This window comes from Mustelus asterias, chromosome 7 (assembly GCF_964213995.1).
Source record: "Mustelus asterias chromosome 7, sMusAst1.hap1.1, whole genome shotgun sequence".
Lineage (NCBI taxonomy): Eukaryota > Metazoa > Chordata > Chondrichthyes > Carcharhiniformes > Triakidae > Mustelus > Mustelus asterias.
In genome coordinates, this window is record NC_135807.1 from 81,068,329 (window position 1) to 81,134,759 (window position 66,431).

Consider the following 66,431-nt stretch of genomic DNA (forward strand, 5'->3'; position numbering starts at 1 on the left):
GATTCCTGGGATGAAGGATATGTCTTATAAGAAAAGCTTGAGCAGGTTGGGCCTATATTCATTGAGGTTTAGAAAAATAATAGGTGATGTTATTAAAAGATAAAGGATCCTGAGGGGGGCTTGACAGGGTAAATGTTGAGAGGATGTTCCCCTCATGGAGAATCTAGAATTTTCTTCCCCAGCGAATAGTGAAGGCTGGGTCAATAAACATATTCATTAGACAGAGTTTTGATTGACAAGAGAGTTAAGGGTTGCAGGGGTGGACAGGAAAGTGCTTTTAAGGCCACATTTAGATCAGCCATGATCTTATTAAACAGTGAAGCAGATTCAAGCGGCCAAATGACCTACACTTGCTCCTATTTCTTATGCTGATCTTGAAATGTGCTTCTGGCCACCTATCTGCAGCATAACTAAGACCAAATCATACCTGGCACAAAGCAAAGTGGTTGTGGTGGTTGGAGGTCAATCATCTCAGTTCCAGGACATCACTGCAGGAATTCCTCAGGGACAATATCCAGGCTTAGGCTGCTAGGTGGCAAAGTAACATTCATGCCACACATGTGCCAGGCAACGGCCATCTCCAACAAAAGCGAATCTAACCATCACCCCTTGGCATTCAATGGCATTCCCATTGCTGAAATCCCCACTATCAATATTCTGGGGTTACCATTGAGTAGAAACTGAACTGGACTGGCCATATAAATATTGTGGCTACCAGAGCAGGTTAAAGGCTAGGAATCCTGCGGTGAGTAACTCACCTCCAGGCTTCCCAAAGCCTGCCCACTGGTTAGCAGTGTAATGGATTACTCTCCACCTGCCTGGATGAATGCAGCTTCAATAAGCTCAACACCATCCAGGAAAATGCAGCCCATTTGATTGGTCTCCCTTCCACAAACATTCACTCCCTTCACCACCAATGAGAGCAGCAGTGTATACCATCTACAGGAAATACTGCAGGAACTCAACAAAGCTCAGAGGAAGCACTTTTCAAACCTATTACCATCTAGAAGGACAACAGCAACCGATACCTTGGAACACCTCAGACTGGAAGTTCACTCCAAGTCACTCACTATTCTGACTTGGAAATATATTGCCATTCTTCACTGTCACTGGGTCAAAATCCTGGAATTCCCCCCCCCCCCCCCCCCAAACAGCACTATGGGTGTACTTACACTTCAAGGACTGCAGCAGTTCAAGAAGGCAGCTCACCACCACCTTCTCAAAGGCAACTAGGGATTAGCAATAAATGCTGGTCTGGCCAGCAATGCCCACATCCCGTAAATGAATTTTAAAAAAAGTATTCGCACCTCTGTAATATTACCCAAGTCACACACTGCCTCAGCTTATCTACTACTGAAACCCTTGTTTATTCTTTTGTAACTTCTGGATTTGACTATTCCAATGCACTGTTGATGGGTCAAAAGCTTGAGATGATCTTAAACTCATGTCTAAATGCGGATCATTGTCCTGGTCACCTATGCTTACTGACTTACAATTGGTTCCCAGTCAAGCAATGCCTTGACTTTAAAATCTCATCCTTGTTTTCAAGGTCGATCCTCGGCCTCGCCTCTCCCTAAGAACATAAGAACATAAGAAATAGGAGCAGGAGTAGGCCATCTTGCCCCTCGAGCCTGCCCCGCCATTCAATAAGATCATGGCTGATCTGAAGTGGATCAGTTCCACTTACCCGCCGGATCCCTATAACCCCTAATTCCCTTACCGATCAGGAATCCATCTATCCGTGATTTAAACATATTCAACGAGGTAGCCTCCACCACTTCAGTGGGCAGAGAACTCCAGAGATTCACCACCCTCTGAGAGAAGAAGTTCCTCCTCAACTCTGTCCTAAACTGACCCCCCTTTATTTTGAGGCTGTGCCCTCTAGTTCTAGTTTCATTTCTAAGTGGAAAGAATCTCTCCACCTCTACCCTATCCAGCCCCTTCATTATCTTATAGGTCTCTATAAGATCCCCCCTCAGCCTTCTAAATTCCAACGAGCACAAACCCAATCTGCTCAGTCTCTCCTCATAATCAACACCCCTCATCTCTGGTATCAACCTGGTGAACCTTCTCTGCACTCCCTCCAAGGCCAATACATCCTTCCGCAAATAAGGGGACCAATACTGCACACAGTATTCCAGCTGCGGCCTCACTAATGCCCTGTACAGATGCAGCAAGACATCTCTGCTTTGATATTCTACCCCCCTTGCGTTATAGGCCAACATCCCATTTGCCTTCTTGATCTCCTGTTGCACCTGCAGACTGGGTTTTTGCGTCTCATGCACAAGGACCCCCAGGTCCCTCTGCACAGCAGCATGTTGTAATTTCTTTCCATTTAGATAATGATCCAATTTGCTATTATTTCTTCCAAAGTAAATAACCTCGCATTTGTTAACGTTATACTCCATCTGCCAGATCCTCGCCCACTCACTCAGCCTGTCCAAATCTCTCTGCAGATCTTCTACGCCCTCCACATGATTCACTTTTCCACTTATCTTTGTGTTGTCTGCAAACTTTGTTACCCTACACTCAGTCCCCTCCTCCAGATCGTCTATATAAATGGTAAATAGTTGAGGCCCCAGTACCGATCCCTGCGGCACGCCACTAGTTACCATCTGCCAACCAGAAAAGCACCCATTTATTCCGACTGTCTGCTTCCTGTTGGATAGCCAATCCCCAATCCACCCTAACACCCTACCCCCAATTCCGTGTGACCCAATCTTTTTCAGCAACCTTTTGTGAGGCACCTTATCAAACGCCTTTTGGAAATCCAAAAACACCTACCTTTGTAATGTCCTCCAGCCCCACAATATCTTTACTTCTTTAAGTCTGACTTCTTAAGCATCCCTGATTGTAATTGCTCCAGCACTGGTGATTATGTGTTCACCTGCTTAGGTCCTAAAGTCTAGAATTCCTTTCCTAAACTCTCCACCTCTATATCCTCCATTTGTTTTACATTTATTCATTTGATTAAGCTTTTGGTTATCTCCTTATTTGACTGAGTTTCAAATTGGTTTTATAATGCTTCTGTGAAGTGCCTCGGGATGGTCTATTATATTAAAGACATTATATAAAAATAAGTTGTTGTCATCCAAATTATTCCTCTTGTCACCTCATGCAGGGACATGGTTCTATGGCTTCTCCTCCTTTGCTGTTTCACTCAACAGCAACAATGTGCACTTACGTAGCACCTCCAATATAATGAAATTTCCTCAAGTATTTTGCAAAGGTGAAGCTGGACACTGAACAATGATATGAAAAATGTAAGTCGAGGGAACTGAAGGTAGAAAGAGGCGGCACCGTGGTTAACACTGCTGCGTTACAGTGCCAGGGGCACGGGTCCAATTCCGACCTCGGGTCACTGTCTGTGTTGAGTTTTCACATTCTCCCCGTGACTGCGTGGGTTTCCTCCGGTTTCCGCTCACACTCCAAAGATGTGCAGGTTAGGTGGATTGGCCATGATAAATTGACCGCAGTGTGAGGGAATTAGCAGGGTAAATATATGGGGTTACGGGAATAGGGCCTGGGTGGGATTGTGGTCGGTGCAGACTCGATGGGCCGAATGGCCTCCTTCTGCACTGTAGGGATTCTATAATTTAATGAAATGGTCAGTTTTTATCCTTAAGCCGAGTCAACGAGGGTTGGATTCCCTTTTGGAAAAGTCATGGGGTTGGCTGGACTTACCCTCACCCTTCCACTCTGCTGCAATCTCAACTCATTTTCTGGGGTTAGGGTTTATTGGCAAGATGAGCTCCTGTTGTGATTGATGGCAAGATCAGGGCCAAGGAGAGAAATTTGTTCATGATACATTACTTGGTGATGTGACAATGCATCTTAAGGAGGCAGAAAACCACGGACAATGATATAAACTGCAGGTTTGTAGGCTTTAGCAGACAATGAGGTCTAAAACTCTAAATGTGTGGGTACCAGACTGAAGGCAAATTGAAGAGAGGGGAGGTCTATTAGGCACCCACTAACAACATGGGAACCTGACTACTGCTACCCTGGCTCTACAACAACTTTTGACTAGGTGGCCTTGGAAAATGTTTGTGAGATGGTGGATGGGAGGAAAGTGGGTCAGGAAGCTGACTGCTGTTTCCCCCACCAGTGCTTCTATGGAATGGGTAGGGAATGGATGACCACTGGCAGAACTGGTGGAGATGCAGCTTGGGGGATGAAGTTGAGGGCTGTGTAGGAAAGCAGCAGTAAGATTCACTGCCTCATTATCTCACCATTTCTACACCTATCTTGCTTAATTTTAGGTGAGTCAGCAAAGCAGTGTGAAGCTCTGAATGACAACAAATCACTTGGTTGTGGGAAACATCATTAAATATCCACACACGACAAACTTCCAATGGTGCTGTTTTTTAACATTCATTCGTAGGACATGGGCGTCGCTGGCTGGCCAGCATTTATTGCCCATCCCTAGTTGCCTGAGGGGAGTTGAGAGTCAACCACATTGGTGTGGCTCTGCAGTCCACCTGTAGGCCAGACCAGGTAAGGATGGCAGATTTCCTTCCCTAAAGAACATTAGTGAACCAGATGGGGTTTTCCAACAATCGACAATGGTTTCATGGTCATCAGTAGATTCTTAATTCCAGATAATTTTTATTGAATTCAAATTCCACCATCTGCCGTGGCGGGATTCAATCTCACATCCCCCAGAACATTAGCTGAGTTTCTGGATTAATAGTCTAGCAGTAATACCTCTAGGCCATTGGTATACAACAGATCATGAGCAGGGGGAAGGCTGTTTTTATGCTGCCTTATTATAGTCCTTCGAGCATCAGATAATTATGAGATAAATATCTTGATTGTCCATATAAATCATCTTGATACAGTTTTGAAATGGTAAAATTATTACAGTTCTCAATGATTTAACGATGAATAAACAAATAGCAGTTCTTTGGCACCTAAAGTATCCAAGGAAAATTGCTCCCCAAATGTTTAAATTTAAAGAAGAAACAACTGGAGTTCTGCAACTTTGAACAGAGAAACCAGAGTCCAATAGCAACTGATAAAGCAAGGCAAGAATGAAAGAAAAGGGACTGATAGGCTCGAGGGATCAGTAAAAATTAATGTGCACCCTGTTAGTTATGGTGTATTAACAACATGCAGACAGATTTATATTGTGAGTAGATAAGATGGACAAATGCCATGCATTGTCATTTGACCTTGAATAACATGTGGAGACCAGTGCCAACGTAGTTTATAATCTGTAAAGTTCAGGTTATTACCATGTACGCATTCCAATTAACCCTTACACTACTTACAGCAAAAGAATTCTGCTTCCAAAAAGTTATTTGTACAAGACCTGCATTTTGGATGCTAGAAGATTATTCCCTTCACTCCAGTGCATCCTAACTGGAATAAAAAAAATGACAATTCCATTCAAGAGATTATAGCGTAGGTTTTCCAATCATTCATGAGATCAATCAGATATTAGGTAATATGCAATTGTAGCCACCTACCCAGAGTGTACTAACTTCTGATGATAATTAAGCTCCATGGGATTTATTGAGAGTTCTCCCAGGGGGCAGGATCTCAAGCTTAGTGGGACAGCAATCCAGTTTTTCCAATGCTCCATGATGAAAAGATTCTCTGCCCAAAGCAATGTGTATCAGTGGAGCTGACCACACAGTATTCCAATTCTCCAATGGCATCGCCTTTACAAACTGCGCTTCAGAAAATGCAGCACAGCAAGGGGGCGCTTTCTGGCCCAAAAGGAGATCACTTTCGAGAGAATGGAACAATGTGGCCACAAGGTCAGCCAAGTTGAAAGAACTTCTCTTAATGTAACATATAAGCAGACATGGTACCGGCAATTACTTCTCCTTAAAATCGTCATAAAGTATTTTCAATCTTTACCATGAATACCCATAACGTTTGTCTCTGTCTTTCAGCCTAAAGCAAATCCCCAAAAGCCATTCACATTCCCAGCTTTGACGTAGAGGAGTTTCTTCATTCACCTGTTACATGGAATCACCCCAAAAGAATCCTAAATGCCAAAGATCAACTCTGAATTAGCAGGGTTAATAGCAATTTCAGATTTGTGAAGGCGTGGTGGATGGCAAAGCAGCACGTCACACAACGTTAGGAATCTTCTAATTTATAAAATAGAAAACATGATGTTAACTGTGTCGCCTACAGAGGAAGTTTCAAACAAATTAGATTTATTAACATAATTGACAGTTCAGAAAATACGCATTTCACAATAACATTGTGCAACGGTGGCTACACTTCAAAATGTTGACTGTGAAACATTTGGGGCACTTGAGGTACTGAAATAGGTTACATAAATTTGAGTTCTTTCTCTTAACATGATTGAAATTGTCCATTAAGTTGTTTCTGTTTTCTAATGCTCTCATTCCTGCTTTCACTTTGAAAGGCTAAACCTCGCTGAAACCTCGTTGAAAAGCCTTGGCTTGGATTTTGTATTTTTGCTCAGTGATAACTGTTAGTTGAGGGTAAAAGGTAGATTCTGCAGTCTGCGCATTTGCATTGTGTACACGGTTGCAGGATGCACTTGTTGTACTTAAACCATCCAGATGGTAAACTACTTTCAATCTCCAGAAAAATTGATTTCACTACTTTTCAAAATCAATTGAAGGCAAATGTTTCATCCAGAAAAAATTAGTGTCAAATGTTTTGGAAAATTGGTTGTGCATGAGAGAGAAAGAACAAAGGAAACAAGACATGGTCCTGATAGATCATTTTGGGGATTTGCTTTAGGCTGAAAGACAGAGACAAACGCAGAGGTAAACTCTTACAAGCCAAGTGCAAAGCAACAAAATTCATTTTGTAGAGATCTTTCAGGAAAGTTACAAACTTACTCCCAGATTTAAACCCCATCATTCCCCCCTAAGTGCTGTCAGGCTCATATTCTAACCCTCTCTTCACTGCTGAAGGAAAATGATTGACTTGGTTAAGAGCTTTGCTGAGCAGCAGAGTAGGGATAATGGACAGGTACTCTAATTGTGTTTTTGTGCTGGGGACTCACCAATTCACTGTATTAGATATGAAACACTAAGCTACATATCCAAATTTGCCATTGACACAAAGATAGGAAGCATTGTAAGCAGTGCAAATGACTGCACAAAATTAGGGATATTGGTGGATAAAGTGAATGAACAAAACTGTTGTAAAGGGATCTCAGAGCAAGCAAATGTGATGTCAACCATTGTGGACCCAAACATTTCTAAATAGAAACAGTGTCAGGCCAGAGACGAGAATTCACTTATATAGATCATTAAAATATCAAGAACAGGAAATAATCAAAAAGGCTAATGCAATGCTGGCCTTTATATCTAAAGGCCTAGAATACAAAGGAGTAAAAGTTATTGCATACAAAGCCCTGGTTAAACCACGCTTGGTGTATAGTGTGCATAGTTCTGGATGCCACATCTTGGGAATGATATATTGACCTGGAGTTTTGCTGAGTCAGGATGATTCAGGAGCCCTTTAAAAATGGTGGGCGATCCTGATACTGCGATCCCCAATCTCATTCCCAGGCTGCCTGATTTTTGTGAGTGGCTTTTAAGGGTGCATGCTGGTTCCTGTCAAAAGTCTACACCCAACATTCCCAAACTGGCTGGGCCCACTGTGGATATAGGCATGTCCTACCCTTCTGCAATTTTCATGGAGTCAGGCCAGCTTTTTAAAGCGTTATGGTTTATGGCCCTCAGAGAAATCTTGATCCCTTGTCTGCATGAGGGGACCTTTTAAAAGGTAAGATCAATAGGTCCTCCTCATGCGCTCCAAGCTATGCTCCCTACCTACCTACTCTCCCATGGCCCCAGTGTCAAGCTTTGCCCTTCCACCCACCCCCTTATTCCTTGATCCCCCAGGCCAAGCCCTTTCCTTTCACTCACTCACGATAACCTTCATGCCCCTGTAGTGAAGAAGTTCCAAAGAAGGGTCATATTGGACTCAAATCATTAACTCTGTTTCTCTCTCCACAGAGGTTGCCAGACCTGAGTCTCGCCAACATTTTCTGTTTTTATTTCCAGTATCCGGAGTATTTTGCTTTTATTTTACTGCTAACTGTACATGAGTACCCAAGTCCCTCTGAATATCAACATTTATAAGTTTTACAATGTTTTTGCTGCCAAGGTGAGTAGCCTCTCACATTACACTCGATCTGCCACTTGTTACCCACTCACTCAATCTGACTGGGTCTTATTGTAGCCTCTTTATTTCTTCCTCACAGTCTACACTCCCGCCTAAATTTGTATCATCAGCAAATTCAGATACATTACTCTTGGCCAATTTTTGTTCTGGAACTGAGCTGACAGATCTCAGAAAGGGGTGGTAGGAAATCACAGTTGGAACCAGTATATGCGCTAAGGAAGGGGTAAGACATCAGAAATCCCATTACTGAATACATTGTCTCCTGCTTGAAAGTGCACTTATGTCTTAACCTCAACTTCAAAAGAGCAACATCCTGCACCAATGTGACATTTTCAGTTCTCACATTAGTCAATTTCTAACCTCTGACTGACACATTTGTGAGAATTGTTGTGTGGTCAACTCATGGCCATTATAAACACAGTTGAACTTGAGACTGTTCAAAGTTATTTCACTTGGGAAACAGGACAGGAGTATTTCATCACACTATGGTAGACGGATTGCAATCAAGATAACAGAATTCAAAGGCTGGTGTCAAAGGTTATTGCAACAATTAGCTTTCCCTAATATTTCATTCACATGAAATTTACCATTAGCTATTCCTTCCAAAAACAATAGTTCTGATGTTTCATATGAAACAGTAGAAATATAGACAGCTGCTGAGCCTTATTAATTCCCCAAATCTGTAAAATAAGAAGCTCTATATATGGACCTCATTTCACATCGATCTTTCTCTTTCTCTTCACCCTATCGGTAACTGCAACTCTACATTCTGCATCCTATCCTTTCCTTCTCCCCTATGTACTCTACGAATGGTATGCTTTGTCTGTATAGTGCGCAAGAAACAATACTTTTCACTGTATCCTAATACATGTGACAATAATGAATCAATTCAATTACTCTATTTTGTTTGGACAGGAACTGTATACAGCAACATCTACTGATACAGTGGGCAGGATTCTCTGACCTCCCGTGGTGCGTTTCTCATGGAGGGAGATGGCCTGTTGTTGGCTGGTGGCGGGATCTTCTGGTCTCGCTGCTGTCAATAGGATTATCCGTTGACTCCATCCCACGCCGCCAGGAAACTGACGGCAGGGATGCGTTGTTGGCGGGACCAGAGGATTCCACTGGCGTGAACAGTTGGAATGTTCCGAGCAGTGTCTTTAATCTAATAAAACATCCCATGGTGCTTCACAAAAGCATTAGAAAACAAAATATGACACTGGGCCACATAAGGAGGAGGTCAGATGACCAAAATTTGATAAAAAGACAGGTCTTAAAGAAGGAAAGTGAAGTAGAGAGGTGTGGAAAGTTAGAGAGGGAATCCCCAATTGCCTTTGAGAAGTTGGGTAGTGAGCTGTGTGCATGAGCCGCTGCAGTCCGTGTGGTGTAGGGGCACCCACAGTGCTGTTGGGGAGTGAGTCCTAGATCTTGACCCAGCAAGAGTGAAAGAATGGTCATATCACTCAGTAAGGATGGTGTACGGCTTGGAGGGGAGCTTGCAGGTGGTGGTGTTTCTATGTATCTGCTGTCCTTGTCCCTCTCGGTCAGGCTTGTCTAACCATTTCGCCGGGGGAGGGGGGGGGGGGGGGAAACATTTCAATTTTTTTCACACTCGTGGGACCAATGAACGAATTTCAGAAAGTTAAGGTTTGACACAACATTTAATAAAAAACTGATGTATAAAAAGAAACAACCTGCTGAGCAAAAAACATCAGAACAATCAACTAACTATTAAAAGGTGAGTAATAAAGACAACCATTCGAATGTGAAAGAGTGAGAGTGTGTGCCCAGTGATGTACCATCAATCGAGCAAAGACTAGTTTGTATGCAAGAACAAATAGGCTTTTATTAGCAAAAGACTTGGAGCACACCCATGCCGATGAACTGGTCCAGACTGAGGCAGGGGGGTGGGGAGCAGTTGCCTTTATACCTGGACCAGGGTGGGGAGGAGTCTCGGGTAGAGCCGGCAGGGATGTGTCCAGGCATGTCACATATGCAGGTAATAAGCTAACAGTGGTTTACCATACCACTTCCAGTCTCAGGTTGCTCACTCACTCACTCACTCACTCACTCACTCACTCACTCACTCACTCACTCACTCACTCACTCACTCACTCACTCACTCACTCACTCACTATCTTACAGTCACTCACTCACTCAATCACCTCACTCACTCCTCACTCACCCACTCACCCATGGTGAGAGTGCCTATTGGTGTGCGGGGGTGAAGGCGATTGAGAACTCTGAGACTGGGAGTGAGTCAGACACACACTCATCCCTATCCTCCACCTCCCCTCCCCGTCTCTCTCTCATGTACATATTCTCACACACACCCCAGCTACCCTCACACCCAGCTGCCCACTCACTCACCCACCCCCACTCACCCATCCACTCTCAGTCACTCACTCGCATTCGCTAACTCACCCACCACCCTCGCTCACCCAGCCACTCTCACGCTCATTTAGTCATTCGACCACCCCACTCACTGACCCACCCACCTTCACACTCTCACCCATCCACATATTCATTCACTCACCCATTCACCCTCATTCACCCTCGCTCACTCACCCACCCTTACACTCACCCACCCTCCTACACATTCACTCACACCCATTCACCCTCATTCACCCACTCACCCTCACTCACTCACCCTCCCACACATTCACTCACTCACCCACCACCCTCACTCACTCACCCACCACCTTCATTTACTCACCCACTCTCACTCATTCACCAGCCCTCCCACTCACTCACCCTCCCACCCACCCACGCTCACCCACTCACCCTCATTCACCCACTCACCCTCATTCACCCACTCATCCTCACTCACTCACCATCCCTCACACTCAATCAATCATCCTCACTAAATTGCCTGCAGTGCAGGAAAAGTGACATTTGCAATGGGAAGCCTGCCAATGGGGGCGTCGGAAGAAGTGGGGGCATGTGGGGTTTCAGGATAAACAATGGGAACTGGGCTAATGAGCCAGGAGCTGGGGGAATGTGGCTGGAGCCAGTGGTGGGCAGAAGCCCTGGTGCACTAACACCTCTGTCTGTATCTTCACATTAGCACAGTTACCAGTGTTCACTGCTCCTCCAATCACAGTCTGTTTTGCTCCCATGTTTATTGCTGATTGGCTCATCAGCATCAAATGCGTGAGAAAAGCAGACTGTGATTGGAGGAGCAGCCCACTGCAGAAACCTTCAAACTCACTGACCTGTCTTACCAGCGTTTCAACCATTGCTCCACAGGCCACATAGAGGGGCTCTGCAGGCCTGAGGGCCAACGATTGGACAAGTCTGCCATAGTTAATGGAAATCACGGATTTGGAAGGGCAGCACGGTGGCACAGTGGTTAGCACTGTTGCCTCACAGCGCCAGGAACTCGGGTTCGATTCCCGACTTGGGTCACTGTCTGTGTGGACTTTGCACGTTCTCCCCGTGTCTGCGTGGGTTTCCTCCGGGTGCTCCGGTTTCCTCCCACACTCCAAAAGACATGCTGGTTAGGTGCATTGGCCATACTAAATTCTCCCTCAGTGTACCCGAACAGGCGTGTGGCGACTTGGGGTTTTTTCACAGTAACTTCATTGCAGTGTTAATGTAAGCCTACTTGTGACACTAATAAAAAAAGGAGCCTTGGCAAATTGTTGCAGTGTATCATGTAGATGGTACACATTGCTGCTACTGTGCACAAGTAGTGGAGGGAATGAATATTAAAGGTCACGGATGGAGTGCCTGTCAAGCAGGTTGTTTTGCTTTGGATGGTGTCAAGCTTTGTGAGTATTGTTGGAGCTGCACTCATCCAGGCAAGTGACTGGTAACTTGCAGATGGCAGACAGACTGTGGGGATTCAGAGGTGAGTTATTCCCTGAGGAATTCCCAGCCTCTGACCTGTTCATGTAGGCACAGTGTTTCTGTGACTGCTCCAGTTCAGTTTCTGTTCAATGGTAATTCCCAGCATGCTGATTGTGGGGCATTCAGCAATTGTGATTTGATTGACTGTCAAGACGAGATGGTTAGATTATTTCTTGTTGTTCATTGTCTGACACCTTGTGGTGCAAACGTTACTTGTCACTTATCAGCCCAAGCCTGAATATTATCCAGATCTTACTGCACACGGCCGCAAACCACTTCAGTATCTGAGGCATTGCAAACGGTGCTGCACTCTATGTAATCCATCAGCAAACAACCCCCTCTGACACAGGGAAGATCATCAATGAAGTAGCTAAAAATGGCACCAAGGATACTATCCTGAGGAACTCCTGCAGCAACGTCCTGGGACTAAGATGATTGGCCTCCAACAATCACAACCATCTTCCTTTGTGCTAAGTATGACTCCAACTAATGGAGAGTCATTCCCACCCCCACCCCACACACACACATACCCAATTCCCATTAAGCTCAGTTTTGTTAGGACTCCATGATGCCATACTCAGTCTAATGCTGCTTAGATGTGAAGCATAATCACTCTTCCCTCACTTCAGTGAAGTCAAATTCTTTCTCTGTGTTTGAACCAAGGCTGTAATGAGGTCTGGAGCCAAGCGGAACCCCAACTGCATGTTGGTTAGCAGGTTATGAGAAACATAGAAAATAGGTGCAAGAGTAGACCATTCGGCCCTTCGAGCCTGCCCCAACATTCAATATGATCATGGTTGATCATGTACTTTCAGTATCCCATTCCCGCTTTCTCTCCATACCCCTTGATCCCTTTAGCCACAAGGGCCACATCCAACTCCCTCTTGAACATATGTAATGAATTGGCCCCAATAGCTTTGTGTGGTAGAGAATTCCACAGGATAACAACTCTATGAGTGAAGAAATTCTTCCTCATCTCAGTCCTGAATGGCTTACCCCTTATTCTTAGACTGTGACCCCTAGTTCTGGACTTCCCCAACATCGGGAACGTTCTTCACACATCTAACCTGTCCAGTCCCATCGGGACTTTATTTGTTTCTATGATATCCCCTCTCATTCTTCTTAATTCCAGTGAGTGCCACTTGGTAGCACTGATGATGACAGCTTTAATCACTTTGCTAATGATTGATTAGACTGATGGGGCGATAATTTGCCGAATTGGATTTGTCCTGCTTTTTATGGCCAGAACATACCTGCACAATTTTCCTGGTTGTCAGGGAGATGCCAGTTTTGTAGCTGTCCTGGAACAGCTTGATTAAGGGTGCTGCTAGTTAGGGAGCATAAGTCTTAGGTATATACGGGATGTTGTTAGGATCCACAGAATTTTCTGTATCCAATGCCTCCTGCTTTTTATTGATATTTTATGGAGTGAATCAAATTGGCTGAAGATGGGCATCTGTGATGTGATCAGGAGGAAGGTGAGATAGTTCAACCACTTAGAACTGCTAGCTAATTATGGTTGCAAATGCTTCAGCCTTGACTTTTACACTGACATGTTGAGCTCTCCCATCACTGAGTATATTTGAGGAGCCTCCCCCTCTGCTTAGTTTCTTAACTGCTCACCACCAGTTACAACTGAACATGGCAGGTCTATAGAGCTTTGATCTGATCTGTTGGTTGTGGGATCACTTTGTCCAATCTATAGCATGCTGCTTCTACTGTTTGGCATGCATGTTGACTTGTGTTGTAGCTTCATCAGGTTGGTATCTTATTTGTAGGTGGTGCCCTTGGCATACTCTTCCACCCACTTCATTGCACTGGGGTTGGTCTCCTGGCGAATTGGTAATGGGAAAGAGAAGGATGTGTCAGGCCATGAGGTTACAGATAGTCGCTGAATACATTTCTGCTGCTGATGATGGCCCCAGGTGTCTCTAGGATCCTCAGCCTGAGCCGTTAGATCTGTTCTGAATCCATTCTATTTAACACAGTGGTCATGCCACAAAACACAATGTCGGCTGTTCTGTAAAACTGGGACTTTCTCTCCATAAGGACTATGTGGTGATCATTTCTACCAGTACTGATGTAGACAGATGCATCTGTGACTGGTAGATTTGTGAGGGTGAGTTCAAGTAGATGTTTTTGCTTTTGTTCCTTATTTCACCACCAGTCGCATGCCTAGTCTGGCAGATATACCCTTTATTACTCAGCCAGCAGTGGTACTACTGAGCCAATGTTGGTGCTGGACATTGAAATGCCCTACCTAAGTGGTGTTCAACATGGAAGAGCACTGATTAGTCAACTGAGGGAGGGCAATAAGCAGTATTAAGCAGCACGTTTCCTTGTCTGTGCTTGGCCTGAGGGCATGAGGCTCAATGGGGTTCAAATTGCAAGTTGAGGGCTCTCAAGGCAATTCCCTCCCAGCTAAATGCCACTGTGTCACCACCTTTGCTGGGTCTGTCCCACAAGTGGGACAGGACATTCCTAGTGATAATGATACAGGAGTCTGGGATATTAGCCAGTAAATACAGTTCAGTGAGTATGGCTATGTTAGGCTATTGTTTGGTCTATGGGGGCAGTTCTCCCAATTTTAGCACAAGTTCTCAGATGTTAGTGGCAGGAATTTCTCAGGATTGACTGAGCTGTGTATGCCCTTGCTGTTTCCACGCTTTAGTCGATGAAGGGTGCCCTCGCCAGTTTCATTTTCAGTAGTGGATTGATAAATTTGAGTGGTTTGCTAGGCCATTTCAGACTGTGGTTAAGAGCCAGCCAGATTGCTAATGTGCTGAAGTTACAGGGCAGACTGGAAAAGGGTAGCAGATTTCACCCCTTCCACTGCAGAGCTGGTCTGTATTTTGGCTACATTTGCCTGTCTTGGTGCTGTAACCCTTAATATCAGCCTTCTCTAACAATACTCTATCAGTCTCAGTTTTTCAACTTTCTAGTGACCTGAGTGGTTTTGTGGGATAGGGATCCAGATTTCCACCACCTTTATGTGAAGGAATACTTTCCGACTTCACCCTGATTGGCCTAGCTCTAACTTTAAGATTGTATCCTTCTCAGAGACTTGTAAGGCTGGGCTTTTGTGAGACGCCGTAATGGTGACCACTGTGGAGGGAGAATTGTCCGTGACCCTGACAGTTGCCTTCAACCATTTAACACTGGAAATAGTGTTACGTGATTGGAGACAGGACTTCAGCATCTCTTTCAGGAGGCAGACACGCCTCAGAGAGCTGCCAGCTAAAACGATAGCAGGCAGCTCTGTAGTTTCAGCAGTGCCACTGGGAGTGGTGGCCACTGCTGCTACTACAGGTAAGTCCAGGGTCTTGTTGGGGTCAGGTTAGTGGGCCCAGGTGAGGTGTGGGGCTGGGTTTAAGAGGCCTGGGGAAAAGATTAAAGGGGGTGGATGACCTTGGGTGCACGGAGCCTCTAATGAGCCCAGGGGACCCACAAATTGCCTCTCCATCCTCTTCCCAACACCAGCATGCACAGCGATAGCTGCCTGGCTTTCTGACTGGTGTGGGCTTCTGGTGGCGATAGAATTAAGCCCTGAAGCGGCCAATTAATTGACCACATAAGGGCCCCAATAGGGTCAATGGTGGCACCTGCTGAATTTTCCATCCCCCCCACTTTCAAACTCACTGATGGAAGAGGGCACAATCCAGCCCACAATATCGTACAACTATGAAGAAAGTTATTCGACCTTGTGCCAGCTCTTTGAAAGGGCCATCTAGTTGGTCTCACTCCCCTGCCTTCTCTCTCTCCATCAACCTGTAAAGGTCAATCAGAGTGCAGTTATTGCTTAGTAAGCCAACTATCGTATCGAATGACTGGCTCTCCCTCTCTTACTTTTAAAAAAATGTTTTGCATCTAGAACAAGGAAGGTAATTTTCTGCATTGTGATCCCCACAACTGCCAGACATGCATATCAGAAATGTCCTAACTATTCACTTGCTCAGCACATGCCTGTATTTCTGATAAGTGCTCTCAGGCAGGCAAGGTTCCATGATCTGAGTTGAGAAACAGACATTACATTTAAAATGTTGGGTGATGTCGGGTGTGTAACAACTTTAAATACACTAAACCTTCAGAGAAAATGCTAAACTGAGGCCTCCCATACACCTTTGGGTGGGGGTAACAAACCTCATGGCTTTGACTTCTCACATACACACAACTCACCATGGAAAATATTGTAACAGATTCAAACACAAGAAATATCACTCATGGTTAAATGACGATTCAATAATTATCAAGGCTGCTACTTCATAGATTCCATCTAAATGCTCATGTAATCATAGAATTTGAGCCTGAAAATATTATTAATCCTTGTCCGTAAACTGATTAAAACGCTATTTCACATATTAAACTCCATAAGTACTGGCCTTGATAACAATGTTTTACTTTGTACAGGTAGACTGTGGTAATGCCACTGGAAAGCTGGGAAATGAGTTTTCGTGGGAGCTCTCCCACTCATCATCCGTAACCATGGAAACTCTGGGCAAAAGAATTAAGTAGCTCGATGTTCATTTCCAAAGATTTCCATAGCACATTTGCCAAAGATATAGCATACTAGCAGGAGAACACTGGTATTTGAAAACCTTATTGTGTTTTTCATTCTATTGGAATGCTTTTGAAGTTCTGGAGGAGTCAAGTCTCAATGTGCATTATCCCAATGCACTCCCGTCACCCATCTTCTGACACCATAGCTTTCATCAAGATTCAGTGGTTAGAGTAGAATTGAACCCTATTTTTGCACTCGAAGACCTGAAACTTAAATCAATTGAATTAGAACTGACAGGGTGGAAATGTAATTTAGATTTAAATATGGAACTTATCAGGGAGGTGGTGATTCATGATTGTATCAATAAATTCAAGACATAATTCAACAAGCGCCTGGAGAAACAACTTGATAGAGAATATGAGATGTGTGGTGGGATATATTTCCCAGTAAATGGAATTTTCTGATCCTTTGATTTACTAAATTCCGATGAAATGTTATTTAAGGGATCAGACTCTGATCCCTATCAGTCCAAAGATGTGTGGGGTTAGGTTGATTGGCCAGGTTAAAAATTGTCCCTGAGATGTGTAGTTAGAGGAATTAGCGGGTAAATATGTGGGGGTAGGGCTTGGGTGGGATTGTGGTCGGTGCAGACTCGATGGGCCGAATGGCCTCCTTCTACACTGTAGGGTTTCTATGTTTCTATGTTTCTAGACTCGGTTCAGAGATAAACTCTTACTGTTGAGTCAGCAAGTTTTAGACACAAGCTTCACTTTCCGGCTTGAACACAAAACTTCTTAACGTTTCAGTATAAACCTTTGGAGTTGTTGTTCTTCAGAAGAGACAATAAACTGAGGCTCCAACACCCCCTCTCTGGTGGGTATAAAAGAACCCCATGGTGCTACTTGAAGATATTTCTCCCCCATGCTGGCCAAGACTTATCCCTGAACCAAACTATTAAAATACAAAGTTGTACCATGTCTGAATTTGATCATGTTCCTGATGTAGCTGTGGGTGCTGGTACATAGAAAGGGCAGTGGCACAACCATGCAAGCTTCCTCTGTGGCTACACTTGTTCATTGCAACCAGTTGTGGCCTAGTGGCATCTTGCCGACCATGAGAGGGAGCAAGTTCGGCCAACTCTGACTTCAGGCAGCAACTGGTGAGGCAATTGAGAAAGTTATGAGTGTGGGTTGGCAGTGGCCCACAGTTTACATGTAGAATGAGGAGAAGCACTTCTGCTATTCTGGGCCCCACATTCACATGCATAGAATGTGTTTTTACTGACCTGGTTGGTGACAGTGTCTAATGGATCCTTCACGCAAGGCTGGTTTAGCTACTTGGTACCCCCAAGAAAACTCACCACAACATGCATGGTGCTAGTCTAATCAATAGTAACACAATTTTGGAAGAGAATCTGAAACAAGCATTACGTTTTGAATTTTAGACAGGTTTCCTGGATGACTACAGAATGCCTCGACAAATATGGGGCAAGATTTTCTACACTTCAATTTTTTTTGAGGGTCGGTTCTAGCCCTCCTAGCACCAAGCAGCAAAAGGAGACAGTCAATTAACAGGCTGCATCTATACTCACCATCCAGTTAGGAGCAGTGGGCAGGCTGAGGAGGTGGGCAGGCCAGCACCTGAGGGTGGCCAGTAGCCTGTACTGCAGCTACAGTGAGAGGACAGCTACAATGACTGGGGGGCAAGAGGAAGCACCACAAAGAGAGGGAGCTGAGGAAGAAGGAGCTGGAATAATTTATTGTTAACACGGGCACTCCTAGTTCTGAGAAAGAATACTGCAATGGCAGGCATCTTCCTATCATTGACCACAGACTTCCCGATTTTTTCCGATTATTCACTGATCCCATGTCAAGTTGAAGCCACTGGGTCCTCCTGCTGTGCTCTCATCTCCTGCAAGCTGGTGAGCCATGCACATTGCAGATCATCCCTGGAAAGTTAGAATGGTGCAGAAAAATGCAAATGACCTTATTCTCTTCCTGAATGGCAAACTGTGCCTGCTGGGAAAATTGTCATTCCTGCTGCCAGCCTGCTTCCGGGAAAATCTCCTGCGGAGGGGAAGATGTCAGGAAGCTGACCTGAAGCCTTCATTTTTAAAATTCCTGTCCCTCCACCCCCAAGCTCCAAAGCCACCTTCATGCAGCAGTGAGGGTTCTCATAGAATCATAGAATCCCTACACTGTCACCATGCTGCCCATGGTCATGGTGTATGGCTCACATCTATCACAGAATAAACTGGCTCATGTCACATATCATATTGCCCCCCTCCCCCAGTACTCATATTATACACAAGCGCAATCAGATTTCTAGGTGAAGTTATCTGATCAACTATGGTACGGAGGCACGGGGCACGGTGGTTAGCACTGCTGCCTCACAGCACCAGGGACCTAGGTTCAATTCTAGCCTCCGGGTGCTCCGGTTTCCTCCACATTCCAAAGATGTGCGGATTAGATTGATTGGCCATGCTAAATTGTACCTTAGTGTCAGGAGGATTAGCAGGGTAAATACATGGGGTTAACGGGGATAGGGCCTGTCGGTGCAGGCTCGATGGGCCAAATGGTCTCCTGCTGCACTGTAGGGATTCTATGAAATCTCACTGATGTTTGTGGGATCATACTATATATAAATTAGTCACTTTCCGTATTTCAAAAATACCCCACTTGACTGTGACACTAGTACATGAAATGTACTTTACACACAAGGCCGATTCTCCCATCCCGCTACGCTGATTTTTTAGCGCAGTGGGCCAGGAGATTTAAGTGGTGCTGGATTAGTGCGATCTGCGCTGGGCATCCAGCCCCGAGCGCGTCTCCCAGCGCCAGATTTCCAGCGCTGTCAGTTCCGTGCTGGAAATAGGGGCGGAGCTGCATTACGTATTGCAGGGCTTTGTTTAAATATATTTTAAATGTAATTAGCAGGCCCGGGACTGAAGTCTCCGGGCCCGCTCTCCTCCCCCTGCCTGGCCAGGAGTTTTTCACTCTAGTGGGGATTGCACTCCACTAACAGGGAGCTTGCGACCCAACCCCGCCCCAATTGGGGCCCTGCAAAAAGGTCAGGTGGTGGGAGGGGTGTGCCCCCTGGCCATTAAAGTGAAAGTTTATTTGTTAGTCACAAGTAGGCAATGGAATTACTGTGAAAATCCCCTAGTCGCCACACTCCAACGCCTGTTCGGGTACACTGAGGGAGAATATAGCATGGCCAATCCACCTAACCAGCACATTTTTCGGATTGTGGAAGGAAACCGGAGCACCCGGAGGAAACGCACGCAGAAACGGGGAGAATGTTCAGCCTCCGCACAGACAGTGACCTGAGCCGGGAATCGAACCCAAGTCCCTGGCGCAGTGAGGCAGCAGTGCTAACCACTGTGCCAGCCAGGGCTCTCTGGCACTGCCCAAGGGGCAAAGTGCCTATGTCCAGGGGGCACCTTGGCACTGCCCATTGGGTATAGGACAGTGCCAAGGGGGTGGGGCGTATTGGGGACCGGTCCAATGGGGCGGAGCCTGATGGGGGGAGATCGGTGGAGGTGGAGGGTCCTGCTGTCACTCTGCAGTTGGTATTTTGGGGGAGGGAGGCCAGCAATCGGAGCTGGCCACCGGGCTGGTGGGGGGGGGGGTGGTGGTCGGGGCTGCAGGGAGGGTGTCAGCACTGCGGGGTGGTGGGGGTCGGAACTGCCGGTGGGGGGGGGGGGGGGGGGGGGGTGGTGGGCAAATTGGTGAGGGGGGAGATCGGGGCTGCGGTGGGGGGGGGTTGGAACTGCCGGTGTGGAGGGGGAAAATTGGGTGGGGCAGCAGATCGGGGCTGTGGAGGGTGTGAGAGTTAAGACTGGGCCCAGGCATGCTTGGTGGGCCAGCGATCGGGCCGTGGGTGGCTGAGAGGGTTGGCGTTGCGGGGGGCCGTGGGGCTTGCCAGCGATTGAGCAGGCCAGAAATCGGGGGGCCGCTAGACAGGGGCCACTGCACATGCACTGATCTTGGCGCTGACAGATTGGTGCATGCGGAGTGGCCCCCTCAGCACTATGCTGCCGGCCTCTCCAGCGGGAATAGAACCTGCCCACTGATATTTTATGTAATTCACTGGTGCACTCTGCAGTGCACAAAGTGTGGGAGATTCTTCTCTGAACTCCCACTGAAAAAAACGTGAATTACTCCAGTAATAACACAAATTCTACACTTAGAATTTCTTTGGGAGAATCGCCTCCCCTCACTGTCTTTCTTTCTTACAACAGTGATCTGATCACCTTATGTGTGAATCTTTCAAAGTTTGAAACATTGGCTGGAATTTTACTGGCCCCCACAATGTGTGCTCGGAGGTAGAGAGAATGGGGGATATGCAGTCGTTATAAAATCGGAGAAAACCGCGTTTCCTGCAAGTCCAACATCGTGATGTCAGCTTCAGCTTTTACAAGTGTTGGGAACCATGGAGGGCAGACTTCTGACATCGAGGGGATGGGCGGGGGTGGTGGTGCTCAGGACACAGTCGCTAAGCTGAGGAACTGAATTAACACAGCTGAGACCAGGCCTAGGAGGCAACAGCACTGCCAATGGAGGAGACCCCAGCGCTTGGAAGTAATGCAGTCTTGATGATCTTGCTGGACTTAGGCATCCTCATCCACTCACTCCCATTTTTCCAGCTGTCAATAATTCAAAATATTGTGTCCGATATATCACTTTAACCAAGCATTTACATTTTAGCACAAAATATAGCAGCCTTTGTAGGGCTGGCGCTGTAGATGATACCATTGATTTCCCGCATTTGCACAGACCAGTACACACGCACAGGTGGGCACTGCTGGCCATCTTGCAGATGGTTTCTGTACAAATGCCACTTATCATAGAAACCTAGAAAATAGAAGCAGGAGTGGGCCATTCAATAAGACTGTGTGATTTCAATAGTGTAGAGAGAGAGAGAGGCAAGATTTCAGTAAAGAGCATAGAGTGAGAGAGGCGAGACTTCAATGAAGAGCATGGAGAGAGAGAGGCAAGGCTTCGATAAAGGGCATGGAGAGAGAGAGGCAAGGCTTCAGTAAAGAGCATGGAGAGAGAGAGGCGAGACTTCGATAAAGAGCGGAGAGGGAGAGAGGTAAGACTTCAATAAAGAGTGCAGAGACAGAACAGGAAAAAAGGGGCAAGAATTCAATAAAGAGTTTGAGGGCAGATTTTCGGAGCTTGATTAATGGCTGGAGGCACATTGGTGCATCCAAGAGGCTGAGAGGCTTGTGGATAGTACATTTCTAAACTTCATCGCAGAGCTTAAGGAAGCACAGCCAGAGAGGGAGTGGGTGACCACCAGTCAGCAGAAGTGGGGCAGACAGGTGATCAGGAAAGCCCAGATTGCATCTCACTCAAGAACTGTTTCTCCGTGTTGGAAAACAGGGAGAGTGACGGGTCCTCTGGGGAGCGCAGTGAGAGCCAAGTTCAAGGAAAATAGGAAGGCTGATTTTAATAGGATAAGACAGGATCTGGCCAAAGTGAACTGTGAACAGTAGTTGCTTGCAGGAAAATCCACATTAGAACAGTGGGAGTAATTCAAAAAGGAAATAGAAAGAGTACAAAGTCAACATGTTCCCATAAAGATGAAGAGTGAGACGAAAACATCCAGATAGCCCTGGATGTCAAAGGATATACAGGATTAGATAAGGAAAAAAAGGCTTATGGCAGATTCAGGGGATGCCCTACCGGAGTATAGGAAGTGTAGGGGGAAATTTAAAAAAAGAAATTAGGAGCGTGAAGAGGGGTATGAAAAAACACCAGCAGGCAAAATAAAAGAAAATCCCAAAGTGTTTTGTAAGTATATTAAGGGCAAGAGGCTAACCAGGGGAAGAGTGCGACAAATTAGGAATTAGCACAGCAATCTGTATGTAAGAACATAAGAATATAAGAACTAGGAGCAGGAGTAGGCCATTTGGCCCTTCGAGTCTGCTCCGCCATTCAAGAAGATCACAGCTGATCTTTTTGTGGACTCAGTTCCAATTACCTGCCCGCTCACCATAACCCTTGATTCCTTTACTGTCTAAAAATCTATCTTTGCCTTAAAAACATTCAACGAGATAGCCTCAACTGCTTCACTGGGCAGGGAATTCCACAGATTCACAACCCTTTGGGTGAAGAAGTGTGGAGCTGAAAGACATGGGTGAGGTATTCAATGAGTATTTTGCATTTGTATTCACTATGGAGCAGGATGATGCAGGTATAGAAAGCAGGGAGGGGGACTGTGATATAATTGAACAGATTACCATTGAGAGGGAGGTGGTGTTAATGGATTTAGTGGTCTTAAAAGTGGATAAATCCCCAAGCTCATATGAGATGTATCCCAGGCTGCTGTGTTAGGCAAGAGTGGAAATTGCAGAGGCTCAAGCATTAATTTTCAAATCCTCTCTGGCCACAGAAGAGGTGCCGGAGGACTCTGTGACAGCTGGTGTGGTGCCATTATTCAAGAAGGGAAGTAGGGAAAAATCAGGTAATTACAGGCCTGTGAGTAACATCCATGGTAGGGAAGTTATTGGAAAAAAATCTGAGGGACAGAATTAATCTCCACTTGGAGTGACAAGGATTAATAGAAACATAGAAACATAGAAAATAGAGCTGGAATCAGCCATTTAACCCTTCAAGCCTGTGTCGCTATCCATTATGATCATAGCAGCCCACTCAATAGCTTGATCCCACCTTTCCCCTATATCCTTTGATCACTTCCTTCCCAAGAGCTCTATCTAACTCCTTCTTGAAAACAAAAAAATGTTTTGGCCTCAACTACTTTCTGCGATGGTGAATTCCACAGGCTGACCACTCTCCAGGTGAAGAAATTTCTCCTCATCTCAGTCCTAAATGGTCTACCCCTTATCCTTAGATTATGACCCCTGGTTATAGACTCCCCAACCATTGGGAACATCCTTCCTGCATGTCAGGTCCTGTTGGAATTTTATAAGGTTTCTATGAGATCCCATCTCATTCTTCTGAACTCCAGGAAATATAACACTGGTTCAATTTTACCTCATATGTCAGTCCCACCATCCCAGGAATAAGTCTGGTAAAGCTTTGCTGCACTTCTTCTGTGAAAAGAACATCTTTCCTCAGATAAGGAACCCAAAACTGCGCACAATATTCCTGGTATGGTCGCACCATAGCCCTGTATAATTGCAGCAAAACATCCTTATTCTTGTACTCGAATCCTTTCACTTTGAAGGCCAACATACCATTTGCCTTCTTTACTGCCTGCTGCATCTGCATGTTTACCTTTATTGACTGGTGTACGAGGACACCCAGGTCTCATTGCACATTCCCCTCTCAATCTATAGTCATTCTGATAATAATCTGCCTTCCTGTTTTTGCTACCAAACTGGATAACCTCACACTTGTCCACATTATGCTGCATCTGCCATGCATTTGCTCACTCACTCAGCTTGTCTAAATCACACTGAAGCATCTCTGCATCCTCCTCACAGCTCACCTGCCCACCCAGCTTTGCATCATCTGCAAATTTGGAGATATTACATTTAGTTCTCTCATCTAAATCATTTATATTGTGAATAGCTGGGGTCCCAGCATCGATCCCTGCGTGACCCCACTCGTCACTGCCAGCCATGCAGAAAAAGATCTGTTTATTCCTACTCTTTGTTTCCTGACTGCCAAACAGTTTTTCTATCCATCTCAATACACTTTCCCCAATCCAATGTGCTTTAATTTTCTATGCTAATCTCTTATATAGGACTTTGTCCAAAGCCTTTTAAAAGGCGAAATAAACCACATCTACTGGCTACCCTCATCAACTCTACTCATTACATCCTCCAAGAATTCCAGTAGATTTGTCAGGTATGTTTTCCCTTTCATAAATCAATGCTGACTCTGTCTGATTCTGCCATTGTTTTCCAAATGCTCTGCTATTAAATCTTTTATAATGGACCCTAAGATTTTCCCCACTACCGCCATCAGGCTGACTGGTCTATAATTCCCTATTTTCTCTCTTACCCCCTTTTTAAGTAGTGGGATTGCATTAATCAAACGTCAACCTTTAGGAACTGTTCCAGAGTCTATAGAATCTTGGAAGACGACCACCAATGCATCCACTATTTCTTGGCTGCTTCCTTAAGTATTCTGGGATGTAGATTATCAGGTCCTGGGGATTTATCGGCCTTCAATCCCATCAATTTCCCCAACACCGTTTTCTTACTAATACTGATTTCCTGCAGTTCCTCCCTCTGAATAAGTCCTGTGTTCCCCAACATTTCTGGTATGTTATTTGTATCCTCTTTATGAAGACAGAACCAAAGTATGTATTTAGATGGTCAGCCATTTCTTTGTTGGTTGTGACTCACACTCTTCTACAGAAGAAGAGCTGTTTCAATACAGAAGTACAGTAAGAGGTCTCACAACACCAGGTTAAAGTCCAACAGGTTTATCAAACCTGTTGGACTTTAACCTGGTGTTGTGAGACTTCTTACTGTGCTTACCCCAGTCCAACGCCGGCATCTCCACATCATCAATACAGAAGGCCAGTGAAGGTCAGAACATGACCATAATGGAGGATATGATCAATTCCAAGGCTGCAAGGCTGATCTGAGAGTGGACACCAGCTCCCCAGCTGCAGCAAGTAAAAACAAGTGAGTTCTTCTGGCTCACAGGAGATGCCTGAGCACCCCCACCCTCACAGCACAGCAGCAACAAAAGAATGAAAAGTTGCAGTAGTTTATACAGCTCAAGCTTATTTATTACTGTCACAAGTAGGCTTACATCAACACTGCAATGATGTTACTGTGAAAATCCCCAAGTCGCCACACTCCGGTGCCTGTACGGGTACACTGAGGGAGAATTTAGCATGGCCAATGCACCTTATCAGCACATCTTTCAGACTGTAGGAGAAACCAGAGCAGCCAGAGGAAACCCATGCAGACACGGGGAGATCGTGCAAACTCCACACAGACAGTGATCCAAGCCGGGAATGGAACCCGGGTTCCTGGCGCTGTGAGGCCATGATGTGGAGATGCCGGCATTGGACTGGGGTAAACACAGTAATAAGTCTCACAACACCAGGTTAAAGTCCATGAAGTGTGTAGTCCGACAAGTTGACAATGGACTTCCCTGCAGTGGTACTGTTTTCTACTGTGGTACCGGGGGAGGCTTGGTTGCTGCTGGTGGTGATGCCGCTGTGAGGCAGCAGTGCTAACCACTGTGCCGCCCTTATTGGCTAAGAAGAGAGAAAGCACCCTCTAACAGAAAATGCAAGTGCTAGAATCCCAAAACATAAAGCTGCAAAATGCACTGACAGGATCAGGTAACTTGTCTATCTGTATACACCTCCACCTTTCTTACAGCAGCATCGGGTGGGAAAATGGTCTCAATGATATTTTGTAACTGCAGCTTGAAAGGCAGCAGAGGTGCAGTAGCGGCAAGTGCAACCAACACTTCTCGAACCTGGAGTTGTAGTTGCAGACCTCTATGAGGCAATTGGTGGAGGTCTGCATGTGACAGCATGTGTGAATGGAAATGGAATATGAGATTTTCTCTTTGAACGTGTATTAACTGTCTGTCCTATTACCTGCAGGTCCAATTGCCCGGTGGGGTTTAGGATCACCTATGGGACTCGGCCTGTGGCTAGCAGACAAATTCACTCTTTGTGAAGACTCTGGTCATTGGCATGTGGGGCATTCAGATACTGTGGGTGAGATCAGTCTGCGGCTGAGTATGCCTGTGCTTTGTGGACAGTGGGGTTACCCCAAAGCCAACACTTTCACCTGTTAAACTGAATACAGTGAAAGGTACTTACTCTAATGTAAATCCTAATGTTAATGCTGGTCACATTCTTTTGTGTCTTTGATCTTCTGCTGCTCTCACTTGCGTTTGTCACTGGTGCTGTGATGGCTTCCCTTGATGATTACTTCTGTTTTTTCCCCCCCTCCCCCCAACCCCTCACAGCATGCTTCATACACCACCTCCATATCCAGGGTCTCAGTGCAGAGGATGTGTCTAAGGAATGAAAAAAATGAACAATTACAGCTCTGACAAGATCCAGGATGTGAATAAGAAGCTGAATATAGCAGAGGTTTAATTGTGCCTGTGTTTTTGGAATGTGTAGTTGTATTATAGGGTAAATAACATGGTTCAATTGAGTTTTACATTGTTTCATTTCTGTTTTTGCCATCAAACTTTAAAATCAACTCCTGTCTCCTTGACGTTCTTGATCAACAGTTTAGTCACAATTCCACACATCTACACATTTATAAGACTTACTTTGTGTGGGGTGGGCCTTCTAGGACATTAGGAATTCATTGAATGCACATAATTAATGTTGCCTTAATTCAATCTTTTGCACATAAAATGCATAACATTTTTTATGTCTTAATTCGATCTTTCCCAACTTGAAACTAAGCTCAGCCAGCATCTTGAATTTTCATCATAACACACATCATTGTCATGGTGAAGCACCAAATGTCAACATGGATTGGGTAATGGTGCCATCATCCATATTAAGGGCCGCATGATTCAACCAAATGATAACATGTGATTACTTTCTCCAACGGGTGGTGTGCCTCCAATGGGATGAAGGTCAACCATCGCAAAACCAGAAACAACTGGATTTCTAAGAGCTAAGGACAACTGCTCTGTAAGTGGAAGCAACCAGATTCCAACCAGCTGAGATCAACCCTTATAAAATAAATGCAAATCACTGCAGATGCTGGAATCTGAAACCAAAACAGAAAATGTTGGAAAATCTCAGCACGTCTGAAAGTAACTGTGGAGAGAGAATAGAGCCAACATTTCAAATCAGGATGACCAGCTCTGATGAAGGGTCATCTAGGCTCAAAATGTTGACTCTATTCTCTCTCCACAGATGAGGTTAACCCTCAACTGATCAGAATCAACCAGCTTCCAACTATCCATGGTGAACCGTCTGTTAACCGAAGCAACTGGTTTCCAGCCAGCTGGGAATAACCAGTTCCACTGTCCCAAAGCACACTTGGCTACCAGTCTGAAACTGTTTTTCCATTCTGAGCTATAGATATGGCACCAGTACCCGCTGCCCGCTCTGTCTTTCTGTTGCTGCCTCGGGTGGGGGAATTGGAGGCTTCTGCGCCTCACATTTTTGTTTCGACCTGACATCACCTCAATAAAATTCAGCCCATTAATGCTTTAAGAGGTTTAAAGTTTATTTATTATTGTCACAAGTAGGCTTACATAACACTGCAATGAAGTTACTGTGAAAATCCTCTAATTGGCACACTCTGGCACCTGTTTGGGTACATTGAGGGAGAATTTAGCACGGCCAATGCATCTAACCTGCACATCTTTGGAGTGTGGGAGGAAACCGGAGCACCCGGAGGAAACTCACGCAGACACGGAGAGAACGTGCAAACCCCACACAGTCAGTGATGCAAGCCAGGAATCGAACCTGGGTCCCTATCGCTGTGAGGCAGCTGTGCTAACCAGTGTGCCACCATGTTGCCCCTGAAGTGACCAATAAACCACTTCTAATCTCCATTGGTGTCTAAAATGTTTCATCTTTTCTTTTGCTGAGATGGTAATTAAGAGTCAAGAAAAACATTGATTTCCATTAAACTGAACAAGGTTTCAAAATGTCAAACACCACAATAGGAGGAAAAAATTGAATGTTTCATCTGGACCAGTTCACCGTCATTATCGTTGCGCACCGCAAAATCGAAGCTTGAATTCGGATGATGGACAAGTTTAATAAATGTGCTCTATCTAACGCTGGGCTCCGGGAAGGAGCCGGATGTGGCTAATTGGATTATCGCTCTTTCGAAGAATATATACAGGATCGGTGGATGGGTCGAGTGGCCTGCTTCTGAGCTGTAAGAGAGTTTGGTTTCTTGCAGAATTTGCGTAGCGGGTGCGAATATAAAAATATAAAAGAATATGTGCGTAAAAAGATATCCATTTCTCAACTAGTGCCGGTGCGTCACTGCTGCACTTTCTGTGACTTGCAGAGTGAAATCTGAACCCCTTGAAGCGATCTTTGGGCAAAAATAAGAACTTGTTAACTTGTGTGCCGGATGCTGACATTTGTAGATTCAGTACTGTTCTTAGGTCAGAGTGCTGTAAACTCTGGTCCATTGTTGCTTTCTCGGGTGTTGCAATGTACCGACTGCATCTTCACTGTGTGTGTGTGAAACATGGTCACTTGTTGGGTTTCATCCAACAAGAAAGGGCTGGTTAGCTGGAAGCTTCAAGTGCATGTTAAATGTAGATGTACATTCAAAGTTCGCCATTCACTTGTTCGCTCCCTTGTTATTGCTGCTGGAATGTTATATTACAGCCCACTAACACATGCGGCATAAAGAGTGGGGGAAGAGTGTGGATGCAGAATACAGTTATATTCCGCGTGGGTTTAAACTGAAGAAGAGCTGTTTGTGTGATCCGTTTTTGCAGCGCGGTTAATCCCTGTTACAGCACTCCATTCAAAAACATATCAGCAGACACATCAGTCTATCAGTCCCTTTCCTCGCACTTTGAAAACATCCAACATGCAGGTGCTGAAACAGATGGTCTTGTTTTCTATAAATAATGTTAAACGCAGCCTTTGGAGATGGGATTACAGTCTACCCGAGAGGAGCTGCATGAAATACGAGTTAACTCCAGATATTTTAATTTAAAGATGCTTTTCAGTGTGGGGGAGGGAGGGTGGTACCAATGAGTTTGTTTATGTCTGTGAGAAGAGATTCTCTTGCCGAAATTTGGACAGTTTCAAATGACCCACGTTTGAAATAATGTCCAATGTGTCTGCAAACCCTTCACACACACAGGGGGATCCAGAAAATGACACACGGCTCACGCTTTGTACTGACATGGAGTACAGTGTCCTCCTCCCCTGCCAGCTTTTCTTTTTCCAAATTACACACATATGTGGTTTGGAAAAGCTCATGATGAGATTCTGGCAGCAGCGAGAGGAGCAACAATGAAGGCATTGGGTTTCCAGATGATAATGCACTGATTCAGGGGTCGTGAAGAGTTAAAGATACACCATCATCGAGGAGAATGAGTTTGCCTTCCTGAAACGTTTTACCCAATATAAAAGGCCGGGAGGAGAGACCAGCAGAAACCCCTCTCTCTTTCTCTCCACATTCACTGCCAGTCTGATCTCACTCCAGTCGCAAGAGTGAAATACTTTACAAGATTCTTTACAGACGGACTTTGAAATTTGGAAGGGTTCGACTCACATTTTTGCCAGTGGGGCTGTATGCAAGAGGTGAGCTATATTTATTTTTATATTGAATACATGAATACATAGCGAACATCAAAATAAGGGGTTGGAGGAAAAGCCGTGCTTACCGAAAGCTGCCAGGAAAACAGGAATTATTTTAAAACTGCTAAATGATTATTTGAATGCTTCAATTTTGTTTGCTGTCGAAGAATAATACTGGATTGATAGATAATGTATTAATAAAGGATGAGGATTCGCCCCCCTCCCCCTCATTGAAGCACAGAGGTTTGAAGTTGCACTTTAATGTTAATGCATTGCTTTTTATTCAGTCTAACATCTGGTTTGCAGTGTACCGTTTTCCAACCTCTGCAAACTGGCAATCATGAAGCTCTGCTCCATCCTGGCTCTGCTCAGGTTACTGTGCGCTCTGCAAAGAACAAGTGCAGATGTCTCCGGCATTCTCCAGCCATCAAACTTCACCGAGAAGGAATCGTCCTGGAAAAATTACCCGGGACCTGGGGACGTGCCGAAAGGCAGGCGGAGGCGATACATCTCGCAGACTGACATGTCAATCATTCTCGATTACCACAACAAGGTTCGGAGTCAAGTCAACCCACCTGCTGCAAACATGGAATACATGGTGAGTCCCATTTCTGAGCAGAATCCCGCCTCCCCCTTTCCGGGATGCATGTCAGTGTTGGGCTTTATCCAACAGAGTCCGCTAACCAACACATTTCGAACACAAGTTGTCAGTAGCACTCCCTCCCCCTGCCGGTGAGACGTTTAAAGAACTGGAGCTTACAAAGCAAAATGCTTTTTTTTTTGAGGTTTTCAAGTGTCAAGGGATAATTAAAATAAAAGAATGCGGCAGAATCACTTTCCAACAGGAAATGAATTGTTGTTAATGCTCAAATTGTTTGGTCTAAGAATGCGAACTCTATATTAGGGTTATAGCATGAAGACAAAATAATATTATTTGAAACTTTTCTGCAGAAGTCCAATTTTAGCTCTGACGAAGGGTCATTCAGACTCGAAACATTAGCACTATTCTCTCTCCACAGATGCTGTCAGACCTGTTGAGATTTTCCAGCATTTTCTGTTTTTATCTCTGATTCAAGCACCCGCAGTATTTTGCTTTTATCCAATTTTGGGAGACCACATACACCAACTTGACCATTTTATGGGATAAGGGATGTAGTTTTTAAAAAGATTACTCCAGTATTTCACAGTGCACCTGAACTTTTCTCCAGGGGTGAGGATGGACTCATATCATCTTGTGGAATGCAAACTCTGTTGATCATAACAACATGTTGGAGCTATGGTCCCCTTCACTGGGTCAAAACAGGGACTCCCTTCCTAACAGCACTGTGGGTATACTTAGACCACATGCAAGTGGTTCAAAAAAGCAGCTCACCACCACCTGCACAAGAGGCAATTAGGGATGGGCAATAAATGCTGGACTAGCCAGCAAGGCCCCCATTCTAGGAAAGAATAAATAAAAATATTGTTGAAAAGGGGCATTTTGTTGAAGCTTTTCATCTTCCACTCATCAGGAGAATCGTAAGAATGCCAATGGCAGGGGAAATAACAATAACTGATATTGGCATTCTTGTGATTGTCTGATGAGTGCAAGATGAAAAGCTTCAACAAAATGTATATTTCATCAATATTCAAGTTTTGTACTATCAAACAACTATAACAAATATTTATCAGCAACTAACTCAAGCACTAAAATCCTTCTTTTACCATTAGTCACCTATTCTTCACCAACAAATATATGCAATTTTTGAGGAACTTGGATGTTTATTCATGTTTTCATCCATATCAGTGGATGATATAATTTTTTGTTTGTCTGACAAAATATAGGATGTACCTTCTCTATGGTTACTTACTTGATAAGGCACTGACCAATGAAAAAATGCTTTTTGTTTCTTTTTAAGCATGAATGTTAAGATAAATCATGTTGAAGTGCATAGTTTTGTTACTGCCACTTGCATCATGGTAGATACCAAATGATAGATGATTCCTTTGGCTCATTATTCTAACAAAGACAGAGCTTCCAACAATTTCTTGAAGGTGGTATCACTTTAAAATTAACCAAGTAAAACGCATTAGGAATTGGAGCCTGGGAGATTGGCATATCTTTCTTCTATCATAGAATCATAGAATCCTACAGTGCAGAAGGAGGCCATTTGGCCCATTGACACTGCACCGATCACAATCCCACCCAGACCCTATCCCCATAACCCTATGTATTTACCCTAGCTGGTTCTCTTGACACTAATGGGCAATTGAGCATGACCAATCCACCTAACCCGCACATCTTTGGACTATGCCTATGTCTGAGACATGGCTTCAGATTAAATTTAGACTCATGAGACAATTTCATCTCTCAAGGATCCTTGTCAAATGGGTTTAGACAGACTCAACCCTATATGGATTTACCAAAACTGCTTCAGATTCCACCAATGTTGACAGCACATGCACAAAATGTCAGAAAGTTCATGAAAAAAGTTTGTGTTAGAGTTGTGCAAATCCACACTGGTGGGGGTTCTTTACTGATACATTACTGAGATGGAGGGAACTGACTGTTACTCTGGTTCTGTTTTCTCTTTGCTCAACCAATAAGTGCTTGAAACTTGCATGGCGTTGCAAAATGGAAAATATTCTGTTATCTTGCAATAAGCTTCCTCACTTTGAGCATAACATTTCAATGAAACAAAACATGAACTTTAACAATGCCTATTATTTTCTGCTGGAAGAGTGAACACCAATGACTTCATTAAAGAGGAGGAAGGGTTTCTGAGCTAACTGATATAAAAGGACAGATCTATAACTGGAAGATCTTGGGCTTCTAATGTAGCAACTAAAGTGAAATAAGCACTCCTGCACTTCCAGATCAGTCAGTTGTGCAAGCAAGTAGTCCACCTCCGAACCAATATGAGTTTTCCTATAAATAACTTATCCTTATGGCCTCTCGAAGAGAGATTGTTTAATTGTTGAGGTTTTGTTGCCACCAACTGGGACTGAATTGAAGCTTCTTGAACTCATTTCACAAACAACTCCTACTTGTGTTAGACATTGGGCTTTTAGGCAATCTTCTGGTACTGGAATCAACTCCAGATCCTAGAAGTGAACGAACATTGGATCATCAATTCCCCCAGATGCCACTAACCCAACAGTATAGGGGAATACAGTGGTAATGTCAGTGGACTCGCACCCCAGAGGCCCAGGCTAATTCTCTGTGGACAAGGTTTCAATGACTCGACAGCAACATTTAAAGACTCTATGGCAACATTTAAAAGGTTTTTGGATAAGTACATGGATGGGAAAGGATTAGAGGGATATGGACCAAAAGTGGGCAGTTGGGACTGGCTGGGAGTGCACCAAGATCGGCATGGACTGGTTGGGCCAAAGGGTCTGTTTCCGTGCTGTATTGCTCTATGACTCTATGGCAGCTGGTGGAATTTAAATTCAATGAATAATCTGGAATTGAAAAGCTAGTCTCAGTAATGCTGACCATCAAACCGTTGTTGATTCAGGTAAAAATCTATCTAGTTCACTGATGTCCTTTAGGGAAGGAAATCTGCCACCTTTACCTGGTCTAGCCGACATGTGACTCCAGATCCACATCAATATGATTGACTCAGCCTGTGGAGTACTGTGGCAAGCCACTATGTTGAAGGGCAACTAGCAATGGGCAACAAATGCTTGATGTGGAGATGCTGGCGTTGGACTGGACTCACCTGAAGAAGGGGCTTAGAGCTCCGAAAGCTTGTGTGGCTTTTGCTACCAAATAAACCTGTTGGACTTTAACCTGGTGTTGTTAAACTTCTTACAACAAATGCTTGCCTGACTCATGATGCCCACATGAAAGAATAATTTTTAAAAATAGTGCCTCTGTATTCCTCCCATTTTTACTGGCCATGCATGTGTGTATGTTAGGTGGATTAGCCATGGTAAATGAATGGTTTTACAGGGATAGAGTTGGGGGGGGAGGGGGGGCGGTATGGTGCTGGGTTTGATGGCTTTTCAGAGAGTTGAAGCAGCGATGCAGCGTCGATGGGCCGAATGGCCTCATTGAAGGGATTCTGTGATTTTCTTGATCTGTGTCTCATGTTGTCACCCCAGGAAGTTACACCATTTACCAGACGAGGTTTCTGGATAAGTGAATTTGCATTGCTGTTGTTGCATGTTTGTTTGCAAATGGGCTGAAGGGAGTTTGGAAAAATGATTGCCAAAAGTGTAGTGACCAGTTTTGGCTCTAGGAAACTTGAGCATAGAAATAGCAGAGCCACCGTAAAGGCTTGGGGATAGGAAGGGAAGGCTGCAGTAATTGTTTCCTTGCTTCCTTGCATTTCATTTACTTTGGATAACTCCCAGTTTTATCTAAAGTGACTGGAGCTGGTCTAAAAATTAGAACCTGTTCTTTTGGAAACAAAGTGGGCGATTCTCCCATTGCGCCCTGCAACTTTTCTGGCAGGTCGGGCTGGGAGATGCGCATTGTCGGCCTTTTTCTGGGATTTGCGTACGCGCCGGGAGTGCAGGCGCATCTCCCAGAACCGGAGAACAGTTGGAGTCTGGACCACGCTGGAAACCGGCGGGACGACAGGTAAGTCATTTGAATCTTTTTTTAATGTAGTTTAAATATGTTTAGCATTTCATTATCGGAAACTTGCCGGTCCCGATTGAATCTCCCAACCCCGCTAGGAGTCCTTCATTCTGGCGGGGTTTAGAGTAGCTCTCCACATTCGGGGAACAAGCGGGAGACCCTGCCAGAATAAAGGGGGGGGGGCAATTGGAGCCCCCCCAGGGGGTCAGGCAGTGGGGGGGTGGTGCCCCCTGGGCATGAACACCCTGGCAGTGCCAGCTTGTGCCCCCGGCACGGCCCAAGGGGCAAAGTGCCCATGCCCATGGGGCACCTTGGCACTACCCACCAGGCATCAGGCAGTGCCAAGGAGGCGGGGCCTACTGTGGGTGGGCCCTCGGGATGATTGGTGGGGGTGGGGAGTGCCACTGTTCTACCTCCTGGGGGGGGGGGGTCTGATTTGGGGGGGTGTTCAGCAGGGGAGGGAGTCTGCTGGGGTGAGGGTGGGCGGTGATCGCCACTGCTGGGTTTGGGGTGCTGGACATTAGGGTGCTCCGGGGCAGGGGGGTCAGGGCCGGCCCGGGAATTGTTGTGGGGGCTGCGATCAGGCCATGGGGGGGGGGGGGGGGGGGGGAGGCGGGTGGTGGTGGAGGGACAGCACTGCGGGGGTCCCGGGTTGGCCAGTGATCGAGCTGGCTGACAAATTGGGAGACTGACAGATTGGGGCTACTGCGCATGCGCAGAGTTCCAGAACTGTTAGACTCTGGTGCGAGTAGGCCCCGCTCCCCTGGTTTTTAATGAGATTCACGATTGGGACCTCTGCAGTGCACAGAGTGGGGAGATTCGAGTGTGAAGTTGAACTGAAAAAACAGTCGTGATCTAGAACAGTTTTCCCACCAATTCAACACTTTGGGAGAATCGCCCCCAATGTTAGAGAACACTTCCGTACACAAAGAATGATAGATGCTTGGAACTCTCTTCCTCAAATGGCAACTGAACGAAATCAATCTTAAATTTTAATACTGGAATTGATCGATTTTTGATATCAGAAGCTATTAAGGAGAATGGAGCAGGGACACCACCTGCCTTTGGAGTTTGTTCACTGATCAACCATAATCTCACCGAATGCTGGAACAGGTTTGAGGAGCGAAATGGCCTACTCCTGTTCCCGTTTTTCTGGAATACCAAATCAGCAGTGCTTATGTCCAGGACATCACAACATTGTACCATCTCCCTGAAGAGTCCTTAATTTTTCACAGGAAGACCTGTAAATTCTCTTGGAGTAGGTGGAAAATAGGGGGCACAGACTAGGTCTGCCTGACAGCAGGTCATCTCGGAGCATCAGCCTGGACACCTGGCGGGATGTAGCTCAGCAACAACATCTTCTGTCATGTTGCTTTATTGCATTCACGGATTGCCGTTCTTCTATCATTAAGGATGGCGTACAGTCATATATCACAGGAAATTTGTGTGTGTGTGTGTATGTATATGCATATGTAGGTGTGTGTGTGTCTATGTGTGGGCATATATTTGTGTGTGTGTCTGTGTGTATGTGTGTTTGTGTGTGTGTGTGTTTTTGCATGTGTGTGTATATTTGGAGAGGTGTATGAGGGATGGGGGTTTCAGTTAGAGAAAAAAAATCTGTGAAACCAAAAATCACAAAGCAAACTTTGAGGCCTGTCAAACTCTTCCATTTGGATGAGGTGATTCGAAGTAACTAACACATTTCAGAAACACTGCAGCACCTTATAGCAACTGACCAGATGCCAGGAACAGTTGTGCACATGCACTCGGTCTTTGCTGCATCTGCCAGTGCTTGTGAGCTTTCTCTCACCTCTGACATAAATCGTATGTGCCATTCAGCTGGTGCCAGTACTGGTTTCCATCTGTGCTGTCCAGTCCATCGCTGGCATGAGCCCTCGCCACCTCTCGCTTGCTGCTCCTTTCCCAAGCCTTCGCTGCTCCTCTCCTGCACTTAACAGCACTGTTTCGATACAGATTAAACTGCCCTGTGTATTTTCTCATCACATACTCCCCAGGTAAGATGCAGCTCAGGTTAAATATATAGAGTTCAGAAGTACAGAGTCCATTCACATTGCCAAAAGCCATTCCAGCCTCCCATCAGATCAGGAAAGCACTACTTTCTGGAGAATTACAGTCATATCTTGAAAAAGTTATCCCAGGATCTGTCACAATCTCATGCACTAATTATCAGATACACAGGCTGCTTAAATAGCACCGTTTTTTCTTTAAAAAAAGGCAAGTTATTTTTTAAGAAAAGCGGATGGAGCGCTGTTTGCAGTTTCTAGTTCAAGCTGCAGTTGTTTCTGGCTGAGTTCAGTCTGTGTTATCTTTGATGCAGACAACTTCCTGGAGCGTCGCCGGCAGTGTCCCTGGCACCGCAACTAGATGTGTGGGGAATGTGCCCTCTGCAGTTGCGGCATCCAAAACCTAGCTTTCAAATGACATGAAAGGAGGACATTCTTGGGCACAACACCACCGGGTGAATGGTGCTCCTGTGCAAACGATCCCCACCGGGGTATGTGCAAGCAGGTTGTCATTGCTGCCAAAAATATTGTGGAGACTTGCGCCAAGCAGATTAATCAGACATTAAGTGGCATAACACACGAATGGTAAATTTTCTCGCACTTTTAATTTGCAGAATAAAAATGTAAATGTCGAAAACAGGGCAAAAGTTCAGAGTCTCTGCATCTGTTTCTCTTGGTTTCTGTTTAACGGTCTCTCTTACTTTTTCCCGCCTTCCTTCCAGTGGTTTTAAGATTCTGGAATGAACATTGCGGGTTGAGAGTCTTTGGGTCAGCCAGATTCCTTGGAGTTGGTCCAGTGCATTACTTTACATTCCAGTACTCTCAATGTTTTGTGATGTTTCTTCAGAAAATAAAGGACAAAGAGGTTGGGGATTCAGTCGAATTAAATCATTAACAAGTCGGTGTTTTTTTAAATGTAGATCATGGTTGTCTTTTACAATGTCGGATTTTCTTACATACACTTTCAGAGAGCAATGTAGTTATACTGCTTAAATGTGTCCAGAACAGGCCTCTCTCTCGCAGTCTCTCAAAGCAAGAAGGACACTGTCACAGAATGCCATGCCAAGGGCTTGCATGTGGAATATTTTAAGCATAGGGAGCTATGGTGCTGCAGATATCACACGATTCTGGTTAACCAGGAATCTCTCCCACCCTTACCACCTGCCGTATAAGAAGGATCTGCAGGATGATAATCAACCTGTTTGGTCACATTATGAATGCATCTTCTGTGGTCATCACATCCTGGGATGGGACTTAAACCCAGAGCTTCCGACTTAGAGGTAGGGCACTCCCCACTGTGCGACAAGACCTCCTCCAGGCCAGGTCCACTCTTAAGGAGAACGCAAATTCTATATTTTGTTTCGCCTACATCTAGCACTGATTTTTCAAAGTTTACTTGTTGGAACAGACTTGTTATCCCCATAGTTAGCAGTATAAAGTTAGAAATTACTGCATTAGCACTATTGGTGGATAAATCTTTATTGACCTTTCTCTGCCCACAATTTTAATTGAAATATTAGCTCACTTAAAGTGAACAGGTTCAAATCATGTACAGAGAAATGTCCTATGCCCACATCACCATAGTAATTATCAGTCTATAGTCTGCAAATAACAATCTTTACCTCTGCCAGTTGAAAACAGCCCAATTGGAAATGTTATGTATGATGAGCACTGAAAGTAGTAACTGAAATCCATGTTACTTAGTTAGATCGGATTGTTTGAAAGTCTTTTTTTAAGCACGGTGACATTACCAAAGATGACCCTTCAACAGCAGCTGGCTTGCAGCTTTAGCAAATTACAGACCACCAACAAACGGATGGTATAAAGGATGTCAGCCTTTCATCAGCTTCATTTATAACCACTTCTAGCAGAGATTTGAATGTTTACACAGGGTAGCAAAAACAGACTTTAAAGGTGATTGAGGTGGAAAGGTCAGAGAAACAAGGGGAGAAACAGGAAGGACAAAACTCCAAAGAAGGCAATAACTACTGAATTACAGAGATTCAAATAGTTAATTCTATAGTCCCAATAAACACTGACCCTATATCACACAGGATGATAATCACTGAATCTTCAGGATGAAAATTAAGTTACAGATAGGTTTGTCCATCTAAACAAAGACCGTTGTTAACTTCAACGGTATAATTCTTATTGTCATAACTACATTGTCTGCACTTTAATGTCTACATAGGTTTATGCACTATTGTGTAAAATCTGAGAATTAAATTGGTATTTGTGTATCCTTTGCCGAAATGTTCAAACCGCGAACGCAAGCTTACCTGTTGATGGTGCTGCACCACTTTTACAATGAGTGGCATGAATGTGCTCATTTCAATATTGGGTTTAATAATATCAATGCTATCTCCACTCGTCCTTCTCAACCTGTGCTAGCAATATTGGTTGCATCTGTTCAGCACATATCCAGGACGCCTGAAGCTGATCCATTATATGTGTATACCAGAGGCCTAAGCCTTGTTTCAACCTTCCCCCAATCCCACTCCTCACCCCACCTCCGCCCCCAGTTCCCATGTGTTTGATATTATTAACTGTTCTCTCTCTCCAGCTGTTGCCTCCCCCCCCTTTAGCAAATAAACAATCCGTCACCCACTGTCCTCGAGTACCACCATCCCAGCTCCGACTTCTCATTCCACTATGAAGTCCTTGAATGTGTTGTCACATCCGATATCTGTTCGCATCTTTCTGGGAACTCCATGCTTAAATCCCTCCAATCAGGTTCCTGCCACTGCACAGTCCTGAAAAGTTTCTTATCAAAGTCATAAATGACATCCTATCCAACTGTCACAAAGATAAACTATCTCCACTTGTCCTTCTCGAGCAGTGTGCATCCTTAGACATCCTGCTCCATAGAACCATAGAATCCCTACAGTGCAGAAAGAGGCCGTTCAGCCCATCGAGACTGCACCTACTCTTTGAAAGTACATCACACCCAGGCCCACCCCCCCTTTTTCTATCCCGATAACCCACGCATATACAAGGGCTAATCCACCTAACTCACACATCTTTGGACATTAAGGGGAAATTTAGCATGGCCAATCTACCTAACCTACACATCTTTGTTGATCTGCTGGGTGGGACAGCTCTCTCTTGGTTCTGTTCTTAGCTATCTAATCATAGCCAGAGTATCACTTGCAATGGTTTCTCTTCCTGCTCCCACACTGTTACCTCTCATGTCCCGAAGAATCCATTCTTGGATCCCTCCCATTTCTCATCTACACTGCTCTCTGCAACACCATCTGAAAGCTCAGTGTTAATTTTCACATTTCCGCTGATGACGACCTGTTTTACCTCACCACAACCTTTCTCGACCCCTTGACTGTTGCTAAATTATCAGATGGCTTATCCAACATCTATTATTGGATGAGCAAAAATTTCCTTCAATTAAATATAGGGAAAATTGAAGTCATTCTATTCAGTCCATGTTCCAAACTTTGTTCCCTGCCTATGGGTGGGATGGGGGCACAGTGGTTAGCACTGCTACTTCACAGTGCTAGGGACCTGAGTTCAATTCCGGCCTCAGGTTACTACTGTATATGTGGAGTTTGCACATTCTCCCCGTGTCTGCGTGCATTTCCTCCGGGGTTCCGCTTTCCTCCCATAGTCCAAAGATGTGCGAGTTAGGTTGATTGGTAGTGCTAAACTGCCCCTTAGCAGTTGGGGATGAGCAGGGTAAATATGTGGGTTTATGGGGATAGGGCCTGGGTGTAATTGTTGTCGGTACAGGCTCATTGGGCTGAATGGCCTCCTTCTGTACTGTAGGGATTCTATGATTCTATGATTTTACTGGCAACAGTCTGACACAAAACCCAATTGTCTATAACCTTGATGTCATATTTAAGCATGCGAAGAGCTTCCAACCTCAGTCTTCACTGGGACAACCTATTTCTACTTTTGAAACATTTGATTTCACATTTGCCATAGCTCATCTGTTGTTGAAATGCTCATTGATACCTTTGTTACCTCGAGACTTGACTATTTCAAAGCACTCCTGCTGGTCCCCCACAGCCCATTCTTCATAAACTTGAGGCCAACCAAGACTCTGCAGATATGTTCTAACTCACACCGAGTCTCATTGCCCATCACCCCTGTGCTTACTGACACCTACATTGGCTCCCAGTCAAACAAAATATTGATTTCAAAATTCTAATCCTTGTTTTCAAATTCCTCTACTGTGTTGTCCCACCTTATGTCTATATTCACCTCTAGCACCACAACCCTCTGCGATACCTGCACTCCTCTAACTCTTGAGCATCCTCCATTTTAGTTACTAATGGCTGTGTATCCAGTTGTTTAGGCCCTAGGTTCTGGAATTCCCTCGCTAAACATCTTCCCCTCCCTCCCTCCCTCTCTCCCTCCCTTTCCTCCCTCCCTCCCTTTCCTCCTTTAAGATACTGCTTAAAATGTATCCTTGAGTCTTTTGAGTTAAATCCCCGGTCGTCTGGTCATCAACAATGGAGGGGAGGGTACATGCATAATGTGTGAGGGTACATGGGAAGTGGTGGGGAGAGGTCTTCAACACTGAGGTCAGAGAGGCCTGGACAACACAACACAAACCTTCCCATCAGAAGTTTAATCTTCCTGGACAATTACTGTGCATGTGTTCATGTCAGCACTTCCGAAAGTCCTGATGTATAGCCGCAGCGAATGTTCAACAGTTAATGCTATTGGCATTGGAAGATCTCAGCCAATATTTCCTTAAGTGGTTTAATTGTTGTCTTATTTCCTTGTAAAATGCTCCTGTGAAGTGCCTGTGGATTTGAATTACGTTAAAGGTGCTAAATAAATATAATTGTTGTTGTCGCTTGTAACGGTTTTAATCAGGCAGTTGAATATGCTTGAATATGATCTCCCTGATTGAGGGCCAAATTGATGATCCAATCAGGGAGCCCCATGCTCTGTAATTAAGCAGGAGTGTCACCTGGCACTCCAGATGTAGACTGCATACTGAGAGCACTCTGTATAGTGTAGTGGGATCTTGTAAATAAAGGAATTTGGTGAAGGGACTTCCACCTCCGAGGACATATTCCATTGCTGTTCAGGTCCCTTTACATATTGAACTCAGTGTGACTGCAACATGTGCTGTGACTGTTGTGGCCTGTTGCTTCAGGCACTCAGCAGCCAAACCAGCAGTGTTCAAAGTGGCCACACAAAAGGTAAGTTCAACGTTTTTTAAAAAATTACCTTTTTTATGGAACCAAGGGTTGCAGGAGTGTTTCACTCAGTTTCATTTTTAAATGGTGACCCTTTGGAGGTAAATGCTTGTTTCCCTCTCCTGATTGCCTCACTCTGAGGAATTGGATGGACCTGTGCCAGCCAAACTGTATCTGTGGGCCACGGATGATGCCCCCAGCTCACTGGTGCTGTGCTAATGTGGGCAGTGGATCAATTTGCCGCGACCCAATCGCTCGTTTTATTATGCTGTGGTGGGTGTGATCCAAATTATGGAGCAAGTTTAGTGTATTCAGTCAAAGTACATTGGCAGAAAAATTGATCCTCTGCAGCAGAGGGACTTTGTTGTCAAACAACAATTTGTCACTCTTCGCAGTTTCAGAGAGGCAGAGGAGCTTTTGAATTTACTCTATATATTTACACTTAAAGGACAGAGTGAGAGAGGAATAGTGTAGAGATAGAAAAGTAGGTGACCACCTGCAGAGGTAACAGAAAAATACAGGACTCACAGAAACATTTACTCCAACTGACTAAGAGTTCGATGATGTTGGACAAAAGTAAGAGATGGACAATGACTCAGAAAATGGTAGTTCTGAGCAGCACTATGATACGGTGTAGTGATAGTCTAATCAAGAGAGTGTGAGGCATATAGATTACAAAAATAATAGAATGGTACCAGTGGAAGATTCTACACTCGGTGTATTGACAGATATCCTTGCAATTCTGATCAGGGGCGCAGCACAGTATCTTGCCACCTTGGTGCCTGGGAACAATCTCTAAGGAGGAGTGGAAAAACCTATTGGCAAACAAGGTGGCTACATTCACAGTCCATCTGGCAGCATCTGTGGAGAGAGAAAAACAGAGTTAGCATTGTGAGTCCTTTCTTCTTTTAGCTCTGAAGAAGTGTCACACGGATTCAAAACATTAACTCTGTTTCCTCTTTCCAGTTGTTGCCAGACCTGCTGACTTTTTCCAGCCTTTTCTGTTTTTCTTTCAGATTTCCAGCATCCGCAATATTTTGCTTTTACATTGAGCAGGTTAAGGAGATGAGGTTTAAGAAGATCAATGTGTGAGGCTTCTGGGCCTTCGCAGGAGGCAAGTGTGGGGCATTGGATCAATTGTGAAAGAGGGAAAGGCTTTGGTGAAGGGAGATCACCTGAATAGAAATGGCAGCAATGTCCTTATGGAGATGGCAATTGGAGCAGAGAGGGGGATTTAACACAGATATGATAAGAAATGAAGAGGTTTTAGGTGCAAGAGAGTCAAGAGAGCGAACAGGATAAATGGAGTTCTTAAAATTGAAGTAGAAGGTTGTTAATTTTAAAAAAATTGCAAGAAAGGAAAAACTGATTGAATGAGGAAGGAATATCAAAAACAGTAGGAAAACCAGGAAAATTAAGAGTCAACATAGTTACAGTCAATGTAAGAATAGAAGAGGATAATGAACGGAAGGGAACACAGTTTAGTGTGATGAAAGGGGAGACAACACAGACACAATGGACCAAATGGCCTCCTTCACTGCTGTGAACATCTGTAATTCTAAGTTTACAATTTCTACCAATGGATAGCAAGTTTTCCCGTGGAAGTAATAAATTGTAAGGTTGCACATGAAATATCTGCTGCTTTTCCTCTCAAAAACTCCATTCTTCCTTTACTTTTCCTTGGTGCTGAAGAATTACAGGAATTTTACAAAATCTGAAAAGAATGGCACTGATCACCAGGTCTCACAATCATTGCTATGTCTCAGCAGCAACCTCCTCACAAACTTCAACTTCACCCTCCAGCTATCTACTCAGAAATGACTTTATAAACATAATAGGCCACCCAGAGAGCAGCCAGTGTGCTTTGTTTCCACCCTTGTTGCTTTCACTCTTTCCAACCCAAAGGTCTATATCTGACCTGAATCTCAGCACCTCCCTGACTGCAATCGTTCAGTGTGTTCCTAGGCTGCCAAGCCTCAACTTCTCTGCAACCCAACATGACCTGATCTGACCTACACACATGCGTCTACCCCATGCCTGCTGTCTGTGGAGCAGCTGTGTGGCTGACTTCCAAATCTGATGCAATCAAGAAAATAAAAGTGTGTGTAAAAATAAATTCTAGGGACGCATTTTTTTTGTTAAACTTGCATTGTTCCAATTCAGTCAATTTTCAGGGTTATTCACTAAATGTAATTAAAGCCTTTAAAAATGAGATTGGCATATTTAGGATTCAGTTCCATGACAAATATTTAGTGCCAGATTCAGAATGTAAAGTTTAATGATGCTTTAGAAAATGATTCCGTGAAGGAGCTCAGATAATTCCTTATACTTAAATTGCTTAATGGTTAAAATATGAGTTTCAGCCTTGAAGGCACATGTGTTTTTCCTTTTGTTGAGAGTTTAGAGAGAGACAAATGGCCCCTCCGAGTGTGATTAAAGAAAAGTTGGGTAATGTTGCCAAATGGTAAAAGAGCAAGAGAGATAATCTGTTAACGACGGGGAGCGGGGTGGAGAGGGATAGCAAAAGGCATCGTGTTGATAGAGGGAAGAAGAAATTTGCTTTCTGAAGGGGGAAAAGACAAAAGCAAGCTTTGATGAGGAGGAGGAAGAACCTGTTGTGAGGAGGAAGGGAGGCCTTGCTGAGCATGAGCTGGGAGCAGGCGTAGGATAGCGTGGGGGAAGAGAGACTCTTTTGGAGGAGAGACAAGGTAGAGATAGAAGAGAACTTGTTCTGAGAAAGGGGTAGAAGACATTCCTTTTTGCCCATCTCACACAAGATAGAGAAAGGCCCTGTTGCAAAGGAGAGATTTTGAGAGACTCTATTAGATGCTATTAAAAATCATTTGAAAGGCCCTTTTCACTGCCTGGGAAAGAGGGGTGAGACTGGATTATGGAGAGAAAAAGAAGAGGACCTGTTCAAGAACAGAGTCAGAGATATCTTGTTGAATGATAAAATCCTTTGCTGGGAAGGAGGAGGAGTGAAAGATAACTATTTGAAGGTGTGAGTGGCACAGAGGGAGAGAGAGAGAGAGAGAGGAATCCTGAAACAGGTAAGTGCAATAGAATCAGAAACAAAGGGGTTAAATTTTCCAGCAGAACTTTCTGTGGCACTCACTGAAATTCACCCTCATCCAGTTTCCATTACTGTGTGGCAATTGTAGTACTAATTAATTGGACAAGTTGTAGGAAATGGGATGGAAATGTGCAGTGCTGGACTATCACCTATTTCAGCATCTGCCCAATTCTACACCAATGTTTCAGGTAAGTGGTGGAAGTGCTTTCCCAATTGCTAAGCGTCTTCAGGAGCAAACCGAGATTTCTTAATAGATTTTGTATAATTTAGCAGCAGACATGTTAGATTTTGTAAATGCAGATTGTTCATGAGTTTCTCTATTGCAGAGGAAAAGTTGGTCTAGGTTCTCACATTTGGCTGAACACTAACATTAAGCATTCAAAGGGATCTGTGTATCTGCAACTGTTTTTTCTGTGAAGTTCCTTTATGAATATATCTTTATACATCAGTATACACCACAGGCAGTAGACCAAGAAGGGCGCCTACAAGAAAAGGGACTTCAGGATGTGGGCCACCGTTCCCAGTTAGGCTAAAACCTCTAGTGATGCCGAGGTAAATGTTAAACAAGCATTACGTGTGGAATGCATCCGAAAATTCAAAATGTAATTTTGAGAACGGCGTGGGCTACACAATCCTAATAGTGAATGAACTTTTATAACGTTGAGCCTCAGTTGGAGGTAAGGCAGTTAAAGGTCAGATACCCGTGTTCCAGTTTGTAACACAAGACACATTTGCTTTGGTTATGACAACACAAAAACGTGTATTTTCGAAAGGCCCCCACAGCAGTACCATGAGGTAAGCTATTAGTTTTTCCAAATCCAAGATCTTTGAAGGGAAGAAAGCGTGGCTCTCAGATGACTGACTGACAAGGAACAGATCTTCAGGAATACAATGTGTCTCCAATCCATGGCCTGACAAGAGCTTTTGAGGCCAAGTGTACAATTACTGGTGTGGTTATGAACTTTCCAGGGTTTTCTTCTGACTCATAGGAATACTCTATGGCCAAATCGACATTGGCAGACAGACTTAACACACCCTCTTTTGGATTCCACCCATCATCTTTTTTTAGCTACTGACTTTGGCTCTGTAAATTTGAAGCTGTGAGTAGAGGATGTCAGACTTTTCCATTACCGTTGAATGGCGTTTGGTTGAATCTAGTTTGCTCTTTCCCCTTGCCCAAATTCAAATGATTCAAGTCTGTTCCAGTAAGAAAAAAATCCCCCTGTGGCTATGTTCGCGAGTGTGTTGCCTCAAATCATTGAATCTTGCAGTGCAAAAAGAGGCCATTTGACCATTCATGCCCATGCCAGCTCTTGGAGGAACTATCTGATTTAGTCCTCAGCCTTTTCCCCTATAATTCTGAAAATTAGTCCTCTTCAAGTACATGTTCAATTATATTTAAAACTTCCTACAGAAACTATTTCCACGACTCTTTCCAATAGTGTATTCCAGATCTGAATAGGAGACGCTAACATAAAAGGGAAACCAAAGGTCTTCTATAGGCATATTAACAGTGAGAGGACAGAGGAGCACGGGACTGCACAGATAATGGACAGTGATGCTATCTGACCCCAGGGAATTAATATAAATCTGCTATGCAAACAAATTTTGATCCCAGGGAAATTTATTAGAGTGCCATTATGTAGAAATCTAACAGTTAAGTGTAAAGAACTTAAACTAATATTCTCCATAAGAGAAGTATTCATTGGACTCTGGGATGCATGATACATGTATCAATTTTACAATTTTTGTTTATGTAACATGGATCAAAACTATTCTTATACGGGATGCGGGTGTCGCTGACAAGGCTACTATTTATTGCCCATCCCTAATTGCCCTTGAGAAGGTGTTTGGTGAGTCACCTTCTTGAACTGTTGCAGTCCATGTGACACAGATATACCACAATGCTGTTAGAGAGGATCTTCCAGATTGTTGACCCAGTGACGGTGAAAGAACAATATTATAGCTCCAAGCTAAGATGATGTCTGCTTGCAGAGGAACTTACAGCTGGAGTTATTATCATGCATTTACTGCCCTTGTCCTTTGTGGTGGTAGAATCTGAGTTTTGGTAAGTGCTGTCGAAGGGACTTTGACAATTTGTTGCAGTGCATCTTGTATATAGTACGCATTATAGGTTGATGGTGGTGAGTGAATGTTTAAGGTGATGGATAGTATGCTGATCAAGTGGGCGGCTTTTCCCTGGATTATGTTGAGCTTCTTGAGTGTTTTGGAGCCACATTCGTCCAGGCAAGTGGAGCGAATTCTATCACACTCCATATTTGTAGATGGTGGACAGGTTTTGGTGAGAGCAGTCGTGAGCTACTCATGCCAGAATTCCCAGCCTCTGACTTGCTCTTGTAGCCAAAGTAATTTTATGGCTAGTCCAGTTCAGTTTCTGGTCAATGGTAACTCCCAGGATATTGAGAGTGGGCAATTCAGCAATGGGCCTGCCATTGAATGTTCGGAGTGATGCTGCATCAGCTGTCTGGAATACAAGTAGTCCCATGTTGCAGCTTCACCAGGTTGACACCTCATCCTTAGGCATGCCTCGTGCTGTTTCTGGCAAGCACTCCTGCACTCTTCAGTGAAGACTCTTGACTTGATGATAATGGTGGAGTGGCAGCCCATGAGGTTACAGGTTGTGGTTGTATGCAAATCTACTGCCACTGATAGATGTCTGGGTGGCATTGTGGCACAGTGGTTAGCACTGCTGCCTCACAGCGCCGGGGATCCGAGTTTGATTCCCGGCTTGGGTCACTGTTTGTGTGGAGTTTGCACATTCCCCCCGTGTCTGCGTGGGTATCCTCCGGGTGCTCCGGTTTCCTCCCACAGTCTGAAAGATGTGCTGGTTGGGTACATTGACCCGAACAAGCACCGGAGTGTGGCGACGAGGGGAATTTCACAGTAACTTCATTGCAGTGTTAATGTATTTGTGACTAATAAACTTTTTTTTCTATTTTCTATTTTGAGCTGTTAGATCTGTTCTGAATCTATCCCATTTTGCACGGTGGTAGTGTCACACAACATGATGGAAGGTATCCTCAATGTGAAGATGGATCTTGTCATGGACAGTATGGGAAGCTGTATTAGATATTAGTCTAAAATTGTATATATGTGCCTCATCCATGCACTTTTTAATTTAAGACATGGCTATTTTAATGCACAGTAAGAAGTCTCACAACATCAGGTTAAAGTCCAACAGGTTTATTTGGTAGCAAAATCCACTAGCTTTCGGAGCGCTGCTCCTTCGTCAGGCAAGTGGAAGTTCTGTTCACAAACAGGGCATATAAAGGCACAAACTCTAAACACAGTAAGAAGTCTCACAACACCAGGTTAAAGTCCAACAGGTTTATTTATTTATTTTAATGCACTCCAGGTCCACCTCCCATTTTTGACTCTCCATAAACATGGGGTCATTCCAACCTTCTGCTGCCCATGTCCTAACTCACACCAAGTCCAATTTACCCATCACTTTGCTGACCTATAATGGCTCTCATTTAAGCAATGCTTCAATTTTTAAATTGATGTCCTTGTTTTCATGTCTCTTTGTGGCTTTTCCCTCCCCCATCTCTGTAATCTCCTCCAGCACTACAATCCTCCAAGATATCTGTACTCTTAACCTTGATTACAATAATGGTCGCCTTGCCTCCAGCTACCATAAACTCTGGAATTGCCTCCATAATCTTTCCTGCCTCTCTTCTTATCTCCGATAAGACATTCCTTTAAAACTCATTGTTTTGACCAAGCTTTTGGTGTCATAGTTGACTTTAAAACGCTGCTGTGAAGCACTTTGGGATATTTTACTGTGTTAAAGCTCCTCTATAAATACAAATTCCTGTTATCATTTGAAAATGAGTCATTTTGGAGAAAGATTTCCTCTATCCGTCATGTATCTGAGAGACAATAAACACTAGAGGGAGGTTCCCTATGTTTGTTATTTTTTGTGAATTCCGAAGATGCTCTTTATGATTAGAGTGATGTGATCAGAAATACCAAACAAAAGAAATTAGACATGAAATTGAGCTCTGTAATTTCTTTATTCATTTGTGGGACATGGACATCGCTAGCTGGCCAGCATTTATTGCCCATCTCCTGTTGCCCGAGGGCAGTTGAGAGTCAACCACATTGCTGTGGCTGTGGAGTCACATGTAGGACAGACCAGCGAAGAACTGCAGATTTCCTTCCCTTAAGGATATTAGTGAACCAGATGGGTTTTTCTGACAATCGACAGTGGTTTCGTGGTAATCAGTAGATTCTTAATTCCTGATATATTTTATTGAATTCAAATTCCATCATCTGCCGTGTTGGGATTCAAACCCAGGTACCCAGAACATTAGTTGAGTTTCTGGATTAATAGTCTAGCGATAATAACACTAGGACATTGCCTCCCCACGCCAGTGCCTATACTCTGGAAACCCTGAAGTGAAATGATGGCAAGGGATTGCTTCCGGTCACCTCTGTGCTTTGACTGACAATATGTTCGAGCACAAACATACCAAGTGAGTGCAGATTCCGACATCAAATAGCCTGCGATACAGACCTGGCAGTGATTTACCATCTTGGACTATGAAGGCACAATTAATGCCCCCTTTTAAGCATTCCCAGCTGCACCTGAATGCAGGGATCCCTCCCCACCCCACTATAGAATTATTTTTTAAAAAAACAACTTCCAGGTGAGGTGCTTTTGCTATGCAAAGTTATTGGAATTACTGCATTCATTTGTTTGGAGGAGTTTTGCTGATGTTTTGGATTTTCGCGGGAGTGATGCTGAATGCTGACAAGGTCAGAGGAGTTGTTTGACCTCTCCCGTGAATGTCTGTTTGAGTCCTGGGGTCTATAGTTGGAGGCTGTCTTGGGCTGCCGCATGACTTAAAAATGGGCAGAGGCAGCAGAGAGGGGAAGCTGTGTGTTGATGGAGGAGGAGAAGCCAGGAGGAGGTGCCAGGTGGGCTATCTGTGGGAGGATACACAGACTCTGGTTCACCTGAGATGTCACCCCATCACAACCTTTGCTCCACGATTCCCATGTTTGAATCCATCTGCCAGGTACCATCACAGCATCCTTTTCTGAAATAACAGCCCCTGAGTTGGTGGCTGCGAATGTCAGCTTAAGTGAAGGTTCTTCTTCACCAGAGGTTTCGTGTTACTCTCACTCTTCCTCATGAGGCTGCACTGACAGTCCAGGCAGCAGATACAAATACAAATGTGAAAGGTGATGTCTGAGGGAGGGAAGGGGATTAGGAATGGAAAGCAAACAGTCCACAGTCACACCATCTGCACCTTTCGTTTCATATGGATAGCAGGATGAGGGTGAGGTGGAATTTCAGAAGGTGCATCCTGAATGTTCTCTTCGACTCTGTATGCAACACAGTCTGCTACAGCTACCCCATGATGCGGAGCGCCCTCTTGGATGATGCAGGCATCCCTGTGATCTGGTTCCAGTCTGCTTCTTCCTGTTGTGCACCACTTTACCCTGCCAGAGAGAGGATAGAATGCCTGTGTGTGTTTGCAATGTGCCTACCATCGCTGATTAGCTGGGGGTACGGGAAGGCAACGAGAGGTGAGCGTGAGGCTGGCACTACTGATGCATATGCAAAGATGAGGTGGGGTATCTGAATATCATGCTCACAGAATAACAGAAACTTTATAGTGCAGAAGGAGACCATTTGCCCCATTGACTCTGCACTGGCTCTTTGGAAGAGCATTCTACCACTCCCCTGCCTTATCCCCGAGTGCTGATTGCTAGCAATTGCTAATGGGCGAGCGATAGGTGTGTGGTAGATTGAACAGCAGGAGAGGTTGGTGGCAGAGATTTCATGCGAAGATGTATTCCTTGACCAAGATTGTCAGGTCATCATTCCTAAAACTGAACCGATTTTCAAAAATTGTTTGATATGATCCCACACAAGAGGTTAGTAAACAAAATTAGAGCACATGGAGTTAAGGGGTAGTTTGCTGGCATGGATTGAGAATTTCCTGTGACACTGCAGAAAGGACATCAGGGACAGCTTCTGGGATTTGCCCTTATTGGCCACCTGCTCCTTTCTCACGGTTTGCCTTGAAGGCCACCTGGCCCCTTGTGAAAACATTGCATCTCTCCCCTTTTCCATCTCCCAGGCTGCAAACTGAAATAATTGAGATGATGAGCGAGCATGAAATTTGCATGCTGCCCACTTCAACTGAGAAAGACACAGTGCCATTGCACATCCTGATACGAACGCAGGAAATCGGGCCTAAACAAATTGTTCCCCAATATTCCACCATCACAATACACAGCAGCCAGTGGAAATTTATCATAATTTCAAGATGATTATCAAAATGAGGAAAATTATTCTTGCATATAATGAACTTGGTTCTTTTCTGGAAATTAGAATGGAAAATGAAGGTAATTGTATATCATATTGGTGGAAAAAGCATTCATTTTTAGGATCATAATGTGAAGTGTATTATTTCCTTTTGTGTTCATACAGGTATGGGATGAAAATCTAGCAAAGTCTGCTGAGTCTTGGGCTGCAATGTGCATCTGGGACCATGGACCATCGTATTTACTGAGATTTCTGGGACAAAATCTATCAGTTCGCTCTGGACGGTGAATGTTTGCTTTTTAAGTTGTTGCACTTGGAATGTGAACTGAAAGTTTGTTTTTCTTTTTTGCATGCATGTGGCTCAGAATGTCGGACTTCTTCCTGCTTCCTTAGCCATATAGATCGGGAAGTTTTACCTTCCCATCCTGAGTTGCATTGATTGATCTGAGTCAGGGAGGTAGTCAGGCCTCCACAATTGGGTTCTGGCCCCCTGGACAAGGGAAGAGGGTAAACATCCAAGGTGCTGAGTTCTCGATTAATGCCTGGGATAGAGGGCTTGTCCTGTGAAGAAAGATTAGATAGACTGGACATTTATTCTCTGAGGTTTAGAAGAATGGGAGGTGATATCATTCAAACATACAAAATATCTACAGGGCTCTACATGATAGATGCAGGAAGGATGTATCTCCTGGCTGTGGGAGGGTCTAGAACCAGAAGGCACAATCTCCGAATAAGAGACAGGCTATTTAAGACTGAGGTGAGGAGGAATTTCTTCACTCAGAGGACATTGGAATTTTCTGCCCCAGCAGCCTGGGGAAGCTCACTTGTCGAGCATGTTCAAGATTGAGATTGAAAAAATTCTACATATTAAAAATGTCAAGGAATACAAGGGTAATGTAGGAAAATGGTGTTTATGAAGGTCAGTCATGATTGCATAGAATGTTGGAATTAATGGGCTTAAAGAGCTGAATGGCTCACTCCTGCTTCTAGTTCTTGTGTTCTTATGCTATTTTCTTCTCTGAAACCAGCTCAATAGTGTGACAAGTGATTTTTTACAAAAGGAGGGAAAAAATTGGGTCTATTTGCTTTAAGTTTGTATGTATTCTTGTGGCTGCACTATTCAATCATGTCCAAAAGAAAACATTGCCAGGAGACTAATAATTCACATTTAATATGTCATTTATATTTTCAGTGGGAAAATACCACCTGGAACTACTTTTAAATTGATTTCCACGGGCACAGGGAGAGCAGAAACAAGGCATGAGGCCACTGGTTTAATAAAATTCATATTTATAATGAATGACCTGCTGTTTAACTTCTCAATTGTCAGCTTGGTTTAATTGGTCATTCTCTTGCCCAAGTCAGAAGGCTGTCTGATTTAAGTCTGATTCAAAGTTTTGTACTGACACTACAGTGCGGTATTTGAGTATTGCTGGAAAAAGAAACATGCTGTTGAAGCTTTTCGTCTTGCATTCATCAGACAGTTCATAAGATTCCCAGTTATAAAGAACTAACTGTCCTGATGAGTATAAGATGAAAAGCTTCAATAGCATGTCTCTTTTTTTCCAGTAATGCTCATATTCTAGACCACCAAATGACTATGAGTGTGGTATTTAGTGAGTTCTATATTATTAGAGGTACAGCACTTCTAATTGATTCATCAAACCAGGGCTCTGCCTGTCGCACGAGATGAGGGGGATATTAAAGATGCCAGGAGATGATTTGAAGATGAGCAGAATGTTTCCTGATCAACATCTCTCATGCAACAAACACCATCAAAACAAGTTTAATTGCTCATTCATCTAATTGCTTATTATTTTGTTGCGTATGGCAGCTGGACTTAAAAGGGATTTATTCTGTCCATTATGGAGAAGTGGAGATAATAAGATGTTATATAAATGGAAATGTTTAGTTTTAATTACTACCTAATGTATCTAACAGTTTGATAATGTTTATAATTTTGTATAGTTATCGAAATATTCTCCAACTAGTAAAACCTTGGTATGACGAAGTGAAGGGCTATAGTTTTCCATATCCTCGTGATTGTAACCCCAGGTGTCCCCTGAAATGTTATGGACCAGTATGCACACACTACACTCAGGTACAAATCCTTATCATATTTCTTCTGATCTACTTTTAATATAAGGTTTTTATTAAACTACATTGTGTAATAACTGAATACAATGCTGGTTATTCTTTAGATGGTTTGGGCAACATCCAACCGAATAGGCTGCGCAATCCATACCTGCCACAATATGCAGGTCTGGGGATCAACATTTCGACGTGCTTTTTACCTCGTATGCAACTACGCTCCAAAGTAGGTGCACGGATTTGTTTCCAATAATTTGCATGATTTCTTAATATGACGTGTAATTGTAAACTGTAGATATTCAGATTTTTACTGCTTGGTTGACATTAGCTAGCAAATTGCATTCTGCGGTAAATTTTCAATTTCACTCCATGATAACCTGTTGGTGAAATCAATGGAGTGAAAACTGGGCAGTTTCTGAAACTGGTGGGAAGCTCACTTTCCCAGTCTCCTACCCACCTAGTGAAGGAAAAACATTACCATTCTATATTCGCATTTCTTACCCTGTTCCGAACCTGCTTGCTTGAATGATCTCTGCTTAGTCATGTGTTGCATAATTGGTCTGAAGGCTAAGATACTAAATGTTAGCTTTCATTCACTTCACTCTTGCTCACCACTCATTTGGAGCAAATGGTTCCTCAGTAAAGTGTATACAAACACATGCTATGGGCAGGTCGAGCTTTAACCCCCAAAACATGCAGGCTTGGGTCAAGTGGGAGGTGAAAGTGTTAAAAGTCTGAATCCTGACCCTCACCCCGACTCCACCCCATTCCTGGTCTTAAAGGAGCCAGCATGGTTGGGCTGGTGGGTGGGGAGATGAGTAACCAACACACTCTCAGGAGGTGGGCTGACACTTTAAATGTTGAGATGAAACAGCATGTTAAACATGCAGAATATGTGGGGAAATACAACTTCTGGGTGGATACCAGCAATCCACCCTACCGGGACCCAGGATCAGCAAAGACCAAGGCCACAAGTGAGTGAGGGTGGATGCGGCTTATGGGAAAGAAGTCATTAGCAAGAACAGTGGGATGGCTTTTAGCACTGACCCCGCTTCCTGATGTTGGATCTCTTGATCAGGCACTGAATGCCTGACAAGGGACGACCCCCACCCCTGGGAGCCACAAGCAAACCCAGCAGGGTTTTGTACTGGATTGAATACCAGCAGCAGTGGGGACGAGGCCCTTAAGTGGACATGAGTTGTCCACTTAAGTGGCTCAATTGGCAGTGAGGTGGGAAGGTTGTCAATGAGTCTCTGATCCCAGATATAATTGAGTGAGAGGCAGGAGGACAACAGGGTATCCACCAGACACAACCCCACCCACTTAGGGGCTTACTGAACCTGCAAATGCATCTCTTCGGAGGGCATTAAATTCCACCTCAATAGGTACTTCTGCTCAGGGTTTCCTGAATTGTATCTCTTGTTGATAAAAACCCATCCAGAAACAAATATTAATTTAATCAGCTATATATTCTTAAAACATTCTGCTACAGAAAGAAGTAGGGGTGGGGGGGGGGGGGGCTGGTTTAATTTAAACAGATAACAAGGTTGCAGCTTTTCTGAAGGCCAGAAATTCATTTTGTGTGAGTCATACCCAGCCATGGCTTGAGTCGTTTTATGCCTTTGTCCAGCTTTTAAAGATTTTATAAAATAGCCATGCTGATACTTACTTGGCCCCCTGACAATAGTATGTAACTATCTCAATCTTTGATTTTTTTTTAGGGGAAACTGGATTGGGGAAGCACCATATAAAGTCGGAGTGCCATGCTCAGCCTGCCCACCCAGTTACGGAGGAGTTTGCAGCAACAATCAGTGCTTCCCACGAGTAACTTCAAATTACCTGTACTGGTTCAAATGATTGGTTAGGTTTACAGAATGTTAGCAGCGCCACATTAGGATTCCTCTACAGAGTTACTAGTCAGCTGAAGGAACTTTGCAGAACATATTTGCATTAATATACCCATTATTATCACTGAAAGTTTGGTCTTAAAGATATCATCTTACAAAACACTTAATATTATCATTGTACTGCTTTTAATTTTCACCGAGTTAGCTCTTATAGAAATGCAAAATTTATTATATCAACACAAGGCACTGCATTTATGAGGAAAAACAGCATGATACTGCAAAATGTTGCTACTTTTTTGTATACAGGTGAGAATAGGAAGCAGTTTACCACAGGTTTTGTGCATGGATATGGTATAGTGTTACTGAGTGGGAAAAGCTGTTCATTGATTATCCATAATGGGTATGTATAGATTTGTACCTTGGTTACTGTTAAAACATGAGGGTCAGGTAAATAAGCTAAAGGATATGCTTGTAGAAAGCAGTAATTATAGCAAATAATAACTTAATCATCTCCGCTCTGGATAACTGAGGCAGTCTAGCTATTAAAGTTCCACATGGTGCTACAAAGTTTATTTAAGAAACCTACTATTCCGGAAGACACACAGGCCCAAATCTTTCGGTTTCTGGATCGTCAGAAACTGGACATAAGATTGAAGATGAGCGTCGGGACCCTGCAGAAGTCTTGACATGCTGACCTATGTGGGAATTTCCTAAGTTTAAGCTTCCAATACTCCCCTGGACCCTCCGCACGAGTCTCCAACTGTCCGAGAATTGGAGACTTGGGAGAGATCTGCGGTACTCACCTGGACAGTTACCCAGGAAATGTTAGATGGATTAAAACCTTCTCTGATACCTGGGTAACTCCACAACTGGCCCACACCCCTGATAAACTCCCTGACACCACATCCCAATGAAATCCAGCCCACCCAATTTTCCTCCGACCTGTCTACTCCCGGATCACCAGATTGAACCCCCATCCCCCACCACCAAAATGACCCGACCGCCCCCCAACCACCTGATAATCCCCCCTTCCCCTACTGAACCCAATGAACCCACCCCCCCACTCCACCCCAGGATCACACCCGACCACCCCCCAACCACCTGACTAATTCCCCCTTCCCCTACTGAACCCAATGAACCCACCACCCCACTCCACCCCAGGATCACACCCGACCAGCCCCCAACCACCTGACTATCTCTGATTGGACCTGAACAACACTTCCTGTTCTCCACATCCTCTCAACCCCACCAGACCCGACTAACCCCCCCACCCCCCCAACCAAACAGACCCAATCTGACTGCCACCCCTGACCACCTGACTACCCCCCAGCTGGACTTGACCACCATCCTAACCTGACTCCATCCCTTCCCTGACCCTGACCACCTTTCTATCACCCTGCCCTGACCACCACCCAAATATCCCCCCAAGCATCCAACTACCCACTCACCCACCTACTTACCTACTTACCCATTTACCCATCTCACCCATCTCCCACTTATCCACCCACCTTTCACAGGCCCACCTATTCACCTACCTCAGCCACTTACCCATTCATTCATCCACCCATTAACCCACATTCAACTGACATTTAAACTTACCAAGTGGAACACAGCAGCTAATGCCATACTTTACTTGGCTCCTGTGTTCCCCGGGGGACGCTGCGTTGTGCATTTCTTTGGCAGCTGGGATCAAAAGATCCCGGGAGAAAATGCACTGCAGCATTGGGCTGGGAGAAATTGCGCTCACTGGCAATGTACGCAGCATTGCTGCTGCTCAGAAGATTTGGGCTACTGTTTTGTGTCAGGCATTACATAATGGTAATTATCTAAGATATTAAAATATGAAAAAAATAGAGCAATCGATAAGGGTGCTTCAGATCGCTATGATCATTTTGTATGATCACTTACATATTTTCCTGTAACAATGGGAATTTATAAACTCTAGGCAGCTCAAATATACAAACACATCTGTATGTTCAGGTAGCACATGAGCAGGCTCTTGTGCCAAATAAACAATTTGTTACATTTCTACAACATTTACAGAGAATCACATTTACTGTTATCTTACATTGTCTCTCGCTGCATGATTACAGTTTTTCTTTGTGAGCTCCCAAATCTTTATTCTCACTAGATTCTTATTGCTTGCTCCATTTTTAATGTTTGGCCAATTTTGTCTTACTCCCATTTTCCCCTGAATCATCAGAAGCATTAATATAGCATCATTAAAATGGTAAAATGTTCAAAGGCACCTCACAGGTTAGTGCACACTTTCACGTCCTTAATGTTGCGCTGGTGTACAAATGTACACAATTCACCCTGAACAGTGATGGTCATCAAAATCTCTATGAAATCCCAGTGATGTTTATGAGGAACATGATGCATTTTCACAGTGAGTGTTGCAGAACATTTCTCTGAGGAAAAGTCAGTCACTTTGAAATGATAACTTTGTTATTCTTGCTTTGCACTCATCATTCTTGGCTACTTGATTTTGGGCCAGGATCGTCTGGTCCTGCCAAGAGTCAATGGACTTTTTGTTGGGCTGCTGAATCTCCTGTGGCACGTCCCGCCATGACGTGGCCGGAACATCCCAGCCTTGGTCTTTAAAAATCCCAATCGTAATTAATACAAAACAAAGAAGAATATAAAACAGTTTGCAAAATGTGTAATGTCCTGGTTAATCGCTCCTGTTATCTGGATCATTACACATGCCAATTAATAAATCATAAACGATGACTGCTTCAACAGGCACAAGCTGATTACTCAATCATTATGGCTGGGATTTTACTGCCTCGCCCGCTACGGGAATCGGAGCGGGTGAGGGGCGGACCATGGAAAGATCCGTTGACCTCAGGCGGGATTTTACAGTTTCGGGACGAGCGAGGCCATAAAATCCTGCCATTATGTGTACGTTCTAAGTTTGATGCAGGTTGCATTTATATATATACATGGTGGCCTGGTGTTTCCACTCGGTTGCGTTGGTTTTGTCAGTCCAAATTGCTCAAAATTGGTCAATCCAGTCCACATGGTTGTGGAATTTTAAGTGCATATTTTGTTTAATGCCACTTTGCAACCTTTTGTGCCGGTTTAAAGACATTCGGCTACAATCTGGCCTCATCCATTCAACCCACCAGACTCCAAAATCAAATGAATGACCTTAGTGAATTTCCACCAACTGTGACCATTTGCGGACCTTCTAAGAGGCCTTAGAATTCAGTTTATCTTAGGCATAAGGATATTAATAGGCGCATTCTTAAAAGCTTTTGCTTTATTTCTAATTTAGTATGAACCCAACTCTATATAATAACATAGCTGGCAAATGGTTCAGTGTAGTTTCTAAAATTTGTTTTCAGTTATTTAAAATCAGCTTAACCTTAGATTTTGGGCGAGACACTGATTAAAATCCTGTTTTTTGATTAGCCCACTTCAGATGTATTAATAAAACTGCACCAAGTTCCCACTCTTAAATATAATGAAGAATATTTTTGAATGCAAAATTTTAAAAAAAGTTCCAAAATGCTGCCTAATTGTGCTGGTCGATGGCAGATTTCGTATTTGTTTGAAATGCAAATGGCTGAGCAGAAACATGAGAACAACATTTCAAAATGAGTGCAATTCTGGGTGCAATTTGCACCCAAATCCTTGATCGCACCCGAAGTGGAAACTCAATCCCAGTGTTTCTTGTTGCTGGCTGTGTAATTCCAGTTCTGATGAAGCAAAAGAGATAAGCCTTTTTGAATGGGAATTACTAAAATTATGCAGCACCTAATAACTTGAATAGCTGATGCAAATTAATGTGTTTTGTCAATGTGAGTATGTTTGTCATTTTCTGCACAAATGATCCATGCAGCTGCAGGATATATTAAAGACCAAGGTATCACCTCGTGAAATTGTGATGATAAAGCTTGATTTGACCATCTTTGTGACTTTATCGGCCATATTTCAAAACAATCTTGTCTCCCTTGCAGCTGAACTACAGATGCCAGGAAGGCCCCTAGGTTTGATCCTCAGTGTTGTGCTATGTTGGCTGATCTCGACAGAGGCTGCTGTTATACTTAGCTAGGAAATGGAGGGCAAAGGTGCTAGATCTGTGGGAATGTGAACATTAGGTGGGAACAGGAAGAGGTTTAGCTGTAAAGCTCTTACCTCTGCAGAAGGATTGCTTGACAGTCATTATTGGTTAGGCTCATTCATGAATAATTGGCATGGGGAGGAGATACCAGTTAACACACCAACTTGTTCTCCTGTTGGAAATCAATGCTTTCAGGAGAGGGGAAGTTAGCAGACAGCATAGAGGAAGTGAAAATTAAAAACTACATGGTAACAGAAATATCTTTGCTCTACATTTTCTTTCATAGCATAGATCATTTAAGATTCCTTCATCTGCTACAGTATATTGCCCTTACTGTGCTCCACAGAAGATTGAGTGCAGACCAACCCGAAGCAATGAAAACACACTGACAAAGCAATTTTAAAATGAAGCTGGCATTGGTACAGTTGTGACTGTTGCAGTGTAGATTCCTTCACTATTCTGTGGAGCACTGACAGTTTATCACCAGTAACAAAATCCACTCACAAGTATTCGATTTTGAAGGACTAGGAATTCAATTCTTTTACTTCCCTGTCTGAAGAAAAAAAACCAACCACAGCCTCTTGTGTTGCTTCAAGCATGGCCATTTCACATTTTTCTGGGGTTTTGGTACATATTCAAACATGTTGGGAATCTACTCAAATTAGCTCTTTAGTATTTGCTCATACCTCATACCACTGAACAGAATAACAGTGCCGGTACAAACACCAGCGGAGAGTAATTAAGTTGCCAATTTCAGTCTTTAAATGATGAAAAATAATTATTTTGTGAAATATTTGGGGCAGTTAAAAGAAATTAGATTGTTTGCCTGAAAGAAGATCTTTGATCTGGCTACATCACAACTTCATTTGAGCTTTTTGTTGATATTGTTGGATGTATTTTGTTTGGCATTCACAGATAGCGGCATTATTAGTTATCGGTTTCATTCATTCTATTTCACAGATACAGTGGAGGGAATTCTAAGCCTTGAATCCACCTACCTGAAACAGGGCTAGAGGCAGTTAGAATGGAAAAGCAGACGTAGCGCTGACTTCCTGCCCTCATTCTGCAATGTCCAAGGACCCGTGCCCGTGGCACAGTGGTTAGCACTGCTGCCGCACAGCACCAGTGACCCGGGTTCGATTCCCGGCTTGGGTCACTGTCTGTGTGGAGTCTGTGCCTTCTTCCCGTGTCTGTGTGGGTTTCCTCCGGATGCTCCGGTTTCCTCCCACAGTCTGAAAGACAGGCTGGTTAGGTGCATTGGCCATGCTAAATTCTCTCAGTGTATCCAAACAGGAAACTGGAGTGTGGCGACTAGGGGACTCTCACAGCAATTTCATTGCAGTGTTAATGTAAGCCTACTTGTGACACTAATAAATAAACTTAAACTTAACAGATTTCTTTCATGAATAGTCAAATTAGGTCCTGATGTCACAATGTTATTAATATTAATAGGACAGTTTTGTAAAGTCAAACCTGCTGGCAACAGGAGCCAGAATAGGACATTTGCTCCCCTTTCCTTTGGGCCAAGGGGAGCAAATGTGCTCCTGCAGATTCCACAAGAAAACCTGGGTCTCCCCTGCTCTAACTTCCCTTCCTTGATCACAATCACTTCTGGCCCTCTGGTTTTTGAAGCCTTGTGTATTTTCAAATTGGAACAGGGTAACTAACTAAAGAGCCTAAAGAAGTACAATCCAGTATTTAAATACAACATTTAAAATAGATGCAAAATAATCAGCATAGAAATTTTGAGCTAACCTACCATTTCATCTAGTTTACACAAAACGTAAATTAGCCTTAAAATTATGTCATGTGATATCATGTGAACATTTAGTGCATTTATCTGTGATTCTTTTTCCACCTTTTATTTTATTTATGTTCATTTTTGTACTAAAATAGAAAAATAACATCAGGGTTGAATATTACGGGTGCACTGGGGTCATCGCAATAGACAAAATTATGCAACAGACAGCCAAGTGCAATACTTCCCTTTTACATTTTCGCCAAAGTTAAAATTATGCCTGTATCTACTTTCCCATTGTATAACTCCAAAGCAATAGTAACAAGGGAGGAAATAGGTCCTGATCCATGTTGCATTAGTTAAGTAACAAAGCTGAGTTCATTCCTAAAAAAAGTCAACTATCTGGCACTGTGGCACAGTGGTTAGCACTGGTGTCTCACAGCGCCAGAGACCCGGGTGCGATTCTGGCCTTGGGTCACTGTCTGTGTGGAGTTTGCACGTTCTCTCCATGTCTGCGTGGGTTTCGTCTGGGTTGTCCGGTTTCCTCCCACACTCCAAAGATGTGCAGGTTAGGTGGGTCGGCTATGCTAAATTTCCCCTTAGTGTCCCAAGATGACGAGGTTAGATCGATTAGCAGGGTTACGGGGATGGGGTGGGCCTGGGTAAGATGCTCTGTCAGAGAGTCATTGCAGACTCAATGGGCCAAATGGCTTCCTTCTGCACTGTGGGGATTCTATGATTCTTTTATGAAAACTGATACACTTTCCTAAGCAATAGAAACATGTACCGGTTAATTCTGTTTCACTTTACATTGCATTGAACTGTACCAAACATACTAATATTATTGATTGTGCTTGTACTTAAAATACTTCTGAATGATTTGTACTTAAACTGCAACCCTGTAAACAAATCATCTATCTTGAAATCCACAAGCTTGGAAAAGCTTGGAAAAGCTGATTGTTTAGATATTAAAATAATGATCTTGTCTGTCAACTGTTCTCCATAAGTGGTAAATAAAAATTTGGTGAAAATCAGTTCTTAGATTTCTGTGTTTTACAGTTATTTAAAAAAATTTAACTGAACCATCAGAGTTTTTGTAAATTACTGTTGAAATTCCCATGGAATTCCGAGCAGTAAGTTGGAACATCTGGGGGATACTTTAACTTTTGTTGGCAGGCAGTAACTAATGGTGCCATATGTAGGAGCTTGTCAGAGACCTATGTACAATGCTGGCTTTCATGTGAGAGATTTCTCTTTATTAATTACAGCTCAGCAAATACAAAGAACTCACGGAGACAGTGATTCTGAAGACATACTTTATTGTTGCCCTGGCCTGGTCTACGCATGTGGGAGAATGATTTGAAAAAGCCCAAATTATTCTAAATTGCATTGTTATCAGTACAGTAATAATTTTTCAAAAATCATTTGCCTGTCTCTTTTGCTAATCCTAGCTGGACATGAGCCAATCATTTTAGTATCATTTACCTTGGCCAATAATATTTCACTCTCTGGCAACATGAGAATATGTAAGTTCATTGAGTTCGAAAGCTCTTTTCCCACCGTCTCCGAGCACTCTAAATACATAGGTCTAGAGAATTCAAAAGTTCCTTTCCCACTGTCTATTTAGCAACCCCTTATTGGAAAAATTGAATTATTCTATTCATTCTACTGTCTGGGAAGCTTGTACTTTCTAAAGCCACACTGATAAGAAAGTTCTCAGTTGTTGTATTGTTTTCAAGGAATATGGTTCTACTCGCTCAACTGTATCCCATCATGCCTTAGAGTGTCAAAAGTCAAGGTATACGCCTTTAATACAGAATACAATATGTTTTCAAAACATACATGTTTAAAGTTTCTAACAGTGGTTATATGTGTATCTATGCAAACTGTACCTTTGTAACTCCAGGTACTTTGCTCTTTTTCTGTGCTATATTCACTTTAAATGAGATTATCTTAATCTATTAGCCTTTTTAGTTCCAGGTTATCCTAAACCCCTCTAACATATCCTGCCTCTTGGCCCATGGTCAGCCGAAGATTAGGTCACTAAATGGATGTTTTTAAGTAAATATTCTTGGGTTGCAAAGGGTTATTTGGCATTTGGGATCCTCTTTTCTCCACATGGACTGTCATTATTGTTGTGCATCTTGTGTAGACTTAACTACTTGTGCACAGCAGCATTTAAGCAGGTATACAATCACAATGAGTGCGAGGAGCACAATAAAAAAGAACACAATTCCTTGTATGATTGATGTTCCCAGGGAACTTAGCCAGCCTGAAGCCCCAACCCCCGAGAGTGAAGGGTTGAGCCTGCTTGAGTTTCTCAACCTCTTTTTTAATATGACCAGCTAGATCGGTTATGAACTCTGAATTATCTGGTATATATGTGCAACACTCTGATCCAATTAAGGCACATGTTCCACCCCTGGCTGCCAGGATAAAGTCCAGTGCCATTTGATGCTGAAGTATGGTGCGCATAGCAACCATCTCATCATTGATTTCAACAAGGGCATTGGCTGTATCATTGGCAACTTTTTCCAAAATTGAGATAAGACTATTGTCTTCTTGTGTTAACCCCACAAATCCAATATGTACTATTAAGAGTTGGATAGGTGTTGCTCCCCCTGAAGCAATAAGAGACATAGATTGGTCATCACTGGGTGGACTCATACATAGCCGGTTGGTCCGGCTTACAATGTTGTAACATTCACTTGTACCTAAATTACTCCCAGGACCTTCCTTATTCTCAATACAATATATCCCCTTTGGTTTTGGTACCATTTGTTTCAGGGTGAAGCTGGGAACTGGGTTTGATAAGTTAAAGACAGGTGTATATCCCTGCATGTGACCTAGTCTACCTGCACAGGATGTAGTATTGTGGAATTTTATCCTGTCATAAACACTAGGGTATCCTGGTATCCGATGTCCAGGGAACCTAAAGTACTGGGCACCTCGGTCTGACATATCAATTCAGACCATAACAGGGCAACCGGTTGCAAAGGTATTCCGTCCCCAACATGTGTAGGACATGCGAGCAAACCCAACACCTGGATTAGTTAGAAATTCGAGCATATGTATACGCCATGTATCGGTAAGTGTTGATGTGGAGATGCTGGCGTTGGACTGGGGTAAGCACAGTAAGAAGTCTCACAACACCAGGTTAAAGTCCAACAGGTTTATTTGGTAGCAAATACCATAAGCTTTCGGAGCACAGCTCCTTCGTCAGATGGAGTGGATATCTGCCATATGTGGATATGGAGTGGATATATAGGTAAGTGTTGACATGCAGTTCCCGAGGTGAATGCTGAATGACTTCAGGTGCTGGCCCTACCTGAGTTAAAATCAATAAACTCAACATCAGAAAAATAGGAACACGTAATCATTTTGACAATCAACTGTCAACAATCTCTATAGCTCTTCAATATCCTTCGATTCTGGACCAGTATTGGGTAAGTAAAATGTTTAATTAGACCCTCGCGTAGCAATCGCGTTACGTTCACTTACATACTAATTATTTGATGTACTCTAGATGATCTATCTGCTGCGGTCTTGCTCAGTGAAGTAGTTGGTGTATGGGGGCCCTCTCCTGACTGTAATATCCTGTGGGTATAAACAAAATGCCTTTTGGTGCTCAATTAATATTACATTAACTGTATCATTTCTATCTCTTACATCTCATCGGTTTCTCTGTCCCATGTCCTGTACTACTACAGCGGCACATTTACAAATCCAAATTATTCCCATTATTAGCGCTGCAGCCACAAGGGCCATAACTATCCCCTGCTCTAAAGGTTTATCCATTCCCTGGGGCTGTTTGTGGCGGAGTATAATTATGGGATTACTCATTGGGATATGGTTTCAACGATGGTCCATTGTCACCACCGCGGCTGTGCTTTTCAGTAATTAGGGCACATGTTTGTCCTGCGACAATCACTTCACAGGCTCCCTCCCATCGGACCCCTAACCGTTTTTTGTCTGTCATAAGTTTTACCATTATCCCCTGGGGTAAACACAGTAAGAAGTCTCACAACACCAGGTTAAAGTCCAACAGGTCTATTTGGTAGCGCGAGCTTTCGGAGCGCTGTCCCTTCATCAGGTGAGTGGAGGATTGGGTTCACAAACAGGGCATATATAGACACAGACTCAATTTACAAGGTAATGGTTGGAATGCGAGTCTGAACAGGTTATCAAGTCTTTACAGGTGCAGACAAAGCTCGTGCTACCAAATAAACCTGTTGGACTTTAACCTGGTGTTGTGAGACCTATTGTGCCTACCCCAGTCCAACGCCCGCATCTCCACATCACACTCCTGGTGTGGGTAATTTGGGTATTCTCTCATTTTAACCCAGTCTCTATGTTGCTGTTGAATAATTCTATGGTTTTTGAGAGAATGCAGGTGGCCTATTAAATCCCTCATACATGGAAATACTGGAATACTGTTCCTTGGCTTATTTCAATTCTCCCCCCCCCCCAACCAATTATTGCTCTTCCTGTCATTAATTCAAAGGGAGTTAGTCTTGTTCCTCGGGCGGGAGTAGCTCCCTGTGACAGCAATATTGTGGGCAAAGCCCGTACCCAATTATTTCCCTCTTGTAGTATTGCTTTAGCTAAACTATTTTTTAATATCCGGTTCATTCGCTCGACCATTCCTGAACTTTGGGGGTGGCACAGAATATGGAACCTCTGTTGTATTCCCAACATCTGACAAGCTTCTTTCAAGGCTCTCCTTGAAGTGGGTTCTTGATCAGAGTCTAATTGAAGGGGCACTCCCCATCTAGGTGTTATTTCATTCACTAATATCAGAGTCAGGGTGCTTCAACCCATCGGGTAAACTGATCTATAATTACCTTCACCCGGGGTAATGGTCCCGTAAAGTCCATCAGTAACTTTTCCCAAGGCCCTTTAGGTCGTGGTTGATTTCCCATCTTAATTCTGCAGTGACGACCTGGTTCCACCAGGGTGCACTCTATGCATCACTGGCAACATTTTGCTACATCTCTTCCCATGCCTTTCTAGCACCAACATTCTTTCACCAATTGAATCATTCCATCTCGCCCTGTATGAGTTAATCTGTGGTATATTTTCAACAGGGTTTGTTGTATAGCTTCTGGGGCTATTATCTTCCCTTCCCTTCTCCATATTCCATCATGGTCTTCCTGTCCTCCGTTATTCTTCAACCCCTGCTTCTCACCTCCTTACGTTTCTTCTTGCATTTGTTTCACATTAATGTCTGCAATATCTCTAGCTTGTATTGCTGCTATTTCTGGAGTTTGTATCCATTTCCAATCTTGTTCTATTAAATCTTTTGTGCCTGATCAGCCCAACTATTACCTCTCTGTCCCTGGCTCTCGATCTTTCTATGGGCCTGTACCTTGATTACGGCTACTTCTGAGGGGTTGCAGGCAGCTTGAATTAAATCTGTAATTAAATTCTCATGTTGTATGTGTCCCCCACTAGAAGTTACAACCCTCACCAACTCCAAGCTGTCATGTAATCATGTACTACACTGAAAGCATATTTGCTGTCTGTATAAATATTAACTCATTTCTCACTGGTCTACTCCAAGGCTTTGGTCAGGATTATTAATTCAGCTACCTGTGCTGAGCTATTCCCAGGGATTTGTTCTCCTGCAATTGCTGCACCTTCATCATCTACCACGCCCATGCAGTACGGGGCTCCTCCCTAACAGACTTTCTTGCTCCATCCACATATAGATTAACCACCTCTTTTCCTACAAGCGGTTCCTGCACAAGACCCTCACTACTTTCCTCATTCACTTCAGCTACACATTCATGCTCCGTTCCTTGTACTGTTAGTCCCCCTGATGCATTTTCCCTTGTACCTCTACTGATTTCTACATG

General features: G+C 43.8%; 1 protein-coding gene across 1 annotated transcript; it reads left to right on the plus strand.

Moving 5' to 3' along the window:
• Positions 1-29,999: 29,999 nt before the first annotated feature.
• Positions 30,000-54,776, plus strand: LOC144496127 (peptidase inhibitor 15-like). The gene is made up of 5 exons (XM_078217109.1): positions 30,000-30,287; positions 50,994-51,112; positions 52,797-52,929; positions 53,030-53,145; positions 54,641-54,776. The coding sequence occupies exons 1-5, from the start codon at positions 30,030-30,032 to the stop codon at positions 54,774-54,776; spliced, it is 762 nt and encodes a 253-aa protein (XP_078073235.1). The 5' UTR covers positions 30,000-30,029.
• Positions 54,777-66,431: the final 11,655 nt, after the last annotated feature.

Bases quoted from the DNA above. Each gene is read 5' to 3' on its own strand.
- LOC144496127 (XM_078217109.1), top strand. From the start codon at position 30,030: ATGAAGCTCTGCTCCATCCTGGCTCTGCTCAGGTTACTGTGCGCTCTG. The intron at 52,930-53,029 runs GTACAAATCCTT...GTTATTCTTTAG, and splicing joins TATGCACACACTACACTCAG to ATGGTTTGGGCAACATCCAA. The intron at 53,146-54,640 runs GTAGGTGCACGG...ATTTTTTTTTAG, and splicing joins GTATGCAACTACGCTCCAAA to GGGAAACTGGATTGGGGAAG.